General features: G+C 43.3%; 5 protein-coding genes across 10 annotated transcripts; 4 read left to right on the top strand and 1 right to left on the bottom strand.

Annotated features, from left to right (window-relative positions):
• The first annotated feature begins 15,306 nt into the window (after window positions 1-15,306).
• Window positions 15,307-22,878, top strand: LOC118398420 (N-alpha-acetyltransferase 30-like). 2 transcript variants are annotated; one of them, XM_035793738.2, is made up of 5 exons: window positions 15,307-16,378; window positions 18,033-18,156; window positions 18,331-18,386; window positions 18,840-18,994; window positions 21,528-22,878. In XM_035793738.2, exons 1-4 carry the CDS (start codon window positions 15,524-15,526, stop codon window positions 18,975-18,977), a joined length of 1,173 nt encoding a protein of 390 aa, XP_035649631.1. In that variant the 5' UTR covers window positions 15,307-15,523; the 3' UTR covers window positions 18,978-18,994; window positions 21,528-22,878. The 2 variants fall into 2 exon arrangements, with proteins under 2 accessions (XP_035649631.1, XP_035649630.1); XM_035793737.2 differs by having other exon boundaries at window positions 18,840-22,878.
• Window positions 22,879-23,061: 183 nt separating this feature from the next.
• On the bottom strand, window positions 23,062-34,516 carry LOC118398413 (armadillo-like helical domain-containing protein 4). Of its 2 annotated transcripts, none has more exons than XM_052470737.1 (8): window positions 34,458-34,516; window positions 30,096-31,301; window positions 27,080-27,466; window positions 26,544-26,699; window positions 26,253-26,414; window positions 26,040-26,071; window positions 25,004-25,153; window positions 23,062-24,733 (listed from the first exon to the last, which is right to left on the bottom strand). In XM_052470737.1, exons 2-8 carry the CDS (start codon window positions 31,192-31,194, stop codon window positions 24,659-24,661), a joined length of 2,061 nt encoding a protein of 686 aa, XP_052326697.1. In that variant the 5' UTR covers window positions 31,195-31,301; window positions 34,458-34,516; the 3' UTR covers window positions 23,062-24,658. The 2 variants fall into 2 exon arrangements, with proteins under 2 accessions (XP_052326697.1, XP_052326699.1); XM_052470739.1 differs by having other exon boundaries at window positions 25,019-25,153.
• Window positions 34,517-35,337: 821 nt separating this feature from the next.
• Window positions 35,338-45,456, top strand: LOC118398418 (actin-related protein 10-like). The gene is made up of 12 exons (XM_035793732.2): window positions 35,338-35,540; window positions 36,005-36,077; window positions 36,188-36,270; window positions 36,453-36,561; window positions 40,063-40,238; window positions 40,504-40,583; window positions 41,524-41,559; window positions 41,752-41,831; window positions 42,020-42,093; window positions 42,582-42,663; window positions 43,732-43,933; window positions 44,151-45,456. The coding sequence occupies exons 1-12, from the start codon at window positions 35,464-35,466 to the stop codon at window positions 44,330-44,332; spliced, it is 1,254 nt and encodes a 417-aa protein (XP_035649625.1). The 5' UTR covers window positions 35,338-35,463; the 3' UTR covers window positions 44,333-45,456.
• Window positions 45,457-49,741: 4,285 nt separating this feature from the next.
• LOC118398429 (vascular endothelial growth factor A-like) lies at window positions 49,742-62,768 on the top strand. 3 transcript variants are annotated; one of them, XM_052470748.1, is made up of 7 exons: window positions 49,742-50,144; window positions 59,676-59,709; window positions 59,840-60,036; window positions 60,208-60,287; window positions 60,566-60,592; window positions 60,750-60,812; window positions 61,360-62,768. In XM_052470748.1, exons 1-7 carry the CDS (start codon window positions 50,058-50,060, stop codon window positions 61,379-61,381), a joined length of 510 nt encoding a protein of 169 aa, XP_052326708.1. In that variant the 5' UTR covers window positions 49,742-50,057; the 3' UTR covers window positions 61,382-62,768. The 3 variants fall into 3 exon arrangements, with proteins under 3 accessions (XP_052326708.1, XP_035649647.1, XP_035649648.1); XM_035793754.2 differs by having other exon boundaries at window positions 60,747-60,812; XM_035793755.2 differs by lacking the exon at window positions 49,742-50,144 and adding an exon at window positions 52,089-59,315 and having other exon boundaries at window positions 60,747-60,812.
• Window positions 62,769-62,983: 215 nt separating this feature from the next.
• Window positions 62,984-68,681, top strand: LOC118398419 (CLOCK-interacting pacemaker-like). 2 transcript variants are annotated; one of them, XM_035793736.2, is made up of 4 exons: window positions 62,984-63,483; window positions 63,896-64,065; window positions 64,258-64,430; window positions 64,794-68,681. In XM_035793736.2, exons 2-4 carry the CDS (start codon window positions 63,972-63,974, stop codon window positions 65,724-65,726), a joined length of 1,200 nt encoding a protein of 399 aa, XP_035649629.1. In that variant the 5' UTR covers window positions 62,984-63,483; window positions 63,896-63,971; the 3' UTR covers window positions 65,727-68,681. The 2 variants fall into 2 exon arrangements, with proteins under 2 accessions (XP_035649629.1, XP_035649628.1); XM_035793735.2 differs by having other exon boundaries at window positions 62,985-63,488.
• Window positions 68,682-69,989: the final 1,308 nt, after the last annotated feature.

Here is a 69,989-nt window from a genome sequence, read left to right as displayed (position 1 = left end):
AGATGTCAGAGTTCTGCCAAGACGCAAATGTCAGAACTTGGATAACGTTTGGATGAACACTGTTTCCAAGAATTTTGACACAATTTTATTGAGTTTCTTCACTGTGAACATGTTTAGCTTTCTGTAACTACCAAGAGAGTACTCGAAAGTCTGCATTACTCTATTGCAGTGGTTCCCAAACCTTTTATAGTCCCGTACCCCTTCAAACTTTCAACCTCCAGCTGTGTACCCCTTCTAGCACCAGTGTCAGCGCACTCTCAAATGTTGTTTTTTTGCCATCATTGTAAGCCTGCTACACACACACGCTATACGATACATTTGTTAAACATAAGAATTCATTTTTTGTCACAACCCGGCCCGTGGGAAGTGACAAAGAGCTCTTAAAGGACCAGGGAACAAATAATAATATAATAATAATCAATCATGTTGCTTTTTATTTAACAATCTTACATATAAAACCTTATTTGTTCATCGGAAATTGTGAATAACTCACCACAGGTTAATGAGAAGGATGTGCTTGAAAGGGTGCACATAACTCTGCAATGTTGGGTTGTATTGGAGAGAGTCTCAGTCTTAAATAATTTTCCACACCCAGTCTGTGCCTGTATTTAGTTTTCATGCTAGTGAGGGCCGAGAATCCACTCTCACATCGGTACGTGGTTGCAAAGGGCATCAGTGTCTTAACAGCGTGATTTGCCAAGGCAGGATACTCTGAGCACAGCCCAATCCAGAAATCTGGCAGTGGCTTCTGATTAAATTCAATTTTCACAGAACCGCTTGTTGCAATTTCAATGAGGTTGTCTTGTTCAGATATCGGTAAGTGGACTGGAGGCAGGGCATGAAAGGGATAACGAATCTAGTTCTTTGTGTCATCCATTTTGGGAAAGTATCTGCGTAATTGCGCACTCAACTCACTCAGGTGCTTCGCTTATATCACATTTGACATTGTCCGTAAGCTTGAGTACATTTGCACACAAAAAAAATCATACAACGACTGTGTGTTGGCCAGTTGTGTGATAAACTCTGGTCATCAGTTTGCAATTAAAAAAAAAGTGTAAAAGATAACCATCACACTTCAGACAATTGAAATTGTATAGTGCCGAAAATACTGAGTTCAGTAAAGAAAACTTTAAGTTTGTCTCTCAATTAAAAAAAAAAAAGTGTAAACACTCCCTGTCATGGCCGCCATTGATAACCATCACACTGTCACAAAAAAATGAGCTGGTTTACATGGTCGCTGATTTCTTCCCATATCATTGTATAGTGCCAAAATACATCCAAGAGTTCAAAGCAGTAGTTGTTTCAAAACATCTCCTGCCATGGGGGCATTGTCCCTTCCACGCCAGCATTAACAAAAGCCATTCGGTAGCTCACCATATAAGGCGCTTCTTATTAATGGTATCTGTTGCTTTTATACATGTCTTACTACTCGAAAGTCGTCTTAATTCGTCATCTTAATTCTCACTCAAAAAACTCCTGTGGCTTATTTTTCAAATTGACATGTTATGTTTCTAAATGTCTGCACAAGAGTGAAAGTTTCATCAAGTTGTGGGATAGTACCTTTGCATATATAACAGACCATGGCTGAGGAAAGGCACTACTCCCAATATAAGTAAACCCTAAATCAATGTAGTTCTCATCATATTTACGCCCCTTTGAGGGTCCAACGTCCCTGTCTGTTGTTCGGTGCTTAGCAGTAGCTCTTCGGCTGCATCAGATTCTCAACTTTCAGTGTCAATGCTAGCTGGGCTAACAACAGATGTAGAATTACTGATGCTAGCATTGGATGTGCTTGTGGAAGCAGAACAACTTGTGTCGTCAACATGTGCAGGTGTAGAACTGCTGGTAGTAGCAGTATTACCCGTAGAGCTGGTATGTGTCTCTATGGACGCGGGCCTTCCTTTTTTAAAAACCATTTATCAATTTTCAGGCAAACAGAATGAGCAGCAGCTACATTTGGCCACATACGTACTGTATCGTTAGCGGAATTCCCGTGAGAGAGTAACAGTTAATGTGATTGGATGTTAATTATTTGACTCGACTACCTGTATTTGACATTGTGTTGTTATTTCGATGAACACTAGATGGTTTAATTACATTTTTGGCAGTGAAACAAGGCTACTCAGGCAAGAAAGAAAAAAAACTCACCCAAATGTATAGCACCATTGGAAAATATAAATGGACTGTTTGAAAATTTGAAGGAAAAAAAAAGTGAAAAAAAAAGAAAAACGGACTCAGCAGGCCTTTTGTTGTTTTAATAGGAAAATAGAAAAGGGTTAGATGGCAAGCGATGTAGAGAAATTCTATATAGGGTTAAAAAATATGGAAATTCTCCCAGTCCAACTCAGGCCTCATTTACATATCATTAACATATTTTATTGGTATCCCAGAAGCTTATTAATGTTGACCCTTGTTGTTAAATGCCTAGTTAGTAGATAATAATGTCCTGTCATTAGTTTTTAATGAATGCCAGATTGAGAAAAGGGGTAGGTTAAAAGTCTCCCTACTACACTACTGATAACACGCCTATTAATCCGTATCATAAACTTCTGTTATTAGGCAATCATGACCTCATTTATTCACAATGCTTTCAATAAATAGCCTGGCTTCCTGCTATTTTATCTTAATGCGGAACTGACAATTGCTTGCCCAAAATTTCATATAGATTATTATTCTTACATTTGACAATTTAGTCATTTTAGCAGACTTTCTTATCCAGAGCGACTTACAATAGTGGGTGCATACATTTTCGTACGTAACTTTTTTGTTCTTTACAGTAATTAGAACCAAAAAAGTGCTAATTTTGGATAGAAGCCTCAAGAAGATATTCTGTAAACATTTTACACCCATGCTACAATAAATATACCAAAATCCATGACATAACCAAGTCTTTGAGTAATATTTGATGGTCTATGTTCAATAAGGTTTTACTAATAGGCAGCCAATGTTTGTTTTAATTTGGATAAGAATGTTCAGAATAGGGGTCATTTGTATTCTATCATGCTAAATAACATTTTACACACACACACTTCTGCTAATGGCAAGTAGTTTGAGTAAAATAGTTAGATGAATTGCCAGACTTGCCAGTATAGACTTGCCAGTATGACTACCCTGAATATTACCTTGGATATGAATGATTCAGAAACAACAGCAACAGTGTCAACCACAGCAACTGTTTGCTCCTCGTTGGTATACTGACTCTGCTGACTCCACACCACCCTGTACAGTCACCAAGACCCAAACCAGTCCATTCGAACACAGTCTAGGCACACTGTTAATCACATGCCCAATATTTCCATAGCAAGCAATTACCATCCAGCTTTTATGTGCGAAATGGGCCGTGGCAGAGAACGAGAGAGTTATGAACGACAACGAGAGAGGAAGAGTGAAACGGACGAAGAGAAACAGAGGGAGAATAAAAGAGTAATTAAGATGTTGGGTGAGAGGCGAGAGAGGAGGACAGAGACAGGCAGCTAGTCTGTCGCTGTGTGATTTGAGGCATGCGAACACACTAATTAGTCCTTCATTGTGAGATAATGCACTTGGCCCGGTTCTCCTGGTTCTACGAGCTGCCCGGGCCTGAACTGACCCACCAAAGGTCAGAGGTCACCATGTGCGGTTTGCCTCGTGTGTATGTACGGTGTGAGCTGTCCCATTCTCTGCAAAGCAAACTTGGTACAGTTGAGTTGCCATGGTTTTGCATAGGTTTGTATGTAGAATGAGTGGGAGTGAAGTGAGTGTTCAAAACTGATTAAGAATGTCATCCAAAACAGTGAACAAACCAGACCCAGAACTAATAAGAATTAGATGGACCGGAGGGCAAGAAAATGGACTGTCGGTTCTGAGAATCCAGGGCTTGTTTACTTGTAAAGGCCTAGTAGACATCCCCAAACACACACACACACACACACACAAATGCAGACTTATACACACACGCACACACCACTCCTCCGGCCTATCACTCTCTTCTCCCGCCATCTTTTGAGGAGCAGTAATCTGTGAACCTTGAATCATAAGCCTGGGTAAAGCTATGTAATACGGGTAATTCGATGAAATAGTATTTTCCCGGTGAGAGTCAAAATCCTGTTGACTATTCAGGAATTGAATCGTCCAACAGTAATGCCATTAGGCCAGTGCCACGGATTCCTCCGAAAATGCTGTTTAATTGCCAGTAGTGGACCATTGTCTGGTGACGGGTAAACACTGGCTTGGGGGGGTATTCCGTAAGGAAGCGTGTGAAAAAGATGTCCCCCTTGGCTCCAGCCAATCGGCATCGAGGAAATAGATGAAGCCGGAGCCTCCAAAGTGGCAGAGGCACTAGCTTAACTAAAGTCTTCAAGAGAAAGAATAAACTCTTCTCTTTTAATACAGGATTTGTTCAACAATACGATTCAGGGGGTGTCTATTCAGAGTATGGATTTTTTGGGGGGGGACTGGCGGGGTCTTTAAGGATCAAGCCGTGTTGCTCACGTTTGTTAGCGAGGGAATCGAAGGATCACGGCATGTTGCTCACGTTCGTTGAGCGGTTTCTGTGTGTTTTTCTACAATATTATTCCTCTGTATCCCCCAACTGTTAGTCCCACTTATTTCCACCTTTTTAAAAGCACCTTGCGTAAACCCATCACTTCATAAAATACCATAAGTAGCCTACCATAAACTGTCTTATACTGTGCTGAAATATCGATCTTTCAGTGAAGCCAAAGAATTCCTATAGCTCACAGATCAATAATTCAAGCTCACTCAAAAATGCCCCCTGAACCTCGAGCACCCCTAGCCTGCTGCTCCCCACCCCTCCATTGGTCCTGTCCAGGAGGACATTGATAGGATGTGAGAGGTGTGGTGGCCATTGCTGCCCTCCATTGTGAGCTGGTGCCTGCAGTACGAGCAGAGCTGCCAGACCAGACACTGATGCGGGTTGACACTGCATCCAGGAGGCGAGGAGACTCTTTTCTTTTGCTCTTTTTCTCGCCCCCTAAAAAGTTTTTTTTAAAGGCCTTTTAGTAGACAGGCCCCTCCCTTTTCTCATTCGCCGATTCCAGCCCTGAACTGGTCCTTGGTCTCACCCTCCTATCCTTGCCTCTCTCCCTCCTCTCCTCCTTTTCTCTCCTCTATTCTCACCCTCCTCTCAGAGAAACAGAACTGGAACCAAGATGGATATGGAATCCCTAAAGACATTCCCTCTCTTTTCTCTCCCTCTCAATCTCTTTCTTTCTTTTCCTAATTTCAAATAAAATTCAAGTCGTTAGACAAAGAAGCATTTACGCAAATGAAGCACAAGGCAATGAGAAGAATAAGAAGGCAATAAGACCCTGTAACATATTGAGCCCACTAACTGCTCCTGAGGCTGACACCCTGCCACATAGTGAGCCCTATTCACCACACCTCAGGCTATGACCACACTCAATATTTAATCTGAGTACCAATCCCTGATCCATTCATAATCCTGAGTCTATTCACCTTATAATACCTATTGTTCACAGGGAGTTGCAGGGAGATGCAATAGACTGTCATGTCATTTATTTATCCTAGTGAGAAAGGGAAACTGTCAAAGTGGGAAAGTGAGGACTGTTTATGTCCTCAGACTATGATGTTTTCTGATTACTTCATACTGTACGTATCAGTGACTATATAACTATTTTTGATGTGTCACCTATGCATGTCTCTCCTTGGCGTTATTGTCACACCTAAAGTGGCACGAAAGAGGAGAGTGACCTGGGAAAACTGAGTGGTGGTCTACACTCACAGCCCACGTCAGGAAGTACTTGAGCCTAAAGGTTGTCCGTGGGATAAGAACAAGAGGACTCATGCGTGGGTGTGGGAGGAGTATTATTGGAACGTAATGAATCGATTCATCTCCCTCTCCGATCGCCACAGGAGCACACGGACTACCAATCCCCTTTAATGGAACAGCTAATGACGAGCTTCATTAGTTTAATGTCTGCTTTTATCAGCCTCCTCTTTAGATGACTGCAGCGTTTCATGTCTGACTCATATCTCACTTTAGCAACCCAGAGGAAATTGTGAAGGGATTAATTTTGTGATGGACCCCCTGCTCCATCCCTCCCCCATCACCCCGTCCTCCCTCCGTCTTCATCCGCCTCTCTCTCCCAGCTCCCAGCCAGAGACCCAGGAGGAATAGTCTCTTTGTCGCCCTGCCGCTTTCAGAGTTGAAGAACAAGAGAAGTTTAATCCTCATTGTCCAGGAGACTGGGGGGGGGTTCGCCGGCTGTAAAATGATCCAACTGGCCCTGGCTAATTCTCTCCCCAACCCCCAACCCCCAGGTCTGAACCCCCCCCCCCAGGCCCAGCCCTATACTCCAGCCCAAGCATCAACCCAAGCACCAGCCCCAGTCCTAGCCCTAGTCCCATCATACCACCAAATCGCTCAGATGCACACTCACGTGGAGAGCGAGACCTACACATTGAGAATAGGCCTCTAACAGAAATAGGCCTCGCACACAGTCACACAGACACGCGGCACACCCTATTACATGGGTGTGATGAGGATATGAACGGTTTATCGGTGTATTTTTTCAGTGATTTAAGGTAATCACCTGAGCTAATTCTAAGGCCAACACACCAGGGGTATTTATCCTTAGACCCCACTCTGCGTACCAAATGGCACGTAATTTCCTACATACGGCACCACTTTTGAACAGAGCCCTGTATATATAGGGAATAGGGTGCCATATGGGACACATCCCATATCTCCCAGGCGAAGTGTGTCTTGTTTACCTGACTGATCTTACGTATCCTCTTTTTGAGATATTCATCTCCCCCAAGGGAGGCCCGTTTATCTTACAACTAGTTCTACTCCCCTAGGCTGAGAGCAACCTGCCAACATCCTGTCACAAAGAAGCGTGTTATGGGGCTTGGATGTGAGTGTTTGTGAGTAGAGAGAGGGTATTATGCTGTGATAAATCCGGGTTAAGGTCAGTGGGTTGGAGCACAGATTATGGCATGTTTACTGAGTGTATCAACACATCTCTTCTGTTGCCTCTGCAGACTGGGAACAGTAGAGTACCAGTTTGGGATAACGTATAGATAACATATGGATAACGTATAGATAACATATGGATAACGTCTAGATAACATATGGATCAGAAGATAATGAAGGGGTGAGACAAAGGGAGAAAGAAGACTTCATCTGACTTACTGACATTTAGATCCCTGACAATGAAAACAATCACCATGGTTCTTCCAACTTCCTCATTATAAATAGTACTCCATGTCTGCCTGTTTTCTCACCCCCCCTCTCTCTCGTCGTCTACCTTTTGCTGATTTTCTCACAAATGTTTTCCAATCTCTCTATTTCTATCCCCTCCCCTCCCCTCTCTTTCTCTTTCCATCCCTCTTTCTCTCTCTCCACTCTTTCTCTCTTTCTTTCTTCCTCTCTCCTCCTTCCTGAGTGACAGCTCAATGGCCGTTTCTCCCAGGCTTATCTGTCCTCAGCAGATGGTTGACTTGGATCACTGTTCATACGCCACGATCTGGAGTGCTGATAAAGACTAGCTGGTATAGAGGGAGTTCACCCTCTCTCTCTCTCTCTCTCTCTCTGCCCCTCTCTTTCTCTGTCTTTCAGCATTCCATCTCCCTCACCCATACCTTCCATTCCTTTTTCAATCTCACCCTTCTTTCTCCTTCCCACTCACCTCCCTTACTCTCTTTCTCTCCCACCTCATCTTTCCATGTTCCTTCTCTCCCTCCATACTTTCTCTCCCCATTATCCCTCCATCCATCCCTCCACCTCTGTGCGTGCGTGGAGTCTGGTGCTGAGTGATTGTCTCTCCTCCCTGCTGTGTTGGCGCCCGTCTAAAGAGCCCCAGGACTGTCTCTCCGTGAGGGGCCCCTACGCTGCCAGGGCTGCCCACTGCACTCCTCTCCTCCAACCTTCTCTTTTTCATCTCCATTATCACCCTTTCTGTCCTCTCCTTTACTTCTCTCTCCTCTACCTTTTTTCTATCTCTGTATATTACACCAATCGCCCTTCCTCTCCTCACCTCTCATTCCTCTCTTTGTCATCCCCATATCATGCCAATCCCCTTCGCTCCTCTTCAATACTCGGTGATATCGCTTCATCCAATCCCTCTCCTTCCTCCTCTCAGTCAAAGCTTGACTCCACAAGCTTTGTCAAAAGGTCCCACTGTATATCTCTCTCTGTTTCCAGCCGTTGCAGCGTCTTCTTCCCCTGCCTAGTGTTCCTCATTCATGACCGTGGAACACCAGGAAGGAGATGAAGACTGCGACGGATGCTTTGTGTTTCAGAGAATGGGATGTGTTGAGGATATCCTGCAGTCCGTTTAGAGTAAATACGCTGATAAACGCAGTCAGTAGTCCTAAACTTACGGAGCCAATCAGTAGTTGAAACAATAACAAAAGAGGCTCCCCACCTCTGTTTTGGTAAAATAAAACTGAGGGATGGGGTTGGACAAATGTAACCACTCTCGAATTCATAGACAATGCTACGGATGGACGGACTGACCATCCATGATATCAAAATTATCATTTTAACGAGCTATTGTTTAGAAACAAAGGAGTAAAAAAAAAACATATATTATGGGTTCTGAGGGGGTAGGACAATTGAGCTAAGCTCATGTTATATTCTTCAAGAATCAATGGGCACATACCATTCATTTAAAAGTTTTTTTTTTAAATGATGTAGCAATCGCAGATTGACGCTTTAATCATTTGATGTGTGTATCACACCCCTTGCAGAATGGGAAGAAGAATGACTGTCCTTTCGTCTACAGCAGCACTTGGGCATGAAAGGGGCGGTTGGAGGACTGGGGGCGATATAGGAGAACACAGCACCTTGTCGGGCAAGAGAGCAACAGACAGGAAAGTTGGCTAAAGCTGAAGGGGACTGGCAACCAGGCAAAGACAGCACAACTGGCTCATCAGTAACTAATGCAGCATCAGAAGAAAATATAAAACAGCACCACAGGAAAGATACAGTTGATTCCAGCCAACGTGCCTCCGAATTAGCCAGCTCCAATGCCTCTGTGTTATATGTTGTTTATAAAGCTACTTGTAGAAACATTCTAGTTTCTTTAACATTTCAAGTTTCTAAAAATAACTCATTTTCATAATAATGTATTCCATCCACTGCAGTCTAAAAAGTAAATCCAAAAACCTATTCTAACATTCCTACATTGGGTTGCTGTTACATGTGCGGTGAAATCCTTCCCCAGACAGTGAGTTTCTGGTAGTCTGACAGCTCTCTCCACTCCAGGCGCTGAGAGGCCATTTTAATCTGAACGCTGGAATCTGGCAGCCGCTCCCAAGCACCTGCGTCCGTCCAGTCAGTCTGACCCGCTTTTGTTCGGGTCCGACCCCCTAACTTTTCCCCCTTAATTAACCCAACAGAAACTAATTAAACCCGGCTCTCCTGGACCAGGCGCCAAACAAAGGGAGAGAAGGAAGGAGGGATGGGAGCGGAGCGGAGGGAGAGGGGTGCGAGCCAAACAGACCGTCAGGAGTGGAGAAACAGTAACAGTGGTCCCCATTAAGGCCCTTGTACCCCGGGCCCTGGCCCCTGAGACAGACTGGAGGAGGGAGGGGGGGAGAGAGAGCGACAGAGAGAGAGAGGAGTGAGAGAAAAGGAGAGGAGAGAGAGAGGGAAAGAGAGAGATAGCAATAATGTATTGTTTTCTGGGGAAAGGTGCAGGCTATTACATGATTGGCCCTCGACTGAAATGAGTAATAGAGGGAGAGTAAGGGAGAGTGAGGGGAGGAAAAGTGAGAGAAGGGGAGTAGAAGAGAGGGAGTGACAGAGAGATTGGTTCAGAGTTTGGGAGGAGACATTTTGTTTCCATTGGGGGAGGCGAGGTGAAGCAAGAGGGGGGGGGGAGAGGGGAAGAGAGTAAAGAAGAGGGAGGAGAGGAGTTAATGCACTTGGCAGTGGCTGGCGTCTCTAGGCGGAGGAGGCAGGCTCTCTCTGGAGGCTTTGTGTGAAACTCATTGTTTTTTTAGTTACTGTGTTCTGAACACACAGTTGCTCAAGGAGTGGTGTGCGGAGAGGCTAATTTTGGCCAGCCCATTTAGCATGCAGCCGTGCACAATTGGGATCTTTAGAGCAGATGATTGTTTTATTTGAAAGGGGGAGGCATACTGCATTCAATCCACCAATCTAACCTCTACACTATACGGTCAGAACATCATGCAGCTTTTACTAGAGAGGATGAGACGGAATGAGCGAGAGAGACAGGACGACATAGTGGGAAAGATGGAGGAGTGACACAGGCAAATAGATAGAGACTGTGGTTAGTTGTACTATCTGTGGCCCTGCTCTTTTAGCCCAATCCCAGTCTGCTAAGTGATAGAGAAGGTAATTAAGGGCAGGCTGTTGAAGTAGATAGGCCTGGAAAGGAGATTTAAAGAGGGGAACTGATTGTGCATGTCTGATTCCAGCTCTTCAGAGAGTTCTCAGCCCTAAGGCTTATAGCTTTCAAAGGGTGGGTTCTCTCTGTCTCCCTCTCTCTCCCTTGCTTTCTGTTTTCTGGTCCAAATCAAACACACTTTATTCATACTCATTACAGTACAAGCATGACACACACACGGCCGCATGCACGTGCACACACACACCCTGAAACGTGAGGGTTGGCAAGATAGGAAATATGACCGCGGGCCACAGAGACACTTATAGTCCTCTTTAAAGCAATGGCCTCTTGTAATGAAATCAATTTACAGGGGCAAATATAAATCAAGTGTTGTTGAGAGAAAGATAAGGGGAGGGGGCATTCTTCAGACCGCATCTCCTAGTGACACATCACAGCTTCATCATGTCAACACTTTGAAACAAGTCCATCAGCTCCACAATTTCAGATCTAATCAGTGTTTACCTTCATCAATGGTTGATGGGAGATCTCTTCAACTATGATGAGAAATGTGCTGAGTCTCACAATGAGCAGCAAGGAGAGTTTGTGGTATCACGGCTGTCAGTTTGGCCTGGGGATATGGACATATGCGTTGGTCATCATAGTGCCGTCCATCATCTATCCCCACACACTGAGAGAAACTCTGAGCCTGAGAGCGCTTCAGATAGGAGAGCGCTTCAGATAGGACTTGACAAAGTTATAGGGCAACACTGCCACCTGTCTTTAAGAGAGCATTACACAACCCAGTTAGTGCATGCACGTGTATGTGTGTGTGTGTGTGTGTGTGTGTGTGTGTGTGTGTGTGTGTGTGTGTGTGTGTGTGTGTGTGTGTGTGTGTGTGTGTGTGTGTGTGTGTGTGTGTGTGTGTGTGTGTGTGTGTGTGTGTGTGTGTGTGTGTGTGTGTGTGTGCGTGTCAGAGTCGGGATCAACTCTATCTAATTTCCAGTCAATTCTGGAGTTGAATTGCTTTCATGTGGAGAATTCCATGTCCAATTCACCTGACAGGAGTTCAACTGAATGGGGTGGAACTCTGGGGAGACAGAGTGCGTGTGTGTGTATTTACATCATAATCTGGTGAACCCTTATCCAGCCTCTCCAGTGCATCTAATCTCCTCCACCTGCTCAAACACCCAAACAGTCCTGGCCACAACCCCCCCCCAACTTCACCCCAAACACACACACACCCGTCTGGGTGGAGTCTCGCCTCCCAGCTTCCTCCTTATCACCCTCAACGGGGAGAGCTCCACCTCCCTCTTATGCCCAGTTGGGCACTGCCACCCCCTCACCGTGCTCCAGCTGGAGTGTGTACCCCCTGCCCTGTAACCTCCAGCATCGCTGCCCCCCACCCCCTACTCTTTACTACCTACCCTCTGTGCCCCGTCTGCTGCCTAGCATTGCCAAGGGCTTCCCCAGTATAGTATTAGGGGTCAGGCAGTGTGTGCATGCATATACAATCACTATCTGTCCATGTCTCCGTGAAAATAATATTGCAAGCAGTTGTTATACTGGTTGACGTATTTGCAGAGATATCATTTTTTAATTTTTTTTTTACCTTTATCAAATCCATGACGTCCCATTGAGGTAAAAATACGTATTTTTCAAGGGAGATCTGGCCAATGAGACCAGTCTCTCCATTACACACACACTTTACATTACTTCATCAATAGCACTGCATAATACTTTGCGAGAAACTAGACAATCGCACCATATTTCAACGCACATAACAGTAGCACCCTCTGCTGGCAAGAGAGTATATGGGCTCTGGAAGTAGGCCTGCCTACGTTCATGAACTTGACTTGAATAAAATACCTCGAAATTATTGGTTATTTATCTGGTCACTATTTAATTTGTTATTTTGTCATTTATTTGGAATAGCCAGTCCACCTAATAACTTACAAAGCTTTGCAGAGGTTTGAGTTGTATATTTATGACGAAAACAGTGGGCTCCAGTTATTCCAGATAATGCATTGCTGATTTTTATTTTTTATTTTTTTATTTCACCTTTATTTAACCAGGTAGGCTAGTTGAGAACAAGTTCTCATTTGCAACTGCGACCTGGCCAAAATAAAGCATAGCAGTGTGAACAGACAACACAGAGTTACACATGGAGTAAACAATTAACAAGTCAATGATGCTTGAGAGAGCTGTGAAAACCTCACATTGATTTTGATCAAAGATTATCTATTAAATTGACAAGATAGTCAGGTGACCGCCCTAACAACGGAAATACATGTCCTCAAAGATGGAAGCCAAGCGGGAGTAGGAGAGATCAGGTCTACCATTGTAGCCAATGAGAGGGCGGATAATCGTGTGAACAACAGGCACAAGTCGTTTTTCTCAAAGTTGCCGGAATACAACGTGCATCCACTTATGTTAGTACATTTGTAACAGCCTAAACATACGCATCACGTAATTCGACACTATAATAGGCCTCCATACAAAAAACACTTGGTCTGCTTCTCTCTTGGTCTGAATCCTCTCGCTTCACCTCTTCCTCTCCGTTATGAATTGGTCAAGGCAATCATCCGGACGTCCCAACTATGACATTACCTTCTTCTTCGATGGGTTTTAACGGCGTTTGGCATCCAATGTTAACGGTGCATTACCGCCACCATCTGGACGGGGTATTGAATAAGAAACAACAAAAACATTGTGGGGGAAACGACATCATGCAAAATGAAACACTTCAACTAACAAAACCCATCCCACTTCTTCAATCACAGTCCATTACACAATACATCCCTACACAGGCTCAGGGTCCACCAAGATGATTTCTTGCAATGGCCTCAAATCCGACAATGATTCCAACACTTCTTCTTCGCTTGTTCTGTACAGTTTACGACCATTGCAATAAATAATACAAAGTCCACCTTTTTAACATGTAGCATTTCACTATCCCCCAGTTGATGAGAAACCTTCACTGGTCGTGGTGGCTCTACTACCATTGTTTCTTCCCCACCATTCATTCCTTCCAATTCTCTCACCGCCTCCAGACAGGAGACAAGCTGGACACCCCTTACTCTCATTCTCCTTCACCCTAACAGGTCACTAACAGATCTGGCATATGATTCCCTTCCCTTCTGCACACACATGACCAAATATTTTACATTTATGACATTGAAGGGGCTTGCGCACAAAAGCTCTTAAAGCATATCTGATGAATTCTACCTTTATATGAAAATGGGAGACTTCATCAAAGAACAGTAGCATGGACGAAGTTCATTTATTTTTTTCCATCCACCATACAGGTCAGTCGAGGTGCACCAACCACTCAATCAATGTCTTCAGTTATATCCTCTGCCTTTATTTCTTGCGCCACCCAATAAATAACCCATTTGACAGGCACCCTGCTATGAAAATCCATGCGGGAAACATTTATACTCCGATATCTTTTTAAGTCTTATAACACTCTTCTTCTGCTCCGTAGACACACACAAAAACATAATTAAATCACTTTTTGTGACTCTCACCGACTCCACACTGTAATGCGGTCTGTGTCTAGCTAGTGTAGAGGAGTCAGGCGCAGGACAGTAGATATGATTAAATAAACATACTTTACTCAAAATATACAAATGCGATACAATAAAGAGAGCCCACATTAACGGACCGTACTACATACAAACAATTACTCACAAACAGACATGGGGGAACAGAGGGTTAAATAATGAACAAGTAATTCGGGAATTGAAACCAGGTGTGTCAGACAAAGACAAAACAAATGGAAAGTGAAAAGTGGATCGCGATGGCTAGAAGGCTGGTGACGTCGAACGCCGCCCGAACAAGGAGAGGGACCGGCTTCGGCGGAAGTCGTAGTAACACACACTTTCTTCCAACACATTCCAGACTTTCCTCGAGACCTTAAACGGATTTCCCAAGTAGCATTGGTCAAAAATACTCACTCCGACTAAAAATGAGTCTAGCGGTTTCCTGTTTTCCGCCACAGCTTTGCTTCTCTTGTTTCCCTTTTTATTCGCCACTGTAACCCACGTATTCTCACTTTCTGTACTATTAGCTTCAAATCAAATCCAATTCTATTTCTCACATGCACCGAATACAACAGGTGTAGACTTTACAGTGAATTGCTTACTTACAAGCCCTTAACCAACAATGCAGTTTAAAAAAGTGTTTAAAAAAATAGATAAGTAAAAATACAAATTAAAAATAATTAAAGAGCAGCAGTAAAATAACAGTAGCAAGGCTATATACAGGCGAGACCTGTACAGAGTCAATGTGCTGGGGCACAGGTTAGTCGAGGTAAATTCAGTAATATGTACATGTAGGTAGAGTTAAAGTGACTATGTATAGATAATAACCAGATAGTAGCAGCAGTGTAAAAGAGGGGGTGGGGGGGGCAATGCAAATAGTCTGGGTAGACATTTGATTAGCTGTTCAGGAGTCTTATGGCTTTGGGGTAGAAGCTGTTAAAAACCTTTACGTCCTAGACATGACACTCAGGTACCGCTTGCCGTGTGGTAGCAGAGAGAACAGTCTATGACAAGAGTGGCTGGAGTCTTTGACAATTTTTAGGGCCTTCTGACACCATCTAGTATAGAGGTCCTGGATAGCAGGAAGCTTTGCTCCAGTGATGTACTGGGCCATACGCACTACACTTTTGCCATACCAGGCAGTGATGCAACCGGTCAAGGATGCTCTCGATGGTGCAGCTGTAGAACGTTTTGAGGATCTGAGGACACATGCCAAATCTTTTCAGACTCTCTAGCAGTTTCAAACAAAACCTCAGTTTCAACCATCTTCTACCTGAGGCAGCACTGTCTTCTGACGTTACCCCATTAAAGTTGACATTTAAAATGGTTACGGTTAGGGAGGGTTACGTTCAGTGTTTAGGGCATGAACGTCCCAGGGATCCCAGATAGCACTAACAGTCATGATTCCCATGACTGTCGTAAAGTACCACCCTCTTTCAGCTGCAATGGCATTTGCTGCGACACTACTTTCCGGCAGCGGTGAAACCGAGGAGAAAGCAACGATAGGCGTCGGAAGTAAAACAGAAATTGTTTCTGAAACCCTCGGATTTGCACAATTATCGCATAAGGGAAGTGAGCTTCGTTTATAAACCCTTTCATCTTGTAGATTAAACTTTATTTAGCGTTTTTTTTAAACGTGTATCGCCCCCTTGATGAAGTGGGATGGCTGCAGTGCCGACTGGGCCTAGCAGCGCATTGCCAGCATCCCCGGCTGAAATTATTCCCTTCCCCGGGGATAGGAGTTTCGAACCTGGGCAAGGGGAGCAGTCTGGCTGCGGTCGGGAGGGCTCTGTAGCCTCTGGGGCAAGACAGGAGCAGCAGGTCAGCGAGGACAAACGGTCAAGTAAGAAAAAACAGAAAAACATGCTATCCCATGCTAACCCGGCTGCGCTACACCTCAAAACGCAAGCCCTGCAAGAACAGAAAATTAACGGCTTGGTCTGTCCTTCGGAAAATCGACCCAAAAATCTGAGAACGTCCACGGAGTACTGTGACAACAGCAGTTTTGGAGACGACCCGAGCGACAAAAACAATAGCGACCATTGCTGCCAACATGAGGACCACAGTCCGCGTTCGAAAGGCAGCCACCCTCACTTGAACAACAATAGCATGAACGGTATGCTGACTATCATGAGAACTGAGGCTATCCAAAGCCACCCTGTAACGGGAGACGGCCCCTGTGGTAACGTTAGGAAAGGGGAATGCGACCCCACGGAAGCCCCTCGTCCACCGAGCCAGCAGTCCCCAGACTGCGAAGGCCCCGGTGAGCCCCGGGCTGGAGTAGAGAGTGAACCCGACGCCCCAAACCAGCCGCCGTTGTCAGAATTAGCGAGGCTGGATCTTAACTGTTCGCCTTGCCGAGGAGAGGAAGAGAGCCAGGGGATTCATTATGTCCGATACGAATCCGAGTTACAGATGCCAGGAATCATGAGGTTGATCACCAAGGACTTATCTGAGCCCTATTCCATTTATACCTATAGGTACTTCATCCACAACTGGCCGCAGCTCTGCTTTCTGGTGAGTATGACATAGTAATTGATTGGATTTATACAGCACTGTTGTAGCAACTGAGGTACTCAAAGCGCTTTATGTAGTAAGGGGGAAACTCATCTCATCCACCACCAATGTGCAGCAACCACCTGGGTAATGCACTGTGACCGCTTTTGTGTGCGAACGCTCACCATACATCAGCTATCAGGTGGAGAGGTGATAAATTGCAATTAGGAATGCGGCCAGGTTGGGAATTTAAACATGACACAGGGTTTAAGAGCCCTACTCTTAAGATAAGTGCCATGGGAATTCTTATTACCACAGAGAGTCACGACACCTGTTTAACGTCCCATCAGAAAGACCACACCCTTTGCAGGGCAATGTCCCCTTCACTGCCCGGTGGGCATTGGGATCTCCTTAGACCAGAGGGAAGAGTGCCCCATGCTGGTCCTCCAACACCACTTCCAGCAGCATCTTGTCTCCCATCCAGGGACCAACCCTGCTTAGCTTCAGAGGCAAGCCAGCAGTGGTATGCAGGGTGGTATGCTGCTGACATGACATTATTTATAGCCCTCAAACTCAACTCTGGACCACTGCATTTTTTTCATTGTTCCCTTCTAATCAGGCACTGATTTAGACCTGCGACACCAGGTGTGTGCAAATCATGATCAGGTTGAATAGAAAACCAGCAGGCTCCGGACCTCGTAGGGTAAGAGTTGAATTCACATGATCTATAGTAAAACACCTTTATGACTTGACTTAGGTGTGATTGGGCAACATTTGCTAAATAAACAGACCAGTAGTGTCCCATAGCACAGTTCTGATGTAGGCCAATTGTTACTGCGTCTGCTTCTATTGTGTTATTATCCTGTCGGTCTGTAATCTAATCCTACTCATTCGACATTCCTAAAGTTCCAGGTAAGTTGTAGGCTTCTCTTTAGGTGGATCCAGACAAGTGTCATATAGGCTAACTGAGAAGAGTAGCCCTTCCACCCTCTTTCCTCCTTGTTGTTTTTATCTGTTATCTGACAGTGAAACTTGAGTTTGTTTTTAGGTTGGACTAAAAGGGCCGGTGGGTTAGGCCTAGGGTTGGTTCGGGTGTGACTTCTAGTGTAAACGTGCACTATATTTAATCACCTCAAGGTGTGTCACACAGCTACACTTGAACATGATGTGGCATGTATGTACACACACACACACACACACACACACACAAATCCCATTTGACAGCCTTGGGACTCCTTATAAATAGTGTTGGAGCCTCCGATGCTTTTTTTACTGTGAAACACTGGTTTCATGTCTCTTTCAAGTCATTCACTTTTTCTCGTCTTGTTTAATGTGTTTTAATTTGGTGTTTTGAGGTGAACTCTTGGCTAATTCGAAAGCATTTTAGGTCGACAAATTCAGAAATGTGTTCTTGATCTGTCTCCCTCTCCATAGAGGAATTAGCCATTGTCATCATTGTGACCATGCTCGTTTATATTCCGCATGATTTCTCAGTCTACTGCCGTCAGTGAACTCTAGGAAGGAGGAAGTGCCATGTGCCGTCTAATCAAACCTAGAGGTCAGGGTAGATGTGTTCTGGATGCTTATAGGCCAGAAGCATAGGTTTTGTTGGGTCAAAAGAAAGCTTTAAAAACTTTAGGTTAGACACAGCACAAACATGTTTGTTAATTTCCAGGCCATGGTGGAGCAGGAGTGCGTGGGGGGCATTGTGTGCAAGCTGGACATGCACAAGAAGATGTTTCGTCGTGGCTACATCGCCATGCTGGCTGTGGACTCCAAACACCGGAGGAAAAGCATTGGTGAGAACAGGCGCACTCTTTGTCGTTTTCACATGATGACCTATCACATCATAACAGTCAACTTCGCAATAATACTTTTTTACATTTTTTATCTCAGTGCTTTACCAATTCAATTTTCTCTCTGCAAACTTCTACATGTGCATTCCCACTGAAGTAATTGTCTGTTTTTTTCAGGTACTAACCTAGTGAAGAAGGCCATCTATGCCATGGTAGAGGGGGACTGTGATGAGGTAAGAAGATTGGTACTGGCTGTCTGACGGTGATGTGCCAAGGGCCCTGTTGTCCATCTGGGTCCTTCACTCAGTTAGTGGCCCTGACTGCATTGGTACTGATGGATTAAAGGCACAAACTTGGATTCAAACCACCGCAAAGTGGTCACCTGTCACTTTTTTTGTGAACAGCTGCGGGATGGGGGAGTTTATCGAAGCTTATTAGGCATTTATAAGTTCCTCTTCAATAATCATTGACTATAGCTATGCATTCATTTTAAAGTCCAAAAATGTATTTAGAAATACTAGATTACCCATTTAACCTGATATTGTATATCCAGACCAGATGGGGTGCAAGTATAGAAAAAAAATGCTCAACAGCTCTAGTGAATAGAATGTATAGAATAAAAAAATAACTTGTGCATCTTATAAAATTCTGACCAGCTCTATTTCCTTCTCTCCTCTCTCTCTCAGGTGGTTCTTGAGACTGAGATCACTAACAAGTCAGCTCTGAAGCTGTATGAGAACCTGGGTTTTGTCCGAGACAAGCGGCTCTTCAGATATTATCTGAATGGTGTGGACGCGCTGAGGCTCAAACTCTGGCTCCGCTAGAGAGAGGAGGATGACAGGTGCTGCCCTCTTACTGAACCAACTCCACAGTCTCAGTCACACACATGCACCCTTATGCACATGCACGCATATTCACATACATATGCATACACATAGGCACACGCACACTACCCCCATCAGACATACACCCCTCCTTTTTTGATCCTCGACATCTTGGATAATGGCTCTTTGGTCAAGGCTGCACTGAAAGGACAGACAGAAATCCCACCAAATGTTTTTATGAAGAGACCCCTGCTGCCTTAGCTGTATGACCCTGTGAGAGGGGGGAGGGATGTGTAATGTGGTCTGGTGACCTTTAGCCTCTAAACTTTGACCCCCCCCCCAACGGAGCAGTGTGTGAGGCATGAGGTCAAGTCAGTACCCACAAAACCCCGGAGGGCAACTCATCACGTTGAGTCATCCACCAGAATGCAGGCAAGAAGAAGTGGAGAAAAAAAAAGAATAAACGGAGTGTGAAAATAAGGAAGTGGGGGGGCAGACTCAAGAAATATTTGTCATGTTTTTTTTTGCGTTTCTTTTTTAATCTCATGAGTCAACAGGGGGTTGGAAAAGCTATAGTGTGTGTGTGTTTGTTTTGCCTAGTGGATTTGGAAAAGTGAGTGTTCAGGCTATTTCTTGTATGCACGTGTAAGGGATGTGTTTGGTGTGACTGGGTGTGAGTGTTTGTGAAGTTGTGTAGTGCTTGATGGGAATCCTGAGTTATGCGTGTTGGTGTGCGTTTCTCCCCCGTCTGTGTTTTTGTTGCCCCCTACGGTGTGAGATGATCACGCCGATTGCTTTGCTCGCTGTTCAGTTTTCACCCCCAGACAAAGAGCTGGAGCCTGTAAAGATATGCATGCATTCATTTTAACAAAAGTGGCGGGATGAGTGTGTGTTGATTAACACTGAGCGTTGCCCAGTTCCAAACAGAACCATAGTCCTAACTCCTAGGCACGTGTACATCTTAAAGGACTGGACTGGTGTAAGCAGTATGGTGCCAATTCCTCCTGGCCTATCAGAGGGCAAGGTGGGGCAATAACCATTTTAATCATTCCTATTCAATCATTTTAGACATATATGAAGTGCTTAGTGGAGCAGGGGCTATTTAGAGATTGGGCCTTTTTGCAGATCAAAGCAAATTTTCACCAAATGCACTTCCAGCCACTGGAACACTGCTGAATAACCTTTAGAAGGAGAGAATTTGGTTTTAATTCAAAATAGTTATTGAGAAAGGAGTCATTGTAGGTTTGGGAGGGGAAACTATTCCATTATTGCAGTTTGTTCATTCAGATTCCTCCTAACTTGTAGACTCTCGTTCCCAAGTACCACTCTGTCTTTCAATTTATCTTCGTCACAGTTGTCTGTCTGAATTAACCCCATCCAGAGCACTCGAGTCCTGTTTCAGCATGGCAAAGTGTCAGGCTGGAATAGTAATATTAAAAATGCTGGACCCCTGTTGGCTTCGCTGTGTGTTTTGAGTATGCTCATCTTTGGTTCACCTCTGGTAAAAGAGGGCAGAAGTATTATTATCAGTTTTCCTATCAGCAATTTGCTTTCTGAGTTTGTTTAGATTCCTTACTATACGCTCTTACACTCGCTCACTTTCCGTTTGTGTCCGAGTCTTGTGTGCACTTCCCAGGGACCCTACTCTGATGCAGATCACTCCCCAGTAACATTTTAGATCTCCACTGTCCTCCTGGGAATGACTAACGCACCAGGTGTTTTCTATCCACTCGAATTATGGCGAAGAAAATATGCATTTGTGGCTGCTTTAAAAAAAAAACAGAAAAAAATAAATCTATATACATACGTTTTTTTTCTTCCCAGAGTAAATGAACAGATGCACTTTGTTTGGCTATTGCTGCAGTGAGCAAGTGTGTGTGTGTGTGTGTGTGTGTGAAAGAGGTACGCGTGTTTTGACAGATTGGTATGGAATCGGTTCTGTTCAGACTCCCACTTCGCCCATTCCCATTTAAGTCCTCTACAGTATAGTGAAGACATGGATCCCGGGAGCTATAGTACTGAGCAGCAGTAAGAACTGAAGAGCTGAATCATGTCCTAGCAGAGACACTACTGTTCTGTACCGCTGAGCCGTGATTGCTGTCACAAAGGCCAAGAGGGAGCAGCTATCTAGTATCTACCCATGATGTGTTCTATGGTATACATTGACATACACAAGTCATTTTGGGCCAGGTTTACTCAGTGTTTGCATCTGCTATTTTACATCTGGTATAAAAACATGCCAACAGTTAGGAACTGTTACCTGAGGTCTTTGTCGAAATAGGCCGGTCTGCTATTCAACTGGCTACGATTGTAGAATGGGAAGTAGGAGCGGATGTAAACCGACGGACTAACCACCCACACATCAGCTTGTGTGTGTAAAGTGTGTGTTAACAAATACGGATCAGATTTTTTTTTTTTTCATTGCAGATTTATATACGATTGTTGGTTCTCTATTGATTTGACATTTGAGAGCAACTTTTTGTGAATTGTGTTTTTTGAGGGATTGATTGAGTGGGTTTTCTGTTTCTTTTTCTCTGCTCATTTATTTAGACCGATCCAGCGGTGTATATTGAACAGCGATGATGTTATTAGAGATCCAGAAGCACAGATGGGGAGGTTAACCGTTCCCGAGCCAAACTGCTTCGAACTGTTCCCATGGCAATCTGTTCCATTCACTGGGAAGACTTCCATTTGGCTCCCTGTGTAGAATCTGGACTCTTTCTGACATCACTCTAATCCTGTTTTATTCGAGAGGTGTGAGGCTCTCTCCTGTCCTATTTTCAAATGAAATGGGTCTTTTTAATTTGGTCCGACCCTCGCTCCTCATTCTCATGGAACGGGTCTTTTATTTCCCCCCTACTATTTTAACATTGTTAACCCCTGGCAGTGCCAAGTAGGAATCGTGAGCATTCTAGCATTCCATGATAGACCAGACCGCTCCACTTTGACCATCAACACCAGAGGTCTGTTCAGGAGGGTGCCCTTTTTACAGAAAGCTCATATAAATGTTTTGTCTAGAACCAATCTGATTCTCGGTCTTGTAGAATTGGGAATTGTGTCGGCTCTATTCACTACATTTCTAGCTGCAATGTTCTGAATGTTGCACCTCATTGAATGAACTCCAGTTGAAGGGCTTCCTCAGCAGTCTGTCATTGGTCATTTCTATAGTCCTTCATATATCTATTTAATGTATATCTAAGGCTCTGGTCTGTTTCGACAAAGGAGTGGTCTAAAGAAGAAACAGCCGCTTCCAGACTAGCTGATAACTTCCCATCCCTTATGGCTTCATATGAAATCAATAAATGGTTTTCACTCCAGAGAAATCAAGTTGATTTCACAAAGGCCCCTTAACCTGTCCTGGAGGACCAGCGTCCCACCGGTTGCCAAGCTACCCTTCATCCCAGAGCCCACCCATTCCTCTCCCATCTCATTGGATGAGAGTTGTCACGTTTTTTTTTTATTGGATGTTCCACTGTTTATATCCGCAGCAACTGGCCTGTTGATAAGATAGGCCACGTAGGACTGGAGTTGAGCTGCTCCTCTTGCTAGAATTTCCCTTTAGGCACACCCATCTAGGATCAGCTTACCATTTCCAAATCCTAACCTTCACCATTAGGGACGGGGGATGCAAACTGACCTTAGCTCAGTGGGTATATTCTAGGCACCCCCACACACTGTGCCCCCGCAGGACCAGCTAAAGGGGGGCAACATTTGTTGTTTTGGGGTGGGCCCCCTCCGATCTGTAAGATGTGCTAAGGGAAGTTTTTTTTGCATTTGAGTTCTGTTCCGTCTTCCCCTGTCACCTCTTTTTTTTTTTTTCTGAAAGTGTCTGACGATATCTTTTTATTTAATGTGGAAAAAGAAAACCGAAATAAATTATTTGATTTTTTTAATGCTGTAAGGTGGATTGTCATGGTTGACTTTTGGTTCTCTGGTGGTTCTCTTTCTTCCGTAGCATGCAAACAGAACATTTGAAACGTTGTAAAACAATGCAATGTTTTATGTATCATTTCATGATGAGGCATTTTTGTCTTCCAACTGAATTTTCAGCGTTAGTGGTTAGCAATAGAAACAAAATAAGGAGCCCTTCCCAAACAGAGCTTTATTGGTAAATACTTCACATTTGATATCTATAGAAAGAAAGACAAATGTTGACATAATTTTACAGAACCCATATGATACAGTATTATTGCATATTCACAGGCTTATCTCAAGCAACCTACCAGGAGACGGTCACACAAAATGACACATTTCACAGACTTGAAATGAGTGACTACTATAAATAACAATGCAAGATTACTTAAATACATTGAATTTGATTTTTGAAAACACCTTTATGATATTTAGTGCTTAAAGGCAGACCGTTTAGATCAACCACAGAACTAAATAAAGAGATTAATTTAGATCCCAGTGGCATCAACGCTGTAGCAGAAAGCGTAAGGGGGGCTGATAGGTTCAGCATCCTCGAGTTTTGGCTTTCACCTGACTTTTTTTACCATCATGAATCTTGTTCTTGAGACAGCTTTACAGAGTAGTCACTAGCTGGCACAGCCACAAAGTCCTAAAATCAGATTTTTTTTTAACCTAACCTTAACCACACTGCTAACCCTAATACCTTACCTTAAATATGAAGCTACATTTTGTTTTCATACATTTTTACAATAGCCAATTTTGACTTTGAGGCTGGCCCATCTAGCGGAAATGGCTCCGTTCCACCTCAAGGGCAAAATTCATGACAAACGTCAACCTGCTGTCCTTTCAGGTACCAGTGCAAATTAAGAACATTCTATTGCTACACTGTTTGGAGAAACAGTACAGTACAGGACAGAAGCTGAGTGAAAAAGACAAGTGGTCTCCCTCTACAAATCTGTCAGCGTGTCTAATGACTCCAAATGACTTGGGCTTTCTGGAGAGTAATGGACTATTACATGGGAAATGATATAGAGATGATTAATTAAGTATTAGCCTTGTATATACGGTTATGAAAATGGTTGCTTGCCATGCACTGGAGGAAAAACCTAACGTTGTCAGGAGGAGCAACAAGGGGAAAAATATCAGGATACTGTACACACACACAGTAGATACACAGAGCTGGTTCCTGCTGCATGCTTTCAAAGTAGCATGATGACATGCCTTTGGCCTTCAACAATTGACAAGGTTGAATCCAAGAACCGCTGTCAGTATTTTCAATACATATTTACTTAATGCAACTGATGCCGAGAGCTTATGCTTTTTCTTCTTCCAGTGTCTATGATGTGCTATGAACAATATAGTATGTGGCAATATTACTCCAGTAAGTGGAGCCTATTGTATGCGATGTAGGTGTCCCCTCTAGTGTATTAATTAGAGCCAGTCATTTAAATTTAAAAAAAGTGGCATCAACACACTGACATCCCTTTATGCAGTGTGTGTTTGAAAGGATCTCAAACTGGTTTGTGATCAACACATTGTGGATCATACAAGAATGTCAATAGCCTGGAGTCTCTTAAAATGTTCTATAATTTTCCCTCTGCACCTGTAACTACGTAGGTGTGCAAACATTCTACCATGTTTTACATTTCAAAAACCCACCCGTCTGTCAGTAGTACGCCAACTTCTCCCATTGTCTCATAGCCAGGCGGCCCATAGTGATTGGCGATGTGGTAGTCATGGAGATGTGATGCACAGGGTTGTGGGAGGGATCAGAACTCGTCCTCGGAGCTGTCAGCCAATAGCATGGCTTGGTCCTGCCCGTTGCTGCTTGGCTCCCTGGGTTGCTGGAGATGAAACGGACAGATGGCAAAACCCAAAAGTCAGGACATTCATTGCATGGAGGTAAAGGTTGTATACAGCTCAATAAGTCCGTAGTCTCTTCCTCTCCATCTCCTTTCCTCATCTGCACTGATGTGAAAGAAACTCCAATCAGTGCAGATGAAGGTGAGGAGATGAGGTAAGGAAGCCACTTTAGACTGTTAATGCCAATTTCTGCCGTAAGCTGATTTGTGGATCCTTATTTAATAGTGTAGCGCTAGTGTATTCTTATTAACCTCGGTGTGTCTGACCTTCCTCCTGCGCTGGTGTTTGAAGCTGTTCCTCTTACGATGGATCATCCTGATGCTGTAGAGGGCCCCAACGATAAGCAGGGCCCCTGCGATGCCAATGCCCACCGGGGCCAACATCCCAGACACATACCCTGCCTGGAGGGAGAGGGGACATGGTTGGGGCATGGGTGAAAGAGGGGCCACACACACAGGAGAGACAGACTAGACAAAGAGTAGTGTCCTAGAGACAAACTCTTTCAGTAGATGTTTTACATGTTTTTTTGACTAAACTAAATAGCCAAATGGCTTGAAGGACCACACTTTCTTGCCTTTATTTTATAGTGGAGGACAGTATGGTTCCATCAGGGGAATTTAGCTGAATGCGGCGCAACTCCATTATGAGTCAAGGTTGCTACGTCCACGTCAGAGGAACATAGCAGGGGTGAAATGTACTGTACTGTAGGTGCAACTCCATACGATATGATATGTGGCTCTGTTCATGCCAGAGGAATTGAGCAGGAATTAATGAGCACATGATTATTGCGTTTTGGTTTTCGTGTGTTGCACTTGCATTCAGAGGCATCTATGAATCACGTGATGAGGCATAGTATTGATGTCAAATAGAAGAACCAAGGACACGGATGGTTCCTGATGTTGTGAAATTCTCTCTGGTGTTTACAGAACAACTAGTGCTCTGAGATTAGGATATCGGGATTCAAGGAAGTTGTGAGATTAGGATATCAGAAGCTGTTTAGACAAAGCACTTGTAACAGTTGAGCAAAGGATTGCAATATATGGGAAAATGAATGGCTTCATTATTGCTGTTATGATGTAATGATGCATGGAATGCTAAGGCATAAATGTATGAAGCAGACTATTCTTATTTTCAGTGTACAGTATGTACTATAGTTCTGTGCTGTACTTGTCTATAAATGTTATGTAATTATGTCATTTTGTGTGGACCCCAGGAAGAGTAGCTGCTCCTTTAGCATTAGCTAATAGTGATCCTAATTTAAAAAATACCATTAGGGGGCAGTCTTACCTTTTCTCTGATCAGTTCCACCCATCTACGCACTGAAAAAGAGAGTGGCTTTGAAAGAACATTGAATCCACACAAAGGATTTTTACCCACCATTTCAATTATACTTCTTTCCTAATTGAAAATATTTACCTCATATTTGATCGACCACAAAGAGCCAAAGTCAGTTTTACATGTGTATGAATGCATGTGTGTGATTTTTGAGTATCCCCTCACTCAGGCCCTGGTTGCGCTGCACCCAGACAGGGGGTGGGGGGATGAGGCTGTAGGGAGGTCGGGTGGGGGCTGGGATGGGGGTCTCATTCAGGTCCTCTTCACTGTCCTCTTCCTCTGACTCCTCCGTGTTCTCATCCTCCTCCTCATCCTCCTCTGGCTCCTCTACAGGAAGGAAGGAAAACAACCAATGCAACTTCCTGTAAATTTGAACTTTCATCCGTACACTGTGAAAACAATGTGTACATTTGTGTATTAGTGTGTATTATGTGTGTGTATTATTGTGACTCCTACCTTCAGACTCCAGTTCCTCCAGACCTGATTTGGCTGCAGGCAGTTTGGTTGTCTTGGTGACCATTGTCATGGTAATCTGCTGGGAGGTGGTGCTTATAGGATTGGTTTCGGATGTTGGCGGGGTTTCCTCTAGGTTCTGTATGGTCTCACCGCCATCTAAATATAACCATCACAGTGGGATCATTATAGTAGATATAGTGAAGTCTAACATCAACACCTATCCTTTTTGTAAAAATAAAAAAATGTAAAAGAAGAGACGTGATCATGTCTCAATGTAATGAAATTGTGAAATTATTTTTATATTCAAATAGAATCTATTTTTGGGCTTAATTGTGGTCAATTTGCTGTGTAAAATTATTATTATTTTCTGGTCATTCACTCTAACAAAAATCGTCCCGCGGCTGAATCTAGTTGCCTACCCCTGCTTTAGACACTATTCTAGAAACTTCTAGATCTGAACAGATCGGGTGACTGTAAGCAATTTGGTGAAAAGATGAAGCGGACGAATGGAAGTGTGTGGAAGAATGAAGTCTCACCTGTGTCAGACTGGTGTACTAGCTGTTCTGCCTCTGAAGGCGGCGGGTCTATGGGTGAACCAGAGGGGCTGATGGGCTCGGAGATCTCGGCCCCGGATGTCTGCCATGGCGACGTCCAATCTGGTAGCACTGGGGACGGAACACGGGATGGCCCTGTGTCATCTGTATCCGCAGTGACCGTCTGGTCGAGATCCGCCTCTGACAGCAGCATCCCCGTGGTAACCATGGCGACAGACGGCCGTGAGTTGTCAGGCGAGAGAGTGGCCGCTGCTACCCCCGCCCCTTCGGGTGTGACATCAAAGGGCTCGAAGATGAGAGGGAGGTCCTCCGAGGACATCGTGCCCTCTGTGGCCGCGTCCTGCAAGGGAGGGGCACTGGCATCCATGGCTGTTAGTAAAATACACATGCACCAAAAGATGTTGGGTCAGGACTCACTGATTGTCCATAGGCAATTATTACTGGTTTAGTGACTGCAAGAGATCAGCTTGTGGCTAGAAACATTGTGGAATGTGTGCTGGTGATAGTAGATCAGTTTCAGGCCCACAACACTGATTCCAGTTCTCAGCTACATTCTAACTGCTCTGACAAGTAAAATACAAATACATAAATCACATATCATATCCATGGATGGAATCCACCATATGGTGTTCAAGTATCCATGATCAGTGCAGCTTTCTGGGACAGGTTATTCTTACACAGTAACTTTTGATTTACTCACCTACTTTTCTATGGAGCTGAAGGTTCAATCTAAATGTTTCTTTCTGCATCTCTTTCCAGCATGCACAGTGCATTCGGATTGTATTCAGACCCCATGACTTTTTCCACATTCTGTTACGTTAGCCTTGTTCTAAAATTGATTTTTTTTTATAAAATAAAAAAAATCACACACAATACCCCATAATGACAAAGCAAAAGCTGCTTAAACTAAAAACTGACATCACATTTACATAAGTATTCAGATCCTATACTCAGTACTTTGTTGAGGTACCTTTGGCAGTGATTACAGCCTCGAGTCTTCTTGGGTGTGACGCTACAAGCTTGCCACACCTGTATTTGGTGTTTCTCCCAGATCCTCTCATGCTCCGTCAGGTTGGATGGGGAGCGTCGCTGCACAGCTATTTTCAGGTCTCTAGAGATGTTAGATCGTGTTCAAGTCCGAGCTCTGGCTGGGCCACTCAAAACTTGTCCCGAAGCCACTCCTGCGTTGTCTTGGCTGTTTGCTTAGGGTCGTTGTCCTGTTGGAAGGTGAACCTTCGTCCAAGTCTGAGGTCCTGAGCGCTCTGGAGCAGGTTTTTACCAAGGATCTCTTTGTACTTTGCCCTGTTTATCTTTCCCTCGATCCGGACTAGTCTCCCAGTCCCTGCCGCTGAAAAACATCCCCATATCATGATTCCGCCACCACAATGCTTCACCATAAGGATGGTGCCAGGTTTCCTCCAGACGTAACGCTTAGCATTCAGGCCAAAGAGTTCAATCTTGGTTTCATCAGACCAGAGAATCTTGTTTCTCATGGTCTGAGAGTCCTTTAGGTGCCTTTTGGCAAACTCCACACGTGCTGTCATGTGCCTTAACTAAGGAGTGTCTTCCGTCTGGCCTACTTTAAAGGCCTGATTGATGGCGTGCTGCAGAGATGGTTGTCCTTCTGGAACTTCTCCCATCTCCATAGAGGAATTCTGGAGCTCTGTCAGAGTGACCATCGGGTTCTTGGTTACCTCCCTGACCAAGGCCCTTCTCCTTGGCCGGGCAGCCAGCTCTGGGAAGAGTCTTGGTGGTTCTAAACTTCTTCCATTTTAGAGTGATGGATGCCATTGTGTTCTTGGGGACCTTCAATACTGCAGAAATGTTTTCGTACTCTTACCCAGATCTGTGCCTTGACACAATCCTGTCTCGGAGACTTATGGACAATTCCTTCGACCTCATGTCTTGGTTTTTGCTCTGACATGCACTGTCAACTGTGGGACCTTATATAAACAGGTGTGTGCCTTTCCAAATCATGTCTAATCAATTGAATTGACCACAGGTGGACTCCAATCAAGTTGTAGAAACATCTCAAGGATGATCAATGGAAATTGGATGCACCTGAGCTCAATTTCGAGTCTCATAGCAAAGGGTCTGAATACTTATGAAAATAAGATACATTTGCAAACATTTCTTAAAACCTGTTTTCGCTTTGTCATTGTGGGGTATTTTGTATAGATTTTTTTATTTGATCCATTCTAGAATAAGGCTATAACGTAACAAAATGTGGAAAAGGGGAGGAGTCTGAAATATTTCCAAATGCACTGTACATATTGGCTCAGGCAGACTCCTCTAATCCACTAGTCTACTGCATCACACAGTAATAACCTGCCTGGCTGACCCTGCCTAGGTATTTACTGTTCCGCTCAGAGGGAAGGAGGGATGGAAGGGATAGAGCAAGAGGGTGAGAGAGGAGCACAAAGAGGGAAGGAATTTATATGGATGTTGTGTGAGGAAGAGAGAGAGAGAGATGGAGGCTGAGTGAATCCCCCAGAGACTTGTATTACAGTCCTTGTCACTGCTGTCTGCTGGCAGTCATGTGGGTTTATTTCCACAGTCAGAAATAGAAAATAATTAGACTGCTTCCCTGGGTCCCTGCCTGCTATGGTTCAAAGTGAAGCGTGGAAAACCAAGGGGACGCCTCTCCCGTGTCACTCTGATCATCAAAGGAGATCTCTGCTGCTAGACGTGTCACTTTCATTTCCCCTTCTCTTTTGAATGAAACCTCATGAAACCTGGCGAAATGCAAAGAGGCAGAAAAATACGGTTCTCTGCCACTGAACCCATGTAATGGATTTCTATGGTGTGACACAACAACAGCCAGAGCAGCACCTTACCTTGTTGTGAGGCAGAGCAAGTCTGTTTGTGTGGGAATGTGCAAAGACTCAACAGAGAATATCAAGTGCAACTGTAGAGTAGATTAACTCCAGGTGGCCCCCAGTGGCTCTTTAAAATATCCAGTATGTACTAATTGGAACATAGCATACTGCATACTCACCCTCATTTCGCTGCAGTGGTTCAGTCCAGAGGCTGTCAGGGTCATCCTGTCTGGAGGATCCTGTCAGGGCCGGTCCAAGGTCGGCCAGGGAGGGGTTTGAGAGAGCAGGCGCTGTCTCTCCATCTTGGTGCCACGGAGTGGCAGGGCCGGTGGCCTCTAGACCACTAGGGGGCAGCAATGAAGCTTCTCCTCTGGATCCCCATACTGACGGAGGGATGGAGGTCAAAGGTGAGTGTTTAAGGATGCTTTGGGGAGATAAGGAGCTTGGTCTGGTCGTCTCTGTCTCCTGGCCCAGAAGAGGAGCTCCAACGTCGGTCAAGCTCTGTCTGACTTCCCCCTCCTCTCCTCCATGGAGGTCTGGTCTCTCTTCTAGGATGAGGTCTCTCCTCTCCCCAGCTGGGTGCGTCCCTGACTGGCTGTCTGGCTCTGGGGCTCTGGCTGATGCGGAGGCATTATGTAAAGCAGCTCTAGATGTATTTACAGCCTCTGTCATCCCGTGCTTCTCTCCTATGGAAGCTAACATTGCCCCAGTGGTGGTAATAGGTACATTCTCCATGGTTTTCTCTTCGGGCCCTACTCTCATCTCTTTGTCTGTGTAGAGTTCTGGAGCTTCTTCAAGCTGTCTGTGAGTGTCCTTCCCCTCAAACAAGCTCTTAGAGGCAGCCCCCGTCTTAGCCTCCCTCCCCTGGCTCTCAGCCCCAGCCACTCCTCGTCCATGACTGTCCCTGTTTCCTACCTGCGTCACTGGCTCTATCCCCCCTAGTTCGCTTCCGTCCACATCTGGGCCAGTGCCTCCCCCTGCTCCTACATTCTCTGATAGGTCAGTCCAGCTGCCAGTCCTGTGTTCTGCCATCCCATAGGACAGTCTGCCAGGATCAGAGGGTCCAGATTGAACACTTGTTGATATGACACTGACGGGTGTTGCTGGTGTTAAACAGGGCTCTCCCTCCATTGGCTCTCCAGCTTGTCCATCACAGCCACTGTCCTGTGTGGAGGGTGCATAGTCGTGGAGGGGCGGGACTGGGGTGCTGTAGACGCAGAGACAAACCCCTGCCAGAAGGAGGTGATGGAGGGTCACAGAGAAGAGCATCTCTCCCATCTCTCACCACAAAGTAAACATGGAGAAGGAGAGAGGAGGTCGCAGTGGCTAGAAGGGAGGGGTCATGCGGCAGGGGCAGGTCACACCCAAATGGTATGGAGATTCAGCTTAGGAAAGAGAAGGGGTGAAAAACAAAGGGATATATTCAGCTCCTGAAAAATGCAATGACTTAGAACTGCTGTGAATATGTGGCACAGTGGCGCAGCGCTATAAGGCACTGCATCTCACTGCTAGAGGCGTCACTACAGACCCTGGTTCGATTTCAGGCTGTATCACAACCGGCCGTGATTGGGAGTCCCATAGGGTGGCACACAATTGGCTCAGCATCGTCTGGGTTTGGCCGGGGTAGGCCGTCATTGTAAATAAGAATTTGTTCTTAACTTACTTGCCTAGTTAAATAAAGGTTCAATTAAACTGGAGCATGTAGATATTGAAGCCAGATAAGGTGTTCGAATTACGACTGTGAGGCACACTGCACTTATAGGAATAGAGAATGTGTTTGAGAATTCCACCACTCATTTATTGCTGAAGCCTAACCTAAGGTAATTGAGGCTGAGAATTATATGAGTTTTTCAGTCAGCCTTTCCTTTGATGCTGCAGACTGGCAGTTTCTTAAACAGCTTTGTGGAACATTTGGACTATCTCTCTACCCCTTGCTGTTTTCTATCCCTCTCTCTGGCTATTGTGCTTCTAGTCCATTCCTTTCCACACACACACACGCACACACACACACACACACACACACACACACACACACACACACACACACACACACACACACACACACACACACACACACACACACACACACACACACACACACACACACACACACACACACACACACACACACACACACACACACACACACACACACACACACACACACACACACACACACATTCAGTACAGCCTGACACAGCAAACCCTTGCACTTTTAAAATGACTATTAATAGCAGGTTTTCTCTCCAGAACTACTCAGTCTTGTTCAGTTGGACTCTGTCGAATACAGCAGGTTAATATGTTTAGACAGATAGGCCTAACCCTCACATAACAGTTTCAGTGAGTGCATTTTCATATCAAATGTACCATACAAATAGATACTGTTTGTTTATCACTCTGGTGCTATTTGCACAAGTATGTGGTGAATGTTCAATACTCTTAGGTTCAAAACTCCAAAGTAGTAACACTCATAACTGTTTACTGTGCATTCATTTTGTTAGGAGACATCATTCACCACATAACCATTGATTCAAAATATGTTTACTTTGAAATACCATGATCACCAACACACAGCATAATGATATCTTCAGTTGCTTTAACAACCATTTAATCCAATAGCAGAAAATGCAAGATATATTTTTCAAATGTAATATGCTACAGTACTGTACAGTTAGATTAACCCCTACCTGGGCTCGAACCAGGGACCCTCTGCACACATCTACAACAGCCATTTCGCTAGCCATTTTACATCGGTTACACTGACATAGATCTGGATTGATGTCATTGCATGCCTCATCCATGACCTGAAGTAGGGTGGTAAAACTCATGGGGATGGCAATCATTCATCTTCCAGCTGTATTGTAATCATGCATTGTATTTTACCGTATTGTATTGCACTTACAGTGTCTTCAGAAAGAAAATCCCAGCAGCGTTGCAGTTCTTGACACAAACAGGTGCGCCTGGCACCTACTACCATACCCTGTTCAAAGGCACTTAAGTCTTGCCCATTCACCCTCTGAATGGCACACATACACAATCCATGTCTCTATTGTCTCAAAAATATTTTTTTAACCTGTTTCCTCTCCTTCCTCTACACTGATTGAAGTGGATTTAACAAGTGACATAATAATAACGGTACATAGCTCTCACCTGGATTCACCTGGTCAGTCTAAGTAATGGAATTCCTAATGTACATTTTCATTATGAAGTTCTCAAAATCTGTTGTAGACAAACCAGTTCAAAATATATAGGTTTAGCAAATGGTTAAGTGATCATCAATTTAGTAACATGTATTTTAACAAATGAGAAGACAATCATATGAAAAGTAATGTGAGTATTGCATTTTGAAAAGCAATTGCTTTATATGACCATGTGTTACAATGTTTAACATGTATTTCTAGATGAAAACCCGATCAAAATGTGCTTAGAGGTTTAAACAACTATCTTTTTGGTTACATGTTTTGAGTGTGCAAAGGGTGGCTACTTAAAAAAAATATAAAATACATTTTGGTTACTACATAATTCCATATGTGTAATTTCATAGTTTTGATGTCTTCACTATTATTCTACGTTGTAGAAAATAGTAAAAAATAAAGAAAAACCCTTGAATGAGTAGGGGTGTCCATACTTTTGACTGGTACCATACTTTGGAAAATTGCACCAAAGCCATTGGGGGGGGGACTGTAATACCGTTATAATAACAGAAAGAACACGTTCAAATGTGAAGTAATGAAGAAAATAGGACACCGCACTAAAACGTTTAAATGGTACCATACTTTGATGATCTACAAGGAACATTTTTCTAGATTGTAGTTCCCATTGGGTTGCCTGGGAAACACCCTGCTTACCTCAGCCTCCCTGTATTGCTGCGTGTGTCAGACAGGTATCCCACAGACATCAACATCAAATCCTCACACACACACACACACACACACACACACACACACACACACACACACACACACACACACACACACACACACACACACACACACACACACACACACACACACACACACACACACACACACACACACACACACAAACAGACACAAACAGACACACACCTAACTCTTACCAAACACCACCGAACCTCTGCTGTGTTGCGCACAAAGCTGTCCATCGCTAATCAATGGTAATTAATGCACGCAACAAGAGTCAAGAGAGCAGCCTGCTGCTTGACACCCAGAATACATGTTATGAGCCAATTATGAGGTTTTTAATAGACCTCCGGTAAACAAACATCATCATCCTGATCCACGCCACTGCGGCGCAGGCACAATCAGCTTTAGCGTACACATCCCATGCCGAGATTTTAGTAGTCTTCTCGTGCATTCAAATCCGCGTATTCATATGTACGTTTGAGACTATGCAACATAGGCTACAGTAGCGAGAGTGCTTCTCATCCTATCAACTGTTCTAGCAATAATGCAGATCATTTTTATATTTCAAATAGATCAATAAATAAAAATATGTTAGGTAAGATGAAAAGTCTAAGGACAGGTTAGGATGCACGTAGTATAATAATGCATGGTCCTTACCTGCCAGAGTCAAAGAAGGGAATGATGTTTACCTCATTGCAAAGGGTGGTATGCCCCCCTACCCAGGCTTTCCTTTAAACAAAGGGTTGTATATTACAACAGCTTCAATATCATATCAATAAACTGCCAATATCGATCCGGAAGCAAGCTGGAGGAATAGCCTAGTCTTTATTATTGTACTGATCAGCATCAACCAATGTATGCTTCGGAGTGCGTGTACGTGTGCATGCGCGAGACTGTGGTGCTGAACTGGCAGTGTCTCAATCTTGATCTGTGATTGAGTGCGTGGAGTGATATGATTTATGAAGAACGTTCAGTAATATTTCACGTTTAGTGCGTTGAATAACAGGTAATTGTTTTAGTGGTGGATTTTTTTTCTCTCCAAATTCTATTTGTAGAACCTCAAATGTAGTTTTTGTTCGAGGTGGTGCTAAATGGACAGCTCCTTGGAACCTGTGTTGTGCGTCTCTTAGAACGTTAATACATTCATAAATGTGATAAATGTGAAATCTGAACAATAGCCAAATGTAAGGAAATGACCTAATAAAAAATTGTGTCAGACAAACTATCTCTCTACTCAAGGCATAACTTCATGGCAAATTTAAAAAACACAGAACGTCTCTCTTTTCATCCTTTCATTTCTAGATACTTTGGGCAGTATAGGGATAGGCTATGCCGTTAATTTCAAGTTCTTTATAGACAGTTCATATTCTCAGTGCATATATGGGCTGTACAATTGCCTTTTATAAATGTTTGGATGTGACTATAGATTTTGTCAAATGTATTTCAAATGTTTGTTTGATTTAATTTAAAACATAAAAGTATCATCCCATAAATTAATTTACAGAGGGCCAACTATTTTTAAGCAGGCGAGTTCCACGGACGTCATTCCTCAAACTGAAAGGATACAGCCGAACCCAACAGGAATTCATGTCATTGCACTTGCATGTCGTATATTTAGTAAATTCTCCATATTGGAAACGATTAAATACATATAAACGTTAAAATGCCCTTGTTTGAAGGGTTGGGGAGTGGAGGGGAGAAAACTGCAGTAGTCATTGATTTAGGAGCAGCCTACACAAAGTGAGTATTTAGTTAGCTAGCTATGTTGTTAGCTAGCATAGCTAACTTTGGCTAGCCGACTACGTTATCTACTGTTAGCAACATTGGCCACTTGCAGTTATAACGGCTAAGTAATGAACATCAATCCAAGGTTTCATGGATTTAAGTAAATATAGACCGAGTGTCCACTGTTTAGACCACGTTATTTGGCCAGCCTAAATGTGTTAGTAATATGCTATTGCTGAAAAAGGGCTAGCAATGATGTTTAACGTTAGCAAGCTATCTGGCGAACAGCAGCAGTCTGGCGCCTGGGGCAGGTCATATGAGAAACAGATGAGACCCTCAATGACAACTCTGCTTCTGTACTGTATATTGACACACACTAAGGCCTTTTGTCAATGAATGTGGACTCAATGAGTATTGACACTGTCTGACAAGTGCCAATGATTTCACCCACCAAACTAAATTTTTGTATGATGATGCAGATGTGGCTTTGCTGGAGAGACGGGGCCCAGGTTCATAATTCCCAGCGAGATCCAGAAGCCTGGACAACAACAGGTGAGTTAGTTACTGAGCGAATGACTAGTGCTATTTAACTTATTGACAGACCCTGTTAAAATGGACAGCCTCGCCTATAACCATTACTGACGGTGTGTGTCTTCTGTCAGTCTATCAAAGTAGTTCAGTACAACATCAACACAGAGGAGCTCTACTCCAACCTCAAGGAGTTCATCCACATGCTCTACTTCAGGTGAGGCTCTTTTGATGAAGTAGTGTGTTCAATGACTGACACATTAATAGAGAGAATCTGAAAGTAACCATGGGGAAGAAGCCATTTTGGTGATGCATCCCAGGTCATAACAACATGGATGATTGAGTGACTGTGTAGTCTAGAATAAATGTCTGTGTCTACTCCCCACCTGCCCCGCACAGGCATCTGCTGGTCAACCCTCGTGACCGGAGAGTGGTGATCATCGAGTCAATCCTCTGCCCCTCTCACTTCAGAGAAACTCTCACCAAGGTCTTCTTCAAACAGTTTGAGGTACTGTCTGAGACCACTGATCTACAGTTGCAGTCAGAAGTTTACATACACTTAGGTTGGAGTCATTAAAACTAGTTTTTCAACCACTCCACAAATGTCTTGTTAAAACTATAGTTTTGGCAAGTCGGTTAGGACATCTGCTGTGTGCATGACACAAGTAATTTTTCCAAAAATTGTTTACAGACAGATTATTTCACTTATAATTCACTGTATCACAATTCCAGTGGGTCAGAAGTTTACATACACTAAGTTGACTGTGCCTTTAAACAGCTTGGAAAATCCCAGAAAATTATGTCATTGCTTTAGAAGCTTCTGATAGGCTAATTGACATAATTTGAGTCAATTGGAGGTTTACCTGTGGCTTTATTTCAAGGCCTACCTTCAAACTCAGTGCCTCTTTGCTTGACATCGTGGGAAAATCAAAAGAAATCAGCCAAGACTTCCATGGGAAAAATTGTAGACCTCCACAAGTCTGGTTCATCCTTGGGAGCAATTTCCAAACGTCTTAAGATACCGCTTTCATCTGTACAAGCAATAGTACTCAAGTATAAACTAGAGGTCGACTGATTAGGATTTGTATTTTTTTAAATGGCCAATTAATCGCTATCTGCTTTTTTTTGGTCCTCCAATAATCGGTATCAGCGTTGAAAAATCATAATCAGTTGACCTCTAGTCGAGATATGCATATATATATTTGTTATAATGACAATTACAACAATAATGAATGAACATTTATTTGAACTTAATATAATACATCAATAAAATCAATTTTGTCTCAAATAAATAATGAAACATGTTCAATTTGGTTTAAATAATGCAAAAACAAAGTGTTGGAGAAAAAGTAAAAGTGCAATATGTGCCATGTAAAAAAGCTAACGTTTAAGTTCCTTGCTCAGAACATGAGAACATATGAAAGCCGATGGTTCCTTTCAACACAAGTCTTCAATATTCCCAGGTAAGAAGGTTTAGGTTGTAGTCTGCTAAATGACTTAAATGTAAATGTTAAATGTTGTAGTTATTATAGGACTGTTTCTCTCTATACCATTTGTATTTCATATACCTTTCACTATTGGATGTTCTAATAGGTACTTTAGTATTGCCAGCCTAATCTCGGGAGTTGATAGTCTTGAAGTCATAAACAGCACAATGCTTGAAGCACAGCGAAGAGCTGCTGGCAAATGCAGGAAAGTGCTGTTTGAATGAATGCTTATAAGCCTGCTGGTGCCTTCCACTGCTCAGTCAGACTGCTCTATCAAATCATAGACTTAACAATAATATAATAACACACAGAAATACGAGCCTTAGGTCATTTAATATGGTCAAATCCGGAAACTATCATTTGGAAAACAAAACATTTATTCTTTCAGTGAAATACGGAACCGTTCTGTATTTTATCTAACGGGTGGCATCCATAAGTCTAAATATTGCTGTTACATTGCACAACCTTCAATGTTATGTCATAATTATGTGAAATTCTGGCAAATTAATTATGGTCTTTGTTAGGAAGAAATGATCTTCACACAATTCGTAATGAGCCAGGCGGCCCAAACTGCTGCATATACCCTGACTCTGCTTGCACAGAACGCAAGAGAAGTGACACAATTTCCCTAGTTAAAATAAATTAATGTTAGCAGGCAATATTGACTAAATATGCCGTTTAAAAAATATATATACTTGTGTATTGATTTTAAGAAAGGCATTGATGTTCATGGTTAGGTACACATTGGTGCAACGACAGTGCTTTTTTCACGAATGCGCTTGTTAAATCATCCGTTTGGCGAAGTAGGCTGTGATTCAATGATAAATTAACAGGCACCACATCGATTATATGCAACGCAGGACAAGCTAGATGAACTAGTAATATCATCAACCATGTGTAGTTAACTAGTGATTATGTTAAGATTGATTGTTTTTTTACAAGATAAGTTTAATGCTAGCTAGCACCTTACCTTGGCTCCTTGCTGCATTTGCATAACAGGTAGTCAGCCTGCCACGCAGTCTCCTCGTGGAGTGCAATGTAATCGGCCATAATCAGTGTCCAAAAATGACGATTACCGATTATGAAAACTTGAAATCGGCCCTAATTAATCAGCCATTCCGATTAATTGGGCGACCTCTAGTATAAACACCATGGGACCACGCAGCCGTCATACCGCTCAGGAAGTAGAAGTGTTCTGTCTCCTAGAGCTGAACGTACTTTGGTGCGAAAAGTGTAAATCAATCCCTGAACAACAGAAAAGGACCTTGTGAAGATACTGGAGGAAACTGATGCAAAAGTATCTATATCCACAGCAAAACGAGTCCTATAGCGACAACCTGAAAGGCCGCTCCGCAAGGAAGAAGCCACTGCTCCAAAACCACCATAAAAAAGCCAGATTATGGTTTGCAACTGCACATGGGGACAAAGATAGTAATTTTTGGAGAAATGTCCTCTGGTCTGATAAAACAAAAATCGAACTGTTTGGCCGTAATGACCATCCTTATGTTTGGAGGAAAAAGGGGGAGGCTTGCAAGCCGAAGAACACCATCCCAACCGTGAAACATGGGGGTGGCAGCATCATGTTGTGGGGGTGCTTTGCTGCAGGAGGGACTGGTGCACTTCACAAAATAGATGGCATCATGAGGCAGGACAATTGTGTGGATATATTGAAGTAACATCTCAAGACATGAGTCAGGAAGTTAAAGCTTGGTTGCAAATGGATCTTCCAAGTGAGCAAAGACCCCAAGCATACTTCCAAAGTTGTGGCAAAATGGCTTAAGGACAACAAAGTCAAGGCATTGGAGTGGCCATCACAAAGCCCTGACCTCAATCCTATAGAATATATGTGGGCAGAACTGAAAAGGCGTGTGCGAGCAAGGAGGCCAATAAACCTGACTCAGTTACACCAGCTCTGTCAGGAGGAATGGGCCAAAATTCACCCAACTTATTGTGGGAAGCTTGTGGAAGGCTACCTGAAATGTTTGACCCAAGTTAAACAATTTAAAGGCAATGCTATTAAATACTAATTGAGTGTATGTAAACTTCTGACCCACTGGGAATGTGATGAACGAAATAAAAGCTGAAATAAATAATTCTCTACTATTATTCTGACATTTCACATTCTTAAAATAAAGTGGGGATCCTAACTGACCTAAGACAGGTCATTTTTACTAGGATTAAATATCAGGAATTGTGAAAGACTGAGTTTAGATGTATTTGGCTAAGGTGTATGTAAACGTCCGACTTCAACTGTATATGTCTAAAACCACTTTGCCGGAGGCAGGTGATTGCTGATGTAATGAACCTGGTACAAAAACCCGAATCCACCCTGACTAGATGGGTGTAAGCAAAATGGTGAATGCAATGCTCCCCTAAGCCAATTGGGAAGCTAGATGGAGCCATCTCCATATTACCCACTCCTAACAGTAGGTGGAAGACAAAAGGGGCAAGGATTTTATATTTTCAGATCAGGCGAGGATGTTTTGGATTTGTCTTACCCATAATGCATCTGTGTTTCCAAGGTGCCCTCGGTGCTGTTTGCCCCCAGCCACCTTATGGCCATAATGTCTCTGGGCATCAACTCAGGCCTGGTGATGGACTGTGGGTACACGGAGACACTGGTGCTGCCTGTGTATGAGTGCATCCCCATCCTGCCAGCCTGGGAAGCTCTGCCTTTGGGTGGAAAGGCCATTCATAAGTAAGTAGTGTGGTTGTGTTTTAAAAATAAAAATACAATTGGATGGTGTAATCATGTGAAGTATGTTCGCGTATGTGTTACTTTGCTAGCCTCATACTGAACTTCAGGGAAACAACCTGTTGTTCACCTCCTTGAGAACTGTGTGTTTCAAGCCGTAGTTTCTTGTTTTTCCCGGCCTTGACAGAAGGAAGTGTATCAAGGTGTGTGCTTTCTGAGGTACTTGTCCCCCTTTGTTCTAAGTGGCTGTGTGTTTTCTACCCTTCAGGGAGTTGGATGGGCTCCTGGTGGAACAGTGTACAGTAGACTCAGACTCCAGTACTGGACAGAGTCTGCCTACAGTCATTGGTAAGACCCCCACATCAGAAACCTACTTGTCAATAACACCAGCAACTTACCTCACAACTGAAGCAGTGCTTTGTCATTGTATAAACTGTGTTAGTTTGCTACCACCGTGGATTCTCTTGTTTTCTGTGGCTATATCATGCGTTGTGTATAGCTGTTGTTGACAATCTTGTTAATTCATTTTTCAAAATGAGTTTCATAGTGATGCTGGTGTTCCGTTGTTATAAGAAAGGAATGAAAGTTCTAATCTCTCTCTGGGTGAATCAATCATGCAACACTTTGTATTCAGAAGTCCTTGTTATGGCGTGATGTGAAAGGAAGGCGATTACCCGCTCCTTCTCTCTTTTGAATTATGTATATACACATGGCCTTCTTTCTCTCCTTCTGTACTGCATCCTCGGGGTTCTGTTCTGTTCTGTTCTGTTCTGAGAGTGAATCATCATGAAGAGCAGCAGTAGCTCTCTAGCTAGCTGACGCAGGGCTAGGCATTTCGGATAGGCATCAATAATTAAAACAGGCATAGCATAAACCGCCTCTCTCTCTGCACTACTGAACCACACCACTGCAGAACCACGGCACGACTGAATGGAGTATTACAGTCAAATTAATAATGTAGACTATGCGTTGGTTCGACTGTTATGAATGCATACATTAAACTGAAGCAAAGATATCTGGAGCAGGTAAAAGGTATATATCAAATTGGGACTTAGTGAACTGCACTCACTTTCTCCATAATTCCGGAGTGCACCTCCGTAGTCGATTGTGGTTTCCTCTCTTTGTCTCAGATGCAACCCCCCCATGGCGTGCCCCGTTCGACTCCAATAAGACTCGTTTAGTACAGTAGCAGAACAGTACAGTAGCAGAAGCGTTGACGTGAAATGAAGGCTTAAGTGGGTCACAGAAAAATAAGTAACTTTCTTTTCATCCTGTCTTTCTTTCCCAGGCGCCATCCCAGAGGAGGTTGTAGAGGATATCAAGGGTATGTTCAAAAGAGACTCAAACCACTTTTCATTTATTTATTAACTTCATACAGACAAAACAGACAGTGCTGGGACTCGATTCCTGTTTGGCAGTTAAATGGAATGGATTTTTGCTACATTCATGTATGTTGGTGGTGTTTAGTATATTCACATTGACCCTCTAATGCTGTTTGTGTTGTCTTGTTGTCCAGTCAGGACCTGTTTCATCAGTGACCTACAGAGGGGCCTGAAGATCCAGGAGGCCAAGTTTAACCTGGGCGGCACGGCTGAGGTCAGTGACCTTTGACCCCCCTCAAAAACTGGCCAGTCAGTCATGTCTGTGTTTGGATTGTGTCCGGTATTTCAAAGAGTAGTTATTGCTGTGTTCTTCCAATAAATGCCCTTTCATTAAAGTTGGTGTGATGAGTATTATAGTCCAGTGCATTTGAGACCCTAACATCCATGTTCTTCCCCTTGTAGCGTCCAACACCACCCCCTGATGTTGATTATCCATTGGATGGGGAGAAGATTCTGCATATTAAGGGACCAATCAGGTATCTGTTTGTCCTCCTGGTCCCTCCACCCCCCTGAATAGCTGTTATGCTTTACGAACACTAGCAATGTGGAAAACTATGGATAATATCCTCAAATATGGAACATATCCTCAACTGAATACAAGTAATGATACAATTACAAGACACGGCAAATGGGTTGTCCATTTCATTCATGTCCAGTACACTTCCAAACCTAGATATCTGGTTCTGTGTCTCCTCTTTAATATCTGGGTCACCTTCTATTATTGAATTTGGGCTGTCTCTGCAAGGTCATTCATCATGAGTGTCTGTCTGCTCTTCTCAACGGTGGCTAATGAGACGCTGCGATTTCCCCTTGGAGGTCCCAAAAATGTTTATTGAATTGAAATGAAGGTTGTCTTTCTTTTTTTTTTTTTTTTTTTTTGCAAAGACTTTATTGCAGAGACTCTTTGAGTGACAGGATGGTTCTGTTTTGTAAGGAATCGTAATACAATTCAGATGTATTGCAGGGACTCTGTGATGGAGATGCTGTTCGAGCAGGACAATGAGGAGAAGAGTGTGGCCTCTCTGGTGCTTGACGCTCTGGTCAAGGTAACAACACTTGCATTGGTTTGTTTCTGTTCGAACAGCAAAGAGATGAGATGCTGCCGAAATATGTGGGTACTGAATTCACAAGTTGCAACACTGTCTTCATCAGTAATTACTAGACAATGTTGCGTCGGTCACAACGGCCTTTCATCAGACATCTGCGTCTTCTCATTAAAATCAGCCGGTCTATAATTCCTTCCTTCCTTATTTTCCATTTTGTGATGACGAACGCTTCCCCCTGAAACGTACGAGAGACTTACTTTAACCATGTTACCATAGCAACACTCCCAGACTCTGGTTCGCCGAGGTGAAATCGGCTTGGTTCCTTTTGAGAGGAGCCTGATCAGACCAACGACAGACCATTAATCTCAATAGGCAGTGCAGCTTCCAGTACTCCTGCTGCTGGCCCAGTGCTTGTGCTGCACTCACACTGTAAGCACTAGTTTGACAGGCAGTCGCAGGAAGCTAGTTAACAGTCCACTTCTCTGCAGTTTACAATGTCAATGAGGTTTCTCTCCTGAGAGACCAGCACTTCTGTCCCGCTCAGTAGTAACAGGGCGGCAGGGAAGTCGGCAACCTGAACCTCGTTTATCATGCTCATGTCCAGCTCAGCCTATGTCAGCATTTATACATTTGCGTGACCATTTTCCTCTCTAATTTCAGTACATGCGTACATTGCGGTCATACTGCATGGATGCTACTCTACTTCTACCTGGCTAGTCAGAGTCTTGTTCCTCTCTAGGTTTCTTCCCACCCAGGCCCTAAAGAGTTTTCCTTGCCACTGCTTCCTCTGCTTGGCACAGTTTGCTGTGAAGCACTTAGCAAGTACAACTGATTTAGTTGCGCGGAAATGAACACAATTTGAATGATTTGATTCATTGATACATTTCTGATCATGTTTAAAAATATATATATAATCTTATTAAATCTCCATTTCTGTCCCATAGACATTAATAACATGCTTGGGAGTTTTAATTTTGCTGTTAATTTTGTGAACAGGACATTTGAGAAAATATGACTGATTTGATACATTTGTAACCACATGCGTTTCCATCTGAATAAACCCCTTAGTGTCCCATCGACACTCGTAAGGCTCTGTCTGAGAACCTGGTGATCATCGGGGGCACGGCCATGCTGCCTGGCTTCCTGCACCGGCTCCTGGCTGAGATACGCCTCCTGGTGGAGAAACCCAAGTACCGCGACGCCCTGGCCACCAAGAGCTTCAGGCTGCACAGTCCTCCAGCCAAACCCAACTGCACCGCATGGCTTGGAGGTGAGACACAGATTAATCTGATAACCAGCCTTGTCTTTAGACACTGTAGAGCCAAATGGATCCCATGTGTGTAGGAATACAATAATAGCTAAGCTGCGAGGTGATTGATACTACAGCTAATGGCCATGGATTAGAGATCAACCTGCCCCCCAAGACTGATTAGATCTAAACCAGCTGTGAATAACCCTGTGTCTCCTGCTTTACTCTCCCTGTTTAGGAGCAATCTTTGGAGCACTGCAGGACATCCTGGGTAGCCGCTCCGTGTCCCGTGACTACTACAACCAGACAGGCCGTATCCCTGACTGGTGCTGTCTCAGCTCCCCACCCCCAGAATCAGTATATGATGCAGGGAAGACCCCACCACCGCTCATGAAGAGAGCCTTCTCCACTGAGAAATAGAGCGCCAGATCAGACAGTGTCTACTTCTAGTCTGCTATCTATGTCATCCTATACCCTAAATAGTGCACTACTTTGGGCCCTGGTCCTGGGGAAAAAGGTGCCATTTCGGACGTAGTCCACACTAGACACAACAAACTCATCCCAGACAAAAAAAAGTTTGACCTACCAAATGTTACGTCTCAATAGTCTGTCGTGGCTTCCTCTCATGCTCCAGAGTGGCGCAGCGGTCTAAGGCACTGCATCTCAGTGCTAGAGGCGTCAATACAGACCCTGGATCGATTCCAGGCTGCATCACAACCGTCCGTAATTGGGAGTCGCATAGGGCCGGGGCAGGCCGTCATTGTAAATAAGAATTTGTTCTTAACTGACTTTCCTAGTTAAATAAAGGTTGAAATAAAAAAAATAAAAAAATGCCCTTCCCCTCATCTGTACTGAACAGAATTGGTGGTGGTGAGAGCAGTATGGAAAAATCCTTTGACAAAGGAGACAAGGCCATGAAGTCACGGTAGACTATGGAGATGCACCCAGCATCTCAACCCCCAGACGGCTGTGGATTATGGGGGTTGTAGTTTTAGTTCTGTCAGTCTTTATGTGCCACATTGCCATCCAGACTCTGCTCACTCTTTTGCTAAACTACAGCTCACTGATACAGTAGTCAGCATTTTATATGAGAGAATTGTGCTATGGCCATGGATTCCGGGGTCAGGTAGATCACTTCCTGAACCAGATCCTTGTAAACAAGGCGGTCTTGATTTGTGGCCATGTGTTTGACCTCCCCTTGAAGCAGAAGTGTTGGTTTGACTCTGCTGAACTGATGCGTTTCATGTTAAAACATGCCGTTGAGCTGCATTTGAAAACTGTCGGGAAGAAAATGTACTGTAGGTGAACCAGATAAATTGCAGTTCAGTATTCAAATGTTGCTTTGTCAAGTTGCTCTTTATGTCGTCATTGTGAATGCTACCCCAGGCATTGTTGTTCAGCAAATATGAAGTGTTTTATTAGCCATGTATTTATTGTTTCTTCTTTGCCATGTAAAACATTGCAATATCAGTTTCAATCTCCCAAGAGCTCATATCTGTAATGCATCAACTCAAATAGCGTTAAATAAACATTCCTGGAACGTTCCCACTGTTGCTCGTATCCTTTTCCTCAGTGTTGTCTTTCCTGTCTTGTCTGTTTATGTCGCTCTGCCCCCTCAGTCTTTCATGAGGCTTCTTTCTCACTCTCCAGAGCCTCCAAGTGATGTTTCACACTGATATTCCCACAGCTTGCTTCACTGTTGAAATGCATACTGGAGAACATGAATAATGTTCACTCTTTAAGGATGTGAGGAGACAGCAGTCAGAGGTATTGTTTGAAGTTAGATTAGGGTTATTTCCTAGCCTCTTCCAAAGTAATGAACACCAGGCCAAGGAAATCATCATGAAGTGCCGGGTACTGCTAAATACTGTGTGACAGCAGTGAGTCTGGCAAGCAAACACCAAGTGACTTTGACTCTTTTTCTGTCAAAGACCGACTGATAAACATTTTAAGGTCTTCATCGTTTCGGGTTGATTTGTTGCGCTGTAAAACAATGGGGCCATAATGCACCAAGTCACTGACACCATTGTGCGGGTGTCTATTCATTATTTCACGAGTTCATTTTTTAAAAACCTAGCACCTGCAAGTCATTGGATGTGCTTACACTACGTTTGAAACACGAATGATCTATTTCTGGCATGACAAAAGGATGGCACCGTCATAGCGTATGATTGTGTGCAATACATGCAATGTGACTGTTAGATTACGAGGTTCTCTATCCTCCTGCATTCATATCAGCTTACACAGACACGTGTACACACACAGTTTTGAGTTCCACAATGACATGCAATCATATAGCTGAGATCCCTTTGGTGTCCATGTGCCTGTGTTTGACTGTATCATTAAATCAACTCTGAATGTACCTGTCTGATCAGGTTTGGACATTATTGTTGATTATAGATCCCATATGGGCATTGGGATCCATATACTGTCTGGGGAAAATGACCTCAAACACCAAATTGTCCAGGTTTTGGGTACAACATGTATCGCCCACAAGGAGGCGCCATAGTGAAACCAAAGTGTGTGTGTGTGTGTCTGTCTGAGGTTGTGGTTGTTTGCCCTCAGAGGTCACATAAACCATAAACTGTTTAGGTGGTTGCTACTGTGTCTGTCTGGGAACTGATGTGGCGTCATTACTCAAAAGATTGGCAGAGTCTAGGGAATTCTGCTGCACCTCAGACTCCGAATCCAATCACCAGTTTGACTTCATCTATTGCCGATATACACACATGCACATGCACACACCAATAGTGCACACACACACACACACACAACATGTCTCTCTCTCTCTCTTTCGTCAGCCCCAGAGCTATCTCTGTGGGGGTCTCCCCTGTGGCCCTACAGGGCCACCTATACTATACGTTAGTGACAGTGAACCCAACAGGACTTCCCTGACCCAGACCCCTCAAGGGTCACACTCCTGTTCGCCTGTTCTCCTGAGCTTCCGCTCCATGTTAGGAGAAATCTGACTAAGCACTTCTTGGCAAACTATTCTCGAGTTCAAGTTCAAGTTTGTTTATTCGTTAAATACACATGATAGACACTGAGTATACCAAACATTAGGAACACCTTCCTAATAGTGATGTCCTTTGGGTGGTGGACCATTCTTGATACTCACAGGAAACTGTTGAACTTGAAAACCCCAGCAGTGTTGCAGGTCTTGACACAAACCGGGCAGCCTGGCACCTACTACCATACCCCGTTCAAAGGTACTTAAATATTTTGTCTTTCCCGTTCACCCTTTAAATATGTCCCAGGAAAAAGATTGTGCACAATTCCCCTGCACATATCCGTCTTAATTTGTTGAGTGCCTTCCTACTCTCTCTCTCTCTCTTTAATGTATCTGTCCACATCTGGGTATATGGAGATGAGTATCCCAGGGAGACACTCATATAGAACAGTCCCACCTAGGGTTGCAAAACTTTATCAAAATTCCCTGCTTTTCCAGAAATCCTGGTTCTGGGTTTCCTGCTTATTCCCTCCTGATTCCAGATTTCCTGCCTATTCCCTCCTGATTCCAGGTTTCCTGCTTATTCCCTCCTGATTCCAGGTTTCCTGCTTATTCCCTCCTGATTCCAGGTTTCCTGCTTATTCCCTCCTGATTCCAGGTTTCCTGCTTATTCCCTCCTGATTCCAGGTTTCCTGCTTATTCCCTCCTGATTCCAGGTTTCCTGCTTATTCACTCCTGATTCCAGGTTTCCTGCTTATTCCCTCCTGATTCCAGTGTTTCCTGCTTATTCCCTCCTGATTCCAGGTTTCCTGCTTATTCCCTCCTGATTCCAGGTTTCCTGCTTATTCCCTCCTGATTCCAGGTTTCCTGCTTATTCCCTCCTGATTCCAGGTTTCCTGCTTATTCACTCCTGATTCCAGGTTTCCTGCTTATTCCCTCCTGATTCCAGGCATCCAACTGGGATTTCGGGGAAAACCAGGGAGTTTATTAAAAGTTCCCAGACTTTTGCAACGCTAGTCCCACCTGCTGTTGCTCTATCCTGGGAAACTCCACCAAGCCTGGTCTCCATTTCCCCAGTTTCCCTCCTCTGAGACTGGGGAATCATAAGTCACTCAGGCTGGGCTGGGAGTGGGACTTGGGCGTCAACTCAGTTCCCAGGGACAGAAAGTCACAGCTGTTAACTTTGACCCCTGCTATAGGGCCCTCCCTGAGTAAAAAGCTGACCGACTGACTGCTATACTGTTCTTTCATTCATATTGTGGATTTCTCCCAATTCAATGAATTATAGGGCTGTGGTGAAAGAGTCAAACCATTGTATACAGTATACATCACTCAGAAGGATAACAGTGTCTACCACTGTTGTATACACACCAAACACCCCAGAGTATGTGATAAGTGAGATGTGTAAAATGGAGGGATCATCTATCCTGGTTATCTCTCGTCATTCAAAACAAAACTACCTATTTATCTGGTTGTCTATCACTCTGGTTTTTGCAGCAGAAATGTATGATGATTCCACAAGTCCACTACAAGTTACTGCCCACTGGGCAAAAACCGGTTGAATCAATGTTGTTTCCACATCATTTCAAGCAAAAATGTCAATGTGATGACATTGAATCAATGTGGAAAACTGATCAACGTAAGGGAATTTATTCTTTTTTTCACCCAACTTTTAACCAAAATCCAATGTGATGGTGAATTTGTTTGTTGATTTCACATTGAACTCACATTAGTTGACAACTCAACCGAATGTAAGCAAAAAATAGACTGAACTGACGTCTGTGCCCAGTAGTTATAGTCATCCTCATCGGGTGTGAGAGTTGTTCTTTGAACTAATAACAGAGCTGTACCATTATCATGGACCGAGATGGAAGGTCATCTTCCCCTCTAGGTGTGAGTAGCATGGCCTATGAGTTGCACATGCACAGTGAATAGTGTATGTACACTGGCCCCTCAGAGTGTGGTCCCTGTCTGGTCTTACCCCAGACATGATGAGGTTATCATGGCACCACTCCAAATATGAGCAGAATGTCTGAAAGGGATCCTCCTCCTTCATTCCTGCAGTCGTGTAAACGCACCATCACCATCACACGTCTAGACAGATAAGGTGTGTTTGTGTCTACTGGCAGACGATGGTTCTAATCTACTCACCTTTACCCACTGTAAAGACTCGCCGCTGCGATGGGTCAGAAGCACCAACTCACTCTAACTTGGGTGGTAAAAATGAGCTCTGAGAATACTGCTTAGATTGGAAGTCGATGACGTGCTTTCCTTCTGTATGAAGTGTTTTGAGCACTTGAAAGAGCAAAATATCTGGTTCATTGTCGTAATTCATTCATTATCTCGGGAAATAAATGTATGATGAGAATTTGTAGAGGCTGAAGGTAAACAATCAGACTTAAGTGCGAGGGAGGACTGGCATGCTGTCATATCTCTCTTGCACGTGTCTCAATAATGAACTATCATGTTCATTCCTTCATCAAAAATCACTAAGTATCATACCCTATCACTTATAATTACACATCTGCTGTATTAATTATTCTTCACGCAAAGGGATTCGGAGTGAATGAGTAATTTCCAAGAGTGTGCAAAGCTGACATCAAGGCAAAGGGTGGATTTTTTGAAGAATCTAATATTTATAAATATATATAATACGTTTTGATTTGTTTAACACTTTTTTGGTTACTACATGACTAAAAGGGTACTTGCATAGTTTTGATGTCTTCACTATTGTTCTACAATGTAGAAAATATTTTTTTTTTTATAAAAGAAAAACCTGTAATGAGTAGGTGTGTCCAAACTTTTGACTGGTACTGTAAGTGGGGAGAAAGTGTTCGTGTGAGAGAGGGAGAGGGGAGGGGGGGGGGGTGTCTGGGGCAAGACATAACATTATGGGACACTGAAACGCTTTGATAAGCACTTTAGTAAAAGTAACCTAATTGAATTTCACTAATCACCTTCAGATTAGGCGATGTCCAAGCGCTGCATTATAGTATTTTACAAAAAGTCAGTCCTACTCTGACTGCTCTTCACGGACAGCGATAGTCATCCAAGGTTCGCTCAATCTGTTCTCAATCGCGTCATTTCTACAGTGGTCGATAATACGCGCATCTCTTTACCTTGACTCAAGACCGTCAATGCCGACAGCTACTCAGATTCAGTTAAATTGTTTTGTAAAAATTTGTCTGCAAAAAAATGAACACTTTTTCCTTCAAGATGCACGTTCTCGTCGGCGTCTCGCAGATTTTGGCAACTCTTATGTTCCACTTGGCACCTACTCAGGTAAAGATGTATGGCTGTTTTATAGCCTGTCACTATCAAGGGACAATAGCGAACATGTGTTGTGTAAATGGTCAATACATTTTGTCATGTTGTGGTGATATCATTCGGCTTTAGTTCTTGATAGACAATGGTTCAGCCTCCTTGAAAACCTCTGTACTCAGAAACAAATAATGATAGGCTATATATATATATATTCCTATTAGTTTTTATATATGGCAAGTAACACCTTAATAATGTTGTACTTTATTGTATGCAATGTTCCAAACTGGACTCTCTGTAAAAGGTGAGTTCATAACTGCTTCACATGTCTGTATCTCCAATTTCTTCTCTGGCCCCAAAATGTGACTCCCATTACAACTTCACGTGAAAAAGTAATTAGAGTCACATTTAGAGCTATTCTTTTCTAGTACTGTAACTCACTTTTTGTCACCACGCCTAACTTTTACAACATTAGGGAGATAGTAAAATAGAATTAATCCTCTCCTAGCATATACTGACCCTCTAATACTGAAGTGGCATCAAGGTAAATAATGGATCATTCTCAGGGTATTACAGTAGTTAGTCTACAAACGCACTAGCAACACATTCAACAGACACTGAGTGGTGACCACCTGCATTGGGCTGTTGAGGTTTTCTGGGAAATGTAGTTTCAAGTTTATACCGACGTTATAGTTTATACGGGGATACTTTGTGCTGTTTATCGTGACAGCGTGTTGCTAATTAGTCATGCGAGCAGATGCGAGCAGATATTTACAGCAGCAGAAGTCACAGAAACAGACATCCATCTGCAGCTGCTGGCTAGCCCACCTGGGACGGAGCAGATATGTCAACAACAACAAAAAGATGGATGATATTTACATTTTCTGAACGCTACAGTCTGAAAGCGAGAACAGCTCACAATTTGGTGCAATATCTTTGTGGACAGGGCGCACCAAATAATGCAGTTAAAGATGAGTTAATGTTGCAGCTGGGAATGTAAGACACAATGAGTGTGTTGGGGATCGATAGTGAAAGCAAATCATGATATTGTCGGTGGAGGGAGCTGGGATCAGAGGAGAGATAGAGACCCGTCGATCACACGGTGGAATAGGAGGACGTCCTAAGTAAGAGGGTAAAAATACAAAAAAATGTGTTCTTTATTACATGTAAAGTATAACTCTCATACACAATGAAAGCACTATGGTGTTGCAGGCAGGGAGAGATGGAGGAACGTGGGTTGGTCCTCAGGGACATAACGGTCTCATTACGCAGGTGCTTCCTTTTCCTGTAGCAACGCCTGACCCTTATTGAGACTGGGGATGTATCTCAACAATCAAAAGTGGCATCCTCTCCTCCTCTCCTTGTGGAACAGCAGGACTGGTGATACTTTCAGCTGACCAGTGTTTTCAGATCAGTACAGATAAACGAGAAGAGATGTTGAACCCACATTATTGTGATGCACTCAGCAGGGTGTGCAGTGTCATTGTCACACTACTGCTCAAGCGAGGAACTGTACCACTGTAGCCTCCATGTATGTGAAGTGTATACGATGGTCCAAAATAGGGGAGGGTTGTCAATATTTTTGTTTTTGTTTGGGGAGGGTTGTGTGTTTTTTTTATTGGGCACGGGAGGGTAGTGCGTTTTTCCCCTGGTTTAACATGTTATATTTTGCAGTTTTACTATATAATTTCTTCCATCCTAGCCTAAGTTCCTAATCTGCTTACATGCACCGCCCCAATATCATGGTGTTTTGGTACTTACCTTATGCACAACGCTTTTCTGACTCGAACTTTTACTATACCACATGTCAATATAGTCTACCAGTCTAACTGTTTATCCTGGCCTCTATCCACCATTCATAGTGACAATAGTGGTAGGTGGAGGCCAGGTGCATCATTGCTCATGAAAGAACAGTGAAGACATGAGACACGCAGCTCAACTGATCTTGTTTAGGGACAATACAATTATCCTAGCAGCCTACAACCCCACAATGCAATGAATAATTGCATTATTGTTTTCAAGTGAGTACACAATTCTACTCTAGGCTGCAGTGAAAATGTATTTAGAAAAAAAGCGCAATAGCCCTGTGATTTGAATGTTTCATTCCATTTGGATCAGTGGGTGGGTCTACTCTCAACAGTTTATATGATCTAGAAAGGCACAATAGCTGGCCAGCCTGGCTGTATTTAAAAAAAATCTTCTGATACTGAGATACGCTGTCTGTTGCAGATCATCATATGCTTCTGACAGGCCCAGTTATTCAGGAAAGCTTCAAGCCCCCTCTGCCTCCTCTCCAATCCGAGCAGCTATACCTCAAGCACCTAGAACCTAACACTTCATTATAGCCTAACTATTTATCATTTCACTTTTTAAACACAACCAGTCACAATGTTTTCGTCTGCTTAGGCTACATCAAATGTATCCTGTAGACATGCGCACATTCATCCAAAACATAATTCCAGCATCCTCAGAATGGCTTGACATCCAGTTTTAATGCGAGTAAAGTCGTACCATATAAAATAATCATGACAGCTGTGATGGAAACAGGAGGTTTCGGTACAATAATATGAATGCCAACAGATCATTTGATCGCTAGACATGGTGGGATCTTTTTGCGTCGATAAAAGCTATTATGCGAGAAATGGAGGTTGGAAAACGCCTTTATGTGAACATATCGATATCACAACTAGAGGTTGTCGATTCATTGGAATGGACGATTTTTTTTATATATATATATATATATATTTAGACCTTTTATTTAACTAGGCAAGTCAGTTAAGAACACATTCTTATTTTCAATGACGGCCTATGAACTGTGGGTTAACTGCCTTGTTCAGGGGCAGAACAACAGATTTTCACCTTGTCAACTGAGGGGTTGCAATCTTGCAACCGCACAGTTAACTAGTCCAACGCTCTAACCATTGCACTCCACGAGTAGCCTGCCTGTTACGCGAATGTAGTAGAAGCCAAGGTAAATTGCTAGCTAGCATTAAACATATCTTATAAAAAACAATCAATCATAATCACTAGTTATAACTACTGATCCAATTTAGCAGGCAATATTAACCAGGTGAAATTGTGTCATTTATCTTGCGTACATTGCACCCAGAGTCAGGGTATATGCAACAGTTTGGGCTGCCTGGCTCATTGCGAACTAATTTGCCAGAATTTTACGTAATTATGACATACATTGAAGGTTGTGCAATGTAACAAGAATATTTAGACTTAGGGATGCCACCCGTTAGATAAAATACCGAACGGTTCCGTATTTCACTGAAATAATAAACGTTTTGTTTTCGAAATGATAGTTACCGGATTCGATCATATTAATGACCAAAGGCTCATATGTATGTGTGTTATTATGTTATAATTAAGTCTGATTTGATAGAGCAGTCGGACTGAGCAGCAACAGGCCCGTAATCATTCATTCAAACAGCACTTTCGTGTTTTGCCAGCAGCTCTTCGCAAGCACAGCGATGTTTTTGACTTCAAGCCTATCAGCCTAATGGCTGGTGTAACCAATGAGAAATGGCTAGCTAGTTAGCTGGGTGTGCGCTAATACTGTTTCAAACGTCACGCGCTTTTAGATTTGGAGTAGTTATTCCCCTTGCGCTGCAAGGGCCGCTGCTTTTGTGAAGCGATGGGTAACGATGCTTCGAGTGTGGCTGATGTCTATGTGTTTCTGGTTCGAGCCCAGGTAGGGGCGAGGAGAGGGACGGAAGCTATACTGTTACACTGGCAATACTATAGTGCCTGTCAGAACATCCAATAGTCAAAGGTATATGAAATACAAATGGTATAGAAAAAAATTGTCCTATAAATACTATATTAACTACAACCTAAAACCTCTTACCTTGGACATTGAAGTCTCATGTTAAAAGGAACCACCAACTTTCATATGTTCTGAGCAAGGAACTTAAACGGTAGCTTTTTTACATGGCACATATTACTTTCTTCTCCAACACTTTGTTTTTGCATTATTTAAACCAAATTGAACATGTTTCATTATTTATTTGAGGCTAAATTGATTTTATTGATGTTTTACATTAAGTTCAAATACGTGTTAATTCAGTATTTTTGTAATTGTCATTATTACAAATAAAAATAAATGTAAAAAATAGTCTGATTAATCGGTATCGGCTTTTTTGGTCGAAAAATCATAATCGGTAGACCTCTAATCACAACCAACATATTGAATTAAACTTGGAGTCACGCGTGATGACATGGTGAGTGTTCCTCCCACTTTGGAAACCATGCATTTTATTCAGCTACAGATGAAATACATTATGATGAACTTCACGGGGTGGTGAAAGTGCAAGGTGATGAGCTTGATGCTCCTTTCAATAAATATTGAGGGTCTTATTCTGGTGACCAGATGATCAAGGCATGGATGCTATTTGACAAATAAAAATAATATCACACCTTTGTCCATAATAATCTGATCATGTAGTAAACTAAACCTGCACTGTATCTGCAAGCTGTTAGCTAGAGCACACGTGCCAATACCAGAGTGGGCACATTTGCTATACATATGCAACATTTTTAGTGACAAAACCATCAGTAGGCCTTGAGTTGAAAATGAGATGGAAACCCATTGAAACTTGTATTTTTTATTTGGTGCATGGAAATGTAACCTTAAAAGTATTGTTTTTTTGTACACTACGTATTTACACACAGACTTTTATCCGCAACAAGTCAATTTGATGGAAACACAACTCTGAGGGGAAAATGTGCATCGTGTTTTTATGCAGATTTTAGAATATTTGCATGAAAATCTGTCGCAATTTTAATGGAAACCTGGCTATAGACATCCTATAGCAGGGGTGTCAAACCTATTTTTCCTGTGGGTCACATTTGGTCGAGGTCCGGAGGGCTGCACTGAAAATTGGTTATATTTCCTTGCAGTCAAAATGTGCAAAATTATTTAGTCTATCCAGTGTTTTCTTCATTTTAGATTATCCCTGACTGTCTAGTGATTATTAGCGAGCTGGACTGTCAAGAATAAAAGTCCATTATTTATTTATTTATTTAACCATTATTTAACCAGGTAGGCAAGTTGAGAACAAGTTCTCATTTACAATTGCGACCTGGCCAACATAAAGCAAAGCAGTTCGACACATACAACGACACAGAGTTACACATGGAGTAAAACAAATATACAGTCAATAATACAGTATAAACAAGTCTATATACGATGTGAGTAAATGAGGTGAGATAAGGGAGGTAAAGGCAAAAAAGGCTATGGTGGCAAAGTAAATACAATATAGCAAGTAAAACACTGGAATGGTAAATTTGCAATGGAAGAATGTGCAAAGTAGAAATAAAAATAATGGGGTGCAAAGGAGCAAAATAAATTAATTAATTAAATACAGTAGGGAAAGAGGTAGTTGTTTGGGCTAAATTATAGGTGGGACATGTACAGGTGCAGTAATCCGTGAGCTGCTCTGACAGTTGGTGCTTAAAGCTAGTGAGGGAGATAAGTGTTTCCAGTTTCAGAGATTTTTGTAGTTCGTTCCAGTCATTGGCAGCAGAGAACTGGAAGGAGAGGCGGCCAAAGAAATAATTGGTTTTGGGGGTGACTAGAGAGATATACCTGCTGGAGCGTGTGCTACAGGTGGGAGATGCTATGGTGACCAGCGAGCTGAGATAAGGGGGGACTTTACCTAGCAGGGTCTTGTAGATTACATGGAGCCAGTGGGTTTGGCGACGAGTATGAAGCGAGGGCCAGCCAACGAGAGCGTACAGGTCGCAATGGTGGGTAGTATATGGGGCTTTGGTGACAAAACGGATTGCACTGTGATAGACTGCATCCAATTTGTTGAGTAGGGTATTGGAGGCTATTTTGTAAATGACATCGCCAAAGTCGAGGATTGGTAGGATGGTCAGTTTTACAAGGGTATGTTTGGCAGCATGAGTGAAGGATGCTTTGTTATTATCATTTCTACACAGTTTCGATTTGCTTTTAGTCATTTTAAAGTATATTGGGTTCACCCCTCCCCTCCCCCCAAAAATAGTTTTTGTTTCAGTTGTATTTTATTTTATAGCCTTTTTTTTTTTTTAAATACTCAAGCTACCCACCGGCTGATCAATCAATCCAATTTATTTATAAAGCCCTTCTTACATCAGCTGATGTCACAAAGTGCTGTACAGAAACCCAGCTAAAACCCCAAACATCAAGCAATGCAGGTGTAGAAGCACGGTGGCTAGGAAAAACTCCCTAGAAAGGCCAAAACCTAGGAATAAACCTAGAGAGGAACCAGGCTCTGAGGGGTGGCCAGTCCTCTTCTGGCTGTGCCGGGTGGGGATTATAACAGAACATGTCCAAGATGTTTAAATGTTCATAGATGACCAGCATGGTCAAATAATAATAATCACAGTGGTTGCCGATCATTCAGAGTATCTCTACCAGTCCTGCTGTCTCTAGAGAGTTGAAAACAGCAGATCTGGGACAGGTAGCACGTCCAGTGAACAGGTCAGGGTTCCATAGCCGCAGGCAGAACAGTTGAAACTGGAGCAGCAGCACGGCCAGGTGGACTGGGGACAGCAAGGAGTCATCATGCCAGGTAGTCCTGAGGCATGGTCCTAGGGCTCAGGTCCTCCGAGAGAGAAAGAAAGAAAGAAAGAGAGAGAGAATTAGAGAGAGCATACTTAAATTCACACAGGACACCAGATAAGACAGGAGAAATACTCCAGATATAACAGACTGGCCCTAGTCTCCGACACATAAACAGCTGCAGCATAAATACTGGAGGCTGAGACAGGAGGGGTCAGGAGACACTGTAAAGGCAACATGCAACAATTTCAAAGATTTTACAGTTCGTAGAAGGAAATCAGTCAATTGAAATAAATTAATTTCACATGACTAGGCAGGGGCGCAGCCATGGGTGGGCAAAGGCCCACTCATTTGGGAGCCAGGTCCACCCACTGGTGGGCCAGGCCCAGCCAACCTGAATGAGTTTTTCCCCCACAAAAGGAATTTATTACAGACAGAAATACTCCTCAGCATCCTCCCTCCACAGACGATCCTGCAGGTGAAGAAGCTGGATGTGGAGGTTCTGGGCTGGCGTGGTTACACATACTCTGTGGTTGTGCAGTCGGTTGGATGTACTGCCAAATTCTATAAAAACCTTGTTAGAGGCGGCTTATGGTAGAGAAATGAACATGGATTTATCTGGAAACGGCTCTGTTGGACATTCCTGCAGTCAGCATGCCAATTGCATACTCCCTCAAAACTTGAGACATCTGTGGCATTATGTTGTGTGACAAAACTGCACAATTTAGAGTGGCCTTTTACTGTCCCCAGCATAAGGTGCACCTGTCTAAGGATCATGCTGTTTAATCAGCTTCTTGATATGCCACACCTGTCAGGTGGATGGATTATCTTGGTAAAGGAGAAATGCTCACTAACAGGGATGTAAGCACATTTGTGCAAAACATTTGAGAGAAATAATATGTTTGTGTGTATGGAACATTTCTGGGATATTTTATTTCAGCTCTTGAAAAATGGGACCCACACTTTACATGTTGCATTTAAATTTTTGTTCAGTATATGTATGACACATATAAAATCAAGAATTAAATCAATCCAAACTGTGCAGCAGCCATTTGATGAATGGGAAGAGACATCTGTTACTAAACCATGTAGGGAGGGATGTATTTTCTGTTTGTCGAGATTGACAAAGTCTACTTATTGTGGTGTTGAAAACGCAAAACGTGATATTGAAGAGCCCAAAGTCAGTATGCTCTGTTTATTGGTTGTGTGGTGCATTGGCACAGAAACCATTTGGTGTAAAATGTGTAGCATATATTTTATACAATTGTAAATATGGCATCGAAATGTTAAAAATCTGATTTCCCCCTAACTAATCATCGTCTGCATCCGGCTCTGATCGCATTGTCACGAAACAGGCAGGGAGAGTGAGCTCGTTAGTGGTGGTTGGCAAACCCTTAAACTTCTGGCCCGTAGCCCTTACGTGGCATCGACTGTGCCACAAAAGCATGCTGAAGTGGCAAAGTCGAAATCCACGTTTATAAACACAGGGTCACTACAGTTATGGTTATTTGTGGTCGTAAAAATGATTCTGAGTTCATTCTATGCTGCTGAGAGCAGTTCTCCCTCTCTGTCACACTTAGCGACCGTTCTCTCTGCACAGTGTTTTGGGAAACGCATGTTACATCACTCGTAGACCGGGGACTTTCCACTCTTCTACCTAAATCACTACAAAACCTGAACACCGCCTCCGTCTCACTTCGGGGGGTTGTGTGTGATAAAATAACCCGCTGAAACCCGTAGAGAGAAACTAACTCTTAGTGTCAACAGGATACATGTAATGGAGGTCAGTTAAAAAGGAGCTAATGGTGAGATTTATTAGAGCCATTGAAACCAGCCCAGATGGGACCACTGGATCCAGAGATACAAACTGACATTTATAAAATACAACTTATGAGAGAGAGAGAGAGAGAGAGATGAGATGAGAAAAGAGCGAGAGAGAAAGGACAGGAAGAAATCGACTGAGGAGGAGGAGAGAGAGGGAAAGAGAGACCACGTGAGGTCAAGGATGGCTAGCAGACTACTGTGAGAACTCCAAAACTGTCTCTCTCCCATTGTCTCTGTGAGCTGCCTGTTCACTGTCTGGGCTTGTATTTGTGTTTGTTTGTGTTCATAGTTCCTGACCAGAGACATGTCTCTCACTGTGTCCAAACAAAGACTTACAGTAGAGACATCCTGGGATGCCTTTTTGTACTTGTGCTTTAGTGGTCAGTGGGAAGAGACTAATGGTCATGTATCGTTGGCTAAGGTTGGTTATGCGGCGTCACTATGGCGACAGTGATGGATGGCTGCAGTTTTGCCACATCACCGCTCCTTGTTGCTGCTCAGCAGCACTGTAACATCGAGGAAAACGTGTCTCCTATAGACAGACATTCTCATCGCATGGCCAAAGGTCTGTTGAAACCATGGCTTCCTTCCATCAACCCGGCTGACGCAAAGCAACGTGAGCTTGTGTCAGCAAGACTATCCTTTCCATGGCTTCAAGTTCACAAAACAGCTTGATGATTAACATAATGTAACAGTTTATTAAAACAGCATGGGGCATCATTCTGCATTGGAACTTTGGGTTTATCCAAACCATGGCTTCACCGGAACTGTCAACTCTCATTGGAACTCAAAAAACCCCAGAGTGGGTGAAATCAGTAAGTGAAAATAAGGAGAGAAAATCTTTGGTCCTGAGGAGAAAGATCTCTCTCTCTCTCTCTCTCTCTCTCTCTCTCTCTCTTACTGGAGATGATCCTGCTATCCTACAGTATCCCACTGCACTGCTTTAGTCTGGATATAAGTCTATGGTCTGGAGTCTGAGGCCCTGTAAGATTACTATGTCTGCCCCCTCTGCCTTGGTTGAGCTGAAAATAGGCTGTAACAGAACTCTTGCTTGCTCACAGCTGTAGCATTCTCTTTCTACCACAAGAGTACGCTCATCAGCTGCCCAATAAATATGTTCAGAGTCGAAGTTTCTGTGACTGACTGAGTCAATTTCCCCCTTCTTTTTATTCCAGACTTCTCACTCCCCAGTGGAACCACACTCTAGAGGTAAGTGCCTCTCTTGTTCCTTAAGTTAAGTAACTGTCTTATTAACATTTCTTAGAGACAGTGAAGACATTGGTCCGCTGTCAATCAACCTGGGTCTGAGTGATAGTTCATTGGTCAACTCTTGTTGCAGTGATGCTGTTCCGGGAGGTTTTGGGGCGGAGTTTGTGTCATTCGATGGAGCGATTGGTGGAGGTGGAGCAGGAGTACCCTGGAGGGGTGGAATATATTTTTAGCCCTGCCTGCGTGCCCCTGTGGCGATGCGCTGGTTGCTGTGGAGACGAGAACCTGGAGTGTCACCCCACTCTCACACGTAACGTCACCATGCAGGTGGGGGTCACTTTGTGTCAGGAGGCCACATATTGCCTTGGGCTACCCTCTTCCAACCTTAAAGAGATATATGTTCCGGTAAAACACCCAATGTCAGTCCACATCTTTGAGCGCATGGACACCTCAATGCATGTGTTTGTGTTTTCCTCTGTGTGTTTGTATGTGTGTCAGTTGATGAGGATAACTCCGACTGAGAGGACAGGACAGTATGTGGAGCTGACGTTTGTGGAGCATCAGACCTGTGAGTGCAGGTAATAAAGCCTAATATCATCTGGCATGTAATGCTATCTAAGTAATTCAAAATATGAACAGCCCTTTCACCCAGGCACATTCTCTTAAAAACTGGGTTGTAAAATTCCCTGGGAACGAAACGGAAGCAATCAGGCCAAAACGGGAAGGGACTACCCTGACCGTATTGAATAAGAAATGCTTGTTTTCATTTTCCGTTGACAAATGTTTTGCTATGGCGCGCACTGATGAATATGAATGACCCTGATGAGACTCATAACACCAGTCCTCTTGTTTTTAGACACAGGAAGATGCATTTGAATGAGAGGTGAGTAAATGAATGATTGCTTCTATGGTCACAGGCACTTTATTTTACAGTACAGTAATAGTGAAATGGTAATCACATAGTAACTACCTAGGAATTACATGTTTGTTTCTGTAGATTTGTTAACTCAAGCCCCACTCCTTTCCCTCCTTTTCAGCAGTCCCAGAGTCAGGATCCATCCCAGGAGGAGGAAGCACAGGAAAAGATCCAAAGACTGTGGCAAGTAAGTGTCACTAGACTGCCCTCAGCTGGTGATGGGAAGTCTTACACACACACACACACACACAGAGATACACACCAGAGAGAGACAGGGAGAAAGAAGAGAGAGAGGACAGAGAGAGAAACGTAATTGCCTACCCATGATACTGACACTCACACCGCGGTGGTGGGTTCGAGGGTGGGAGCTGAACTACGCAGCGACCCAGACCTCCTACTGTCGAAGACAACACACACTCCCATTCATATAAATGTATATATATATTTTGTTGTTGATGTTGTAATGTACATCATCTGTAATGTACGTATTGTACATGTTGAGAGAGAGAGAGAGAGAGAGAGAGAGAGAGAGAGAGAGAGAGAGAGAGAGAGAGAGAGAGAGAGAGAGAGAGAGAGAGAGAGAGAGAGAGAGAGAGAGAGAGAGAGAGAGAGAGAGAGAGAGAGAGAGAGAGAGAGAGAGGGAGGGAGTGAGAGAAGAGGAACAGAGAAGTGCTTTTGACAGTGTGAGCATAGCATCAGATGATGGAGCATTTACTCTGCCTGTTTCTTTGCAGGTGTCAGCACCCACACAGTTAGTAGGATACTTGGATCCCGTCCTTCCAGTCCGCTGTCCAATCACCACTCAGCTGTGGAATGAAGACAGCATAGGGCGTACCACACACCTACTTGTTTACCCCCCAGATACACAAATGCCTAAACTCATTGTCCATGAAAATACACTAACCCCAAACTGCAATTTATACCAGAGTAATAACAACCTTAGTTTTCTGATACTGGATACCCAATATCAGCCTTGAGAATACTTTTACGCAGATGATTTCCCACTGTAATAGCAGATACAGTAGCTCCACCTCATGGACATAGAGGAGATGGACAGAGGGGTGGCAGGACAGGAGATAACCAATCGCCAAGGGACAAAGGGACTAAGCCGCACCTTACAGGCAGTGTTCTTGAAAAGCAGTAGGCCAATACATGGATTTAGCTTCAATCGAGTATGGAACAACAACGAAGGAGGCTGAAACAGATGCAGAATGGGTGTGGACTGAACTCGGGAGTGAACAGACACCTTCACAGTATACCTCTCTCCATGATGATCGCATTGCAGTAGAGAATGGTCTGAACTGAAGTGCATGATCAAAGGGAGGGATGGACATAGTGTAGGTTATATCAAGACCTGTAATGTTTATATCTCTTAACTTTCATCAAACAGAGAATAATAACACATCCACATGGATTCCACTGTATTATATATGAAAATGAAATATATTCAAATGTAAATAAGTTTATAGCGATCACTGTATCAGAAACGGCATCTGGGAATTACATTTGGAGTTGTTCATGTTAGAATTACATCTTTGTCTTGGGAGTGTGCTGTGTTCATTTACTGAGTGTCATGATGTGTCTGACTGACTCTCTTGAAAAGGAGTAAATATAAGATTTTCCTCAGGTGGGTCGTTTCGATTGTGTGTGTGTGTCCTGATGCCACCCCTTGAAAACTAGTATGTCATGTAACAGCACACTATGGTCTCACATCACGGATTCCCCATACAGGCGAAATGCCAGGATTCCACTCGTTACCACAAACATAAAGTCAAAATTAGCTATATCGTGAAAATTCATGAAAACAAAAATGTGCTTTATGGTCAGGGTTAGTCCTAAGGTTAGGGTTAGGCATAAGGTTAGCAGTGCGGTTGGGTTTATGGTTACATTTCTAACAAATTGTAGAAATGGGTGTTTATAACTAAACCAAGACAGACCACAGCCTGTCGTTTCAAACGGAAACAAATTAGACATAGTGAGAAGAACAAACAAGGATGTGGCCAGAGCCGAGCACAAGCTAGTGAGATGATATTGGCTCGTTCTAGAACATATCTGCATATTTCCGTTAGGGGACGCCTCCTTTGTAAATTCTCCTTTGCACTCCTTTTAAACAACACAATTTGTATTATAAACGTTTTTTTTTTTAAATAAAGGCTAAATAAAGTCTACTAAACTTAGTCCACTCTGTTCATAACATAACATAACTGTATTGGGATCAAATGTTTCATCGATGAGAACATTTGCGGAAGGTCGGCCAAAATCCATCTCGTTCCATCTTCTCCCACTGCCAGCCAGAGGGCTTCCTCTCACTACCGTATTTGGAAAGGCCAAGCGGATGCTTCACATTTATACATCCGGTGAAATATATGTGTCATTGTTCTATCTGTGGTACAACTCCCATAGTTCACTGTTGAACACAATTTCGTCAGATGGCATACTGGTGAAATATAGTAGTGGGTGGGCTAGACAGCACAAACAAATGCGGAGAACACGACTATACAGCCACAAACTTCCAAATATGGATAGGTGAGGTACACATACTTTAGACGAGAAGATCGTGTCCCATCCGGTTTCTCACTGCCGGGAGAACATTGTTGATCATTCGGAACATTAGCTACTCACTCACTCACTCCCTGTGGTGTTGCTGCACCGTCTCGATCAAGAATATTGCATCGCATCACATCGGATTCTCCTGGAATTCCTCGCTGCATGTGCGCTAGCTGGCAGAAGCCTAGCCCCGTGTATATGTGTACTACTTTGCCGACTAACGTTACACACTCACACCAGACCGACAGACTGTGGCGGAGAGACTGCGAGCGGGCGATAGACCACAAGTTAGGATTGAGCAAGGACACGAAGTTGGGTACATTTGTATTGTTTCAATCATGTCTATGCATTGTTCTGTATTGTAATCGTTGCTAGCTAATACGTCCAAAGGAAAGATGTAACTAGATACGTTGCATTCAGACATGCTAACGTAGTTGGTATAGCTAGCTAGTGGTCTGTGACAATCCAAGTAGCCAACGTTAGTTAGCTAATTTCAAAATCCAGGAATTGGAATAGCTAGCAGTAATGCTAAAACTGCAGCTAGCTACTGAACTATAATCCTAGCAGGAGGGACACAGAAACGGCTAGATTCTAACAGAATGGAAGCGTATTGCACCCCTAGAACAGTATTGCCCCTACAACACGGAAGGAGTTGCAATAGATATGTAGTAACGAACCATATAATAATGCAGATTTTTTTTTGTTGGGGGGGTTGCATCCCAGGTTTCCTATCCATTCTACTACACTGATGTGGGTGTAGTAGTCTGAGTGACTGACAAGACCATTGAAAAGAAACAAGATGAGTAGTACCAAGAGGAAAGCAGAAGGGCAATCTAGGACCAGGAAGTCTGGAAGCTCCAGAACAGACTCGGAGAGAGACTCTGGTTTCTCAGGTTAGTCCCTCACTGAGTCCCTTCGTTCTGATGTCTTTACTACCATCTTCATCATCTTTAGCTTTGAAGGGTGCTTTCTACTATTACTTCCCTTTGTTGATTCCCAACTGTCTTCCCCCACCATATCATTGAAGTTGTCTTTATTTTTCTTGTCCCGAAAACACTGAATCGATCTTCTCCTTCCCTCCACAGATGCCAGCACCATAGACCTGACAGATTCTGAGGACTCATCTCGCACTGTGTCCAAGAGAGAGGCCCAGCACCCTCCATCCGGGTCGGGGTCTCATCCCTCACAGCTAGCTGTGTTGGGGGGGTCCTACTCCAACATGTCCCCCATGATCTTGAAAAATGTCCTCCTAAAACAGGTATGTTAGAAAGGTCCCACTTAACCATCAGTGAAGTTGTAGCTATTCATGATTTCTTGGAGTGTCTGATTTTATTTGTATTACTTTGATGGTTAATTATTATTTTATTATTTTCAAATCATTTCCTGGGTGTAAGAACATTCTGTCTTTGCATTTTCCACCTTCTTTTATCCTAATCATGGATTATTAATCTGTGTATTGGGACTGGTTTCTATGTAGCCTTCTATAATATCTATAGTATTGTTCATGGGCTAGTCTGTATTGTGATTGACTGTGTCCTCTGTCTTGAACCTTTTGGTACTCTCTTATAGTATTGTTCATGAACTAATCTTTCTGTTTTGTGTCTGTGTCCTCTCTCTCCAGCCTGGGAACAACCCTCCCTCTCAGAAGCCATGGGGGTTCAGCCCAGCTGTGGAGATGGTCCAGCAGCCTCAGGTGGTCTTCGTCCAGCCCGTTGTCTCCCCTGTGGTCTCCCACGGCACCATATCCAACCCTAAGGAGGCCACTTCCAAACGCCGGCGCCCCAAGAAGAATCTTCCCATCCTTAGGTCCTACCCGAAGATCGCCCCTCACCCTGGAGACAGTTCGAGTTCCTCCGGGGGAGTAAGCTCTTGTTATTTCCCCGCTTCATCCCCCTCTGCCTCTAGCCACCGGGAACACCATCACAACCACAGAAACAAACAGCAGAGGCACCAGTCTAGAAGTTCTAGCTGTGGTTCTTCTGGTTCCAGCACCCCCAGTCTCCCTCCTCCCTCTAGCTCCCTGTCCTCCTCTCCCCAGCATAGGCTCACCCCCTCCCTCACAGACTCCAGTGCTTGCAGCAGTCCTGCAAGATCCTCTCTCGTCAGTAGATCAGAGTTCTCCCCAGCCCCGTCCCCTGCCTTAACCGTAACGCCTTCAGACACCCTCACCTCTGAGGTCCCTGAGAAAACCAATACCCTCTCCCTCCCACAACCCACCGTCACCACAACCAACGACAACAGCTGCCACGATGACAGCAACCACGACGACAATAGCGATGACCATGACATAAAGCACAAGCGTTTCTGCAACACGTACAACATCCTATCCAAGTCTGGTCTGCTGGAGATCACCCTGAGTACCAAGGACCTGATTCGTCAGAACCGCAGGACCCAGATAGACCTGGACCGGCTCAAGGAGCACACCAACCTCTTCCTGCAGGCCCTGCAGACCGGAGATACCAGCATCTGGAGCAAGCTGCAGACCAGCCTCCAGGAAGAGCAGGAAGAGAAGGGCAGTGGGCAGCAGAGCAGCTTAAAGGCAGATACAGATTAGATCTGAACTAAGTAAAAGCAGGGTTTCATCTGTTAGACTGGGCAGAGACTGAGTTGAAGTGGGGGAGGCTGAGGCAGCTAGACTGGCATTACTATGCCCACAATTATCACACAGACATATAATCTGACCTACATACTAGCAGTAGTCTCTACTAGCAGTATATATACTAATACTTGCCTGCCTTACCCCAGGCCCGGTTGGATAGGAGGCTCCTGTACATTATGAAATCGCTCTATTCTCCATAAACTGCACTACTGTGACTCTAGTGCACTACTTTGATTCTAGTGAGTCGACACACCCTTTGCACAGCCTTAAAATTAAATAAATTTTCTTTCCCTACCAATCTACTCCACATTTTCATATTGAAAGAAAATGTATAGAACATTTTCCAAATGAATAAGAAAAAAACAAAGATGTCTTGACTGCGTATGTCTTCACATCCCAGAGTTAATACCTGGTGGAAGCACCTTTGGCAGCCATTACAGCTGGGAATAATTTTGAATAAGTTTCCTCTAACTTTACAAAACAGAGGGCAATATATATCCATTGTTTTTGTCAAAATACTCTACATTTGGTTGGGAATCATTGATGGACTCCAATATTCAAGCATTGTCTCTGGTTTTCAAGCCAATTTAAACAGGAAGGAGACTGGACCATTCAGGAACATTCAACACCTCTTGGAAAGCCATTCTGGGGGGCAGTGCTAGCTGTGTGCAACTAGAGATTCTGGGTTCGAGTCCAGGCTCTGTCCCAGCCGGCCATGACCGGGAGACCCATGGGGCGGCGCACAATTGGCCCAGCATCGTCCGGGTTAGGGGACGGTTTGGCTGGCAGGGGTTTCCTTGTCCCATCTGGCACTAGCGACTCCTGTGCCTGGCCCGCACGCTGACACGGTAGCCAGTTGTATGGGGGTTTCCTCAGACACATTGGTGCAACTGGCTTCCGGGTTAAGTGGGCATTGTGTCAAGAAGCAGCGTGGCTTGGTTGGGTTGTGTTTCGGAGGACGCACGGCTCTCGACCTTAGCCTCTCCCGACTCCATACGGGAGTTGCAGCGATGAGACAAGACTGTAACTACCAATTGAATACCACAAAATTGGGGAGAAAAAGAGATTAGGAAGAAGACATTCTTTGACATTAACATTTGTTTAATCGTCCAGCGGAAAAAATAAAACTCCCAAGCGTAGGTTTTCAGAAGACTGCAGCGGGTTTTTACCTGAGCTTTGCTCCTTTAATATTTATTTTGATCCTGACAAACTCCCTAGTCCCTGTCGGTGACAAGCATACCCATAACATGATGCTGCCAAAAAGTGTATTTTTATATTTATTTGCTGTGTTGTCTTACAGTCTTGTTCAACGTCCTTGTTGCAAACAGAATGGATGATTTGAAGTGGATTTTTAACACAGGCTTCCTTCTTTTCAATTTGTCATACAGGCCAGTAATGTGGAGTGAATGCAAATGTTGTTGATCTTCTGTATTTTCAAGTTTTGTGGTGGCAGCATCATGTTATGGATGTGCTTGTCATGCTGGGTATCTCTGAGATAAGCCATATGGGGCTGTTTTACTGAAAGCTGTAAGTGTCCACCAACTGACACTTTAACCAGTTATAGGTATGACTTGAAATGGGGCATGCTGAGTAAAATAGGCCTATTTTGAGGAAAGCTTGCGTGGTATGGCTAGCGAGAGTGCTAGAATGGGTACCTGAACTGAACCCAACAAACAAACAACAGTTAAAATGTATGGTCTAAATTTAAGATGAAGATCTTTATTGATATGCTTTACAAGAGCCAGTAGGTTTCCACTGTAAAATGTCAAAGAAGAATGGAAAGCAGGAAACACAGAATACTTTTTTCCTCTTTGTGAATTCATGGACCTCTGGACAAGGAAAGACAGTGCTTTACCTAAAGACTCCTTCAGGACTCCAGTGAGGATTCTGTTCATCAAAGCATTTTTTTAAAACAACAAAGACTGACGTGAGATCATTTTCAAGGCCTTATCAAAAAGCTTAACTTTATTTAAAACCTTGTATTGTATTTGCATGGGAAGTTACTCCCAAGTAAGACCTAAGTTGGCACAATTTATCATGAGGTTTAAGTTATTTTTAAACCTGCGATTGTGTTTTTGTAATAGACCAAGCATCATATCTCCCTGTACTATGTTACTTTCATGGCCTTATTTAGACAATTGATTATGTGGTGTTCAATTATTTTATTTTTCAAATAAGGAGTTCTCCATAAGAAGACAGACTGTCAGACGTACAGTAGCCCTTATTGAGATATCTTGTTATATTGACCTGCAAAGCATCGGAGTGCCTTGAAGTTGTTACAAGTGCAAAGAAGGTGATATAATTTGTGCTTTACTGCCTAAAATGCAAATAACAGTACATGTTATCTTCAGTGTAAGTAGTAATAGGCCTCGGGGAAGCCATTTTAAAACTTGAGCTTCCTGAATTTCTCATCTATAAGAACTGCATAAAACCTGTATGTGCTTGTTACCACAGTTCAAATAGGTTAAAAAAAAACTAAAAGTTTGTCTTATATTTAAATGTTGGCAGCTGTTTTTCTATCATTGTTAACCTGCCTCCTCATCGCAAGGACATAAATTAAATGTAATTATATTAATATTATGAGCTCAATGTTTCAATAGCACAGCCGTAGTAGCTTGTGATTGATAACAAAATAAGAAAATAACGCTTAACAGATTCTGTAGCACTGTTTTGTATTACTATTTTTTTTATTTAAATGATAAACTATGTAAAAGCTGCAGAAAAATAAATTGATCATGATGTTGACTTCCTAAAACACGTTTTTCTTTTTTGCAGCTATACAAATCAGGATCGTTTAATTGAATGATGGTTAGTAAATGCAGTATCTGTGTTTGTGTTGCTCAAGTGAACTTTTTTTTGTTCAGTTTTTAGAAGATACATTGCTTGCTTAATAAACGCTATTTCCAAGAACGTGGTCTCTGTCTGTGGTGATGAAGCACAATAATATCTAAGTCAATATAATTGAGCAGAGAAGATGGATGAGATCACACACTGCTGACTCCTTTATATGTTATATTGCAACATCATAAGTAACTCATGATCGAGGAAACCACGTGAACAGACCATTGACAGTAAAATAAAACACACTGACAGATTATTGGAATCTGTGTGGGTAGCTAGACAGGTAGGATGACTGACAATAGTAAAGGTGAACAGGTGGTCAGGTCACGGGTCAGGTGACTGAAAGGAATGGAGGAGACTGAGGCAGGAATTCCTTTAACCAGAAAGTGGTATATTTACTGGGTAGTTTGTCTGTGCTGTATAACAAAGGAAACAGAATAACATGTATCCAATCAAATTCATAATCACAAAAGTCAAATAATATCAATCATTCTCATTAACATAATTAGTTAATTCAGCAATTCAGACCAATAGGAATGATGATTGAGTCATTTAGGATCATAACCATTTATTCATAATCATGAGAATGATAATGCAAATAAATCGAACCAGTTATCAATTATTCAATCAGTAATCTCAATTAGTTTGATATCAGGATTTATCAATTCGGCAAATAATAATTACGTTTCAAATTTCATCCTTCCAGGTTTGTCTTCATATGTACATGTAATTTCGTTACATTTTAACCATACGTCAATGGCATAATTGGCCTGTGATGATCTGTAGGGCCGTGATCATTGTCCATTGTCATTGTAAATAAGATTTTGTTGTTAACTGACTTGCCTAATTAAATAAAGGTTAAAAAAAATAATTAAACAGTAGGTTTGAAGCGTGCGCTCCAAGCAGTGCTCCGCAGCCATTTCCACCTGACCCAATTAAAGCGCACTGGGCCAGCAAGTGGCCATGAACTAAAGGACGATTCCACCAACTCCATGGACCTTTTCTACACTAACAATCCAGAGAGAGGATCGGATGTGTTTTACCAGAGATTTGTGATAACTAACCCAAGAAAACCACAGCCTGTCGTTTCCAATGGGAACAAATGAGCCGTAGTGGGCAGAACAAGCCAGGAGGGGGCCCAGCGCAAAGCACGAGCTAGCAAGATCCTATTGGCGTGTTCTAGCATGCATTTGAATATTTCCGTTAGGGAACGCCTACTCTGTGAAGTGGGCGTGTCGGCCAAAATCATTTTCACTCAATCTTCTCCCACTGCCGGCCTCTGGGTTTCCTCTCATCACCATATGTGGTAGTGAGTAGAACCCCCAACCGGATTATTCACACTTACATATCCAGTGAAATATCTAGCTCATTGTTCTA

This window comes from Oncorhynchus keta, chromosome 19, assembly GCF_023373465.1.
Source record: "Oncorhynchus keta strain PuntledgeMale-10-30-2019 chromosome 19, Oket_V2, whole genome shotgun sequence".
NCBI classification, from domain to species: Eukaryota; Metazoa; Chordata; class Actinopteri; order Salmoniformes; family Salmonidae; genus Oncorhynchus; species Oncorhynchus keta.
Note: the sequence above shows the minus strand (reverse complement) of the source record. Positions and strands in the feature narration are given on the sequence as shown.

Excerpts from the sequence above, each read along its gene's own strand:
- LOC118398420 (XM_035793738.2), top strand. The coding sequence starts at position 15,524 with ATGGCTGCAGTGCCGACTGGGCCTAGCAGCGCATTGCCAGCATCCCCG. Across the intron at positions 16,379-18,032 it reads GGCCGCAGCTCTGCTTTCTG|GCCATGGTGGAGCAGGAGTG; the intron begins GTGAGTATGACA and ends GTTAATTTCCAG. Across the intron at positions 18,157-18,330 it reads ACACCGGAGGAAAAGCATTG|GTACTAACCTAGTGAAGAAG; the intron begins GTGAGAACAGGC and ends TGTTTTTTTCAG.
- LOC118398413 (XM_052470737.1), bottom strand. The coding sequence starts at position 31,194 with ATGGGAGAGATGCTCTTCTCTGTGACCCTCCATCACCTCCTTCTGGCA. Across the intron at positions 26,700-27,079 it reads AGTACACCAGTCTGACACAG|ATGGCGGTGAGACCATACAG; the intron begins GTGAGACTTCAT and ends GGTTATATTTAG. Across the intron at positions 26,072-26,252 it reads GCAGCGCAACCAGGGCCTGA|TGCGTAGATGGGTGGAACTG; the intron begins GTGAGGGGATAC and ends TCTCTTTTTCAG.
- LOC118398418 (XM_035793732.2), top strand. The coding sequence starts at position 35,464 with ATGCCCTTGTTTGAAGGGTTGGGGAGTGGAGGGGAGAAAACTGCAGTA. Across the intron at positions 36,271-36,452 it reads ATCCACATGCTCTACTTCAG|GCATCTGCTGGTCAACCCTC; the intron begins GTGAGGCTCTTT and ends TGCCCCGCACAG. Across the intron at positions 41,560-41,751 it reads GGTTGTAGAGGATATCAAGG|TCAGGACCTGTTTCATCAGT; the intron begins GTATGTTCAAAA and ends CTTGTTGTCCAG.
- LOC118398429 (XM_035793754.2), top strand. The coding sequence starts at position 50,058 with ATGAACACTTTTTCCTTCAAGATGCACGTTCTCGTCGGCGTCTCGCAG. Across the intron at positions 50,145-59,675 it reads TCCACTTGGCACCTACTCAG|ACTTCTCACTCCCCAGTGGA; the intron begins GTAAAGATGTAT and ends TTTTTATTCCAG. Across the intron at positions 60,593-60,746 it reads AAGATGCATTTGAATGAGAG|CAGTCCCAGAGTCAGGATCC; the intron begins GTGAGTAAATGA and ends CCTCCTTTTCAG.
- LOC118398419 (XM_035793736.2), top strand. The coding sequence starts at position 63,972 with ATGAGTAGTACCAAGAGGAAAGCAGAAGGGCAATCTAGGACCAGGAAG. Across the intron at positions 64,066-64,257 it reads GAGAGACTCTGGTTTCTCAG|ATGCCAGCACCATAGACCTG; the intron begins GTTAGTCCCTCA and ends TTCCCTCCACAG. Across the intron at positions 64,431-64,793 it reads AAAATGTCCTCCTAAAACAG|CCTGGGAACAACCCTCCCTC; the intron begins GTATGTTAGAAA and ends CTCTCTCTCCAG.